The sequence below is a fragment of the Aplidium turbinatum genome, chromosome 12 (genome assembly GCF_918807975.1).
Source record: "Aplidium turbinatum chromosome 12, kaAplTurb1.1, whole genome shotgun sequence".
Classification (NCBI taxonomy): domain Eukaryota; kingdom Metazoa; phylum Chordata; class Ascidiacea; order Aplousobranchia; family Polyclinidae; genus Aplidium; species Aplidium turbinatum.
In genome coordinates, this window is record NC_137483.1 from 13,550,566 (window position 1) to 13,618,017 (window position 67,452).

General features: G+C 38.7%; 3 protein-coding genes across 3 annotated transcripts; all 3 read right to left on the reverse strand.

Moving 5' to 3' along the window:
* Positions 1–503: 503 nt before the first annotated feature.
* On the reverse strand, positions 504–1,105 carry LOC145781406 (uncharacterized). The gene has a single exon (XM_082593195.1). It carries the CDS (start codon positions 1,052–1,054, stop codon positions 560–562), a length of 495 nt encoding a protein of 164 aa, XP_082449321.1. The 5' UTR covers positions 1,055–1,105; the 3' UTR covers positions 504–559.
* Positions 1,106–3,922: 2,817 nt separating this feature from the next.
* On the reverse strand, positions 3,923–28,323 carry LOC145780969 (rho guanine nucleotide exchange factor 11-like). Its single transcript, XM_082592654.1, has 30 exons — positions 28,194–28,323; positions 27,522–27,611; positions 26,583–26,690; positions 25,969–26,070; positions 25,306–25,348; positions 24,922–25,004; positions 24,338–24,492; positions 23,712–23,750; positions 23,335–23,437; positions 22,904–23,033; positions 16,971–17,100; positions 16,572–16,697; positions 16,048–16,177; positions 15,736–15,891; positions 15,274–15,450; positions 14,941–15,066; positions 13,745–13,862; positions 13,072–13,175; positions 12,563–12,646; positions 12,385–12,469; positions 11,859–12,020; positions 11,524–11,648; positions 11,140–11,228; positions 10,810–10,879; positions 10,460–10,561; positions 9,943–10,090; positions 8,978–9,579; positions 8,434–8,517; positions 7,701–7,740; positions 3,923–6,684 (listed from the first exon to the last, which is right to left on the reverse strand). The coding sequence occupies exons 1-30, from the start codon at positions 28,260–28,262 to the stop codon at positions 6,494–6,496; spliced, it is 3,771 nt and encodes a 1,256-aa protein (XP_082448780.1). The 5' UTR covers positions 28,263–28,323; the 3' UTR covers positions 3,923–6,493.
* Positions 28,324–52,323: 24,000 nt separating this feature from the next.
* Positions 52,324–66,261, reverse strand: LOC145780602 (rho guanine nucleotide exchange factor 12-like). The gene is made up of 11 exons (XM_082592228.1): positions 66,154–66,261; positions 64,866–64,916; positions 64,178–64,263; positions 63,114–63,218; positions 61,432–61,481; positions 60,520–60,577; positions 59,801–59,934; positions 59,372–59,440; positions 55,957–56,058; positions 53,786–53,867; positions 52,324–52,427 (listed from the first exon to the last, which is right to left on the reverse strand). Exons 1-11 carry the CDS (start codon positions 66,171–66,173, stop codon positions 52,324–52,326), a joined length of 861 nt encoding a protein of 286 aa, XP_082448354.1. The 5' UTR covers positions 66,174–66,261.
* Between the last annotated feature and the right edge of the window lie 1,191 nt (positions 66,262–67,452).

Consider the following 67,452-nt stretch of genomic DNA (forward strand, 5'->3'; position numbering starts at 1 on the left):
GTTGTTTATGATAACATATTTTATAATTAATTTTCGAGATGACCCTCCCTTGGAGCCGAGAGCAAGGATTGCTCTCTTCACCATCAACTGATAGCTGGCATGTCTTCCGCTACCCCTTCTCCCAGATGGACCAGGAGCTTCGTCATCTCTATTTTTCTTCTTTTTACTTTTTTCTGGCATCCTAGGTTGCTCCTTGTTCTTTAAAAAAGTTAGACATCTTTTTAGCAAACTGGAAAGCGTAACTATATATCTCAGAAATTCAAACCTAAACGAAACGATATGTTTGTTTCTGCTGTGACGTCACAATTAGTACGTCCGGAAAAAAAAATAAGTGTTTTTAAAATATCAATCTCCTTTTTGAAATATTTGTTAACTTAAATGACAAAAATACGCTTGTTGTTTCATCCGTAATTCTTAAATTGCCAGCAATTGTTTTAATTTCGATACGCTACCGTCGCGTCGTTTTTTTTTGCGATCTAGCAAGTGAATTTGTATTAGCGAAGTTTCTCAGCTAAATTTTAATATTTTTTTTGTAGTGTGATGATTTAAAAACAATGCACTAGCTACTGCGTCGTCTTCTTTTTGCTCCTCTGCGTCTTCGACGGCGCCTTGTTGTTCTGCGCTTTCGGCCTGTTCTGCGCCGCCTGCGCCCCTTTCTTCGTTTGCCTCCCTTTCTCCTCCTTCTGACTTTTGGGCCCCTTCTACGTTTTCGTCTTCTTCGTCCGGCTTGTCGTCGTTTTTGTCTTATGCCCTTTCCTCGTGGGGTAAGTTTGTATCGTCCTCCGCAACATTTTGAAATAAACCCAGTACGTGACATCCGCTGGAGTGCCCGAGCAGTGGCACGGACGCAGTTGGTCTTTTTCACGGTGTAGTTGTTGCAGATGAATTTGACCATGGCTCTTCTCGATGATCCACCTTTCGATTTGAGATCCATGATGGCTTTCTTCACCATGGAGTTGTAGGAGGGATGCTTTTCATGCCTTCCCGATGGCTCGGGAACTGCCACGCTCTCCTCCGAAGTCGCCGGGGTCATTTCTTCTTCTGTGTCAGCCATACTGTTTTACAATACTCTTTTTAACCATCACCTAGATGTATTGGCTTGTCCACGTTATATCGTTTTAAAACATACGTAGGCGAAACGATATGTTTATTAGTCATCAATATCACAATGCTTTTGCTCATATGTCATAAAAGAAAAAATCGGACAAACTCCGAAATTTTGTGTCAATGAAACCATTTTCAGTATTTTCACATGTAGTAAGGCAATTTCGTATGTTGTGTTACCAATTTGTCAACAAACCGCCTTCGCATATCATATCTACATTGCCGAAATATTTTTCAATACGTCATTATAAATAAAAACTCCATTTTTATGTTGTTTTTATAATAGTGCCTTTATGACGTCACAATCCAATACTTGGAAAAATTTCGTTTGATAAAAAAAAGTTAGCTTTGCAATAATATAAATTTTTAAGTTTGATCTCCGCTGCATTATTTTTCTGCCTGCAGTTAATAATGCTTTTTAGGTATTTTGTTTCAAAATACAAAAAGGAGTTGTTAAGTCATGTAATTTTCATTTTGTGTGGAGGCACATGTGTTTGTAAGGTTGCTGACTTTTTTATTTTCACTTGGTCTCAACAGATAGCGATTTTTTTTTCCAATTTATGCCTGGTGGTTCGAGGCTCGGATTAAGTAGACAATAAGACAAGAAAGCCATCGCCTTAAGTAGATCTCTCCAGTCACCACCTCATAGTTCCGTCGAATCAAATCTTAGGAGGAAAAATAAATGGTTGAGCTTAAAGAGTCAGCGATTTAGGTTAGATTACATGACCCACAGACTAGTTTAACAAATTATGCCTGGTTTTGGTCACCTTTTAATTATTTTTGAGCCGCAAAAGCCTTTTAAATCACCCACAGTTTCTATATTATTTGAAAGACATCAAATTAGGGCAGTGGCGTAGCCAAGGGGGGGGGGGGGTTGTAACCCCCAAAAGTAGCCAAGGGGGGGGGGGGGTTTGGGGGTTACAACCCCTCCTTTTGGCACGCGTGTGACGTCACGATATTGAGAATGATGCTTTCAGTCTAAAAAAACTGCTTAATTTTAAACAAAATTGCATTAAAAGAGCAAGTTTTGCCAATTACTAAACATCTCAGCCAGGAATTAGCAACAAGAAAACATAGAGACTTAGCTTTATTTCTGAAAAATGCCGAAGAAAACATGCTCTTATCCTTTTGCTATGCCACCAGACACCACCACTTTACAGGAATATTCGTAACTACATTTTTGCTGAAAATGCTCTCAGAATGCACCAAATTCAAAGTAATTTTTCAAAATTTTCTGGGGGATGCCCCCCAGACCCCCCGCCGTTGGGTCGTCAAAACCCCCCCTCTTTCAAAATTCCTGGCTACGCTACTGAATTAGGGCGATTTTTGCAGTAGCTGAGTTTAGAAACAAAGCCGCACTGTTTCCTACCCTCAAATGTAAAGAAATTGTCGTCTCCATTGATGTTAAGTTGGAGGCTATCTAGAAATGTCTTTTCTACTACAAAATAATAAAAATGTGGAAATAATAATCAACAATTAGTTGACGCTTGAACCAATGTAAGCCTATCGCACTACACTTTTCCCGGCTCGATATCCACTTTTTTACGTTGCTGTCACGAAAGGCGAGTTTTAGCAATTCTTGCGCTGGTATTCTGTGATATGCTCATTTTCGGTTTTCTTCTCGTTTCTTGCAGATGTTTGATTCTTTATCTCATGAAGATTCGCGATACGCCTTGATCTCTCTGTGGCTAATCAGATGATGAGCTATTTTGGGTGTTACTTACACTCGATAAAACTTTTTTTAACCAACAGTAAATCCACTTAGTATTAACCACTGAACATTAAGGAAAGCTAGTGATTTTGCAAAACGAACAATCGTGTTTGTACACGCTTGACCATGGCCATATAGGCTAGCCGCTAGCCTATTTTCTACAAGAGGAAAATTAATATGCCGACAATGCCTACTGCATTGTCGAATCTAGAAAAAAAATGAGTATGCCTATGACTATTTCTGACTAACAAAACCAGTAAGTCTATGCTATTTAGTTTGAGTTTTCAAAAAAATAATATCATCCTCATTTTCTTGCAAAGTGTCTTTAACGGTTGGTAGAATGGAACTTGTCCAACATTAAACGCTTCTGAAACGAAGATATTGGTAGCCAGTAGTGTTCACAGAGATGGTTCAGGAATCAGGATAAAGTTTTGGACTCGAGATATTTTTATTGGCTCAGAATCGTTTTTTTTTGCGGGGTTGAGCTTGTCATGAACAAACTAAAAAGTCTGCATAAAAATCTCACTGAAGTTACCAAAACCAGATTAAATTTGTCTAATTTTTCTGGATGGTAAACCCCTCAAACCCCTTTCAAGCTTTTTTAATATTAACTTTTGTATTGTCTATTTATCTTACAAATTTTGCTTTGTTAAAACTCTGATCTTTAGGCCCACCAAATGATAATCGACAAAACAAAACTCCATTAATGTCAGCTATTGGATATGGACTATGGAGCCTTGGCTGCAGATTTCTTTTTAAATGGCTGAAAAACATCAGACTAAAATAATTCGGCTCCCACAGCCGTGCCCCCCGGCTGGGGGGTACGGGGGCAATTAATACGGCCCAGGCCCCTAAACCCCGTTACATCTTTAATCATGTAAACTAACTTTATGTAAAGGTTATGTTTCATTGCAGCACTAATCAGAACACCTTTCCATGCAGTAACAATCGACTTGATTCGAATTTCCTGTCAGCTCTCGTCGGTCACGGTTATCTGCTTGGCGGTTTCGTTTCCACAACGTCAAGTGACAACAAACTTGCGTTTAATTAATAATTTAAAATTGTATTCTACGGTTTGGTCGTTTCGTCACCATAGTAACTACAGAGGAACGAAAAAAGTATCAATTTCATTACAGAAGAAAATAAAACAACAAAAGTAAATGGGACAATAAAGGGAGATCATCGTAAGCTTGATCTCATGTAAAGCGATCATATTCATGCAGGAAAGCGCATACGATAAATTTCAAAGCAAGAAAAAGCAACACCCACTTGCACGAGTTCACGTGGCCTTTCCTCGCCAATTTAGCGTCATCCTACACTTTATACAAATGACGAAAACCTCCACAGAAACAAGGTTCAGATTGAAAATCGTGACAAACTTGTATAGGAAAGATGGTTTCTGTTCCGACACGTCACAAACGAAATCTACTTCTTGCATCACTCGATAGTTATGTAAAGTATACAGTAAAATAACGTTAGCTGTACAACCGAATTATACCATTGATAGAAAGTTGTCCTAGTTTGAAGGTGAAATCAAAAGAACTTTCAATGGACCACAGTGGCGTAGCTGGAGGAGGGGGGGGGTGGAGCTAGGAGGAGCAGTGTCAGGAATTGTTTAGAAAATTCAAAAACTCTGATAAAGGATCACGGTTTATGTCACACAAATTATCATCAGAAGCGCCACATTGTCTCCGGGCGCTAAAAGCCACAACTACGCCACTATTACTACGCACTTGCGCAGGCTTCGCAATACCTGGCATGGAAAAAGGTGTCGAAACTTGTACTAAAATTAGTTCAAAGAATTGTTGAGAAGTATCATTGCCCTTGGACAAGAGTCTTCATACGAAGCATAAGACCTCGAACGAAAACGAAGTGAAAACAGTCCAATTGAGTTTTTGTTTGCATTGCAACATTAAAGACGTCAGGCTTAGGCCCACGTAATGTAAGGCATACCACGGCGAGGCTGCAGCTTGCATGTTGCTTCACAATGCTAGAATACTTCACAATGGCATGCAGTTTGTACACGAAATGGCGACGAAAAGAAATGGTTAAAAAGGGTATTATTGTACTTAATAAAAGTAGGTTGATACTAATGATTTTTGGCATATACGACCACTAAACGTAAAATACCACCGTGTTGCCAGAGTAGGCCTATCAATTTTCTGGTCACTGAAAAAGATTAAAAAACTGTTAAAATGTAACAAAACTGTTTATATCTAGCTGATTAAGAAATGGTGGAAGACAACTACAATACAGTAGCTTCAGACGCCTTGTCTCAGTGAACAAGAGACATACGTAGGTGATTAGAGCAACACGTGATCGGATTAAGTCGAAACTCAGCACACGATGGATCACAGTAAGCTTTGAAACAAAATATGAAGACTTACAGCATCATCATTCTGCTGAGCTTTGTTGCAGCAAATCAAGCGGATGCATGGCTAGAGGGAACTGAATTATGGCCAACCTGCAACTCAGTCCTTTTCACATTGATTTACCGTCTGCAAGCGTTGAATCAATGTAAAAAAGACCGATTTTCTGGCTGGGATGGTTATGAAACCAAGTGATTCCACGTTTTTTTTCGGTTGTTACTTGTTATATCATTTAGCAACCAACAATGGATCAATGTAAAATAGATAAAATAGTTGATTTAATTGAAACAGAAAAGAATTATTACACTAGGTCAAGAAATACTTAAAGAAACTATCACACTCCGCAAAATCAAACCTCGCTGACACGCGCAATAAAACCATTGTAAAAGGTTTTCTGAAAAAAGGCTTTCCACAATATTCTAAAATTTACAAAAAAAAAAAAAAAGGAAAAAAAACGCAGCACAAAAGAAAAATTGTCAAAGAGCAATCTTACACATCGAAAAAAATCTAGGCGGGTCAAACAAATTCCTTTATTCAATCACATTGATCCCCGTCAGCAAATCAGTCATTTTTTTACATTGAATCATCATAAAACTGACTGATTTCCTGGATGGGATGGTACATTGAAAACGTCACGCTTCAAGAGTTTTCTATATTTACATTGATTCGATGTGATACGACCATCAACCAACATAAGATTAGCGTTTCAAGCTATGAAGCTGCAGGGAGAGTTGGGTGGCTGCAGGTGGCAAAGTTACCAAATCAAATGAGTCTATTTTTACATAGATTCAACGTCTGCCGAAACGTTTGAGAGCTTCCAAAAGTGTCATCTGCACTTCGCGTCAAGAAATATGTTTGACGCGTAAACGACGTATTTGGATCAGTATTGCAATGTAAAACTACCCAATGCATTAACGTACCACAGGTCGTTGTCGGTTTCATGGAGAAGCATTGACGAAATACAATAAGTAGCAAGCATGATCAGCAAGGACTTGCGTCCAAAAAAAAATGCACAAAAAGAAACCGCTGATTGTACACGAAGCGCCCCAGACAGCAAATCAGTTGTTTTTTTTACATTGATTCAAAATCAATGTAAATGACGACCGATTTGCTGTCTGGTGCGGTAGTGCCACCTTTGATGCAACGAAGCAAGATGTTGGATTGGCAAAGACTTATAAGAACACTTTTCACTTCTTTACTATTGTTACATTTTGAGATGTGAAGCCTCCCAGTCCTGCTGAGCTGGCTTCCCTTCCAATGGGTTTACATGAAATGGGGTTATGATGACGTCATCTAGCGATGATGTCATTTAAAAACCAGTAGAGCGGCGAGCCGTTTTTTTGTAGGTGGCCGGGTCGGGAGAAATGTCGTCACTGGCTCCTACGTCATCAGGGCAGCTGCGATGTGACGTACGAATGAAGGCAACATCTCGCGCTAGTGATGTCATGAAAAAAGTGCTCGCGTCCGATGACGTCATAGTTGTATGGGCATGGTCATCATCTGAAATAAGTCATCATCAATTTTCAAAATTGTATCAACAAAACTCGGGTCATGCTGATTGTGAAAGGAAACAAAAACCAAGAAATATTCTTGCACGCAGATTCAGGAAAAAAGTAGATCATAAACCCTCAATCAATATCACGCATACGTCAAGTCACTGTCAAAATACACGTTTCATGATTGAAAGGGCATATCCGCCAAAGTTACGGCCACACACGAACAAAAAGATCGTCGTGGCTTTGCAGGAATGCAAACCAAGAGTCGAGCAGGCAACATCGCATATATTCAAGCTAACTACTTTGTAAATGAAGAAATGACAAGAACAAGCTACGCTGGTTCAACCCCGGGCCAGTTCACGTGAGCAGCGCACTTAAAGGAAAGCTCTCTACTCAGCGACAGTAAGTAGACGAGTAGTTCGTGGGTAATAAACTTCAACTTCAGGAAATTTCTTCAAATCATCATCCTCTTTGTCTCCAGTGAGCAAGTCAGTGCTTTTTTACATTGATCCCACGTATCTAAACGTTACATCAATGTAAGAAAGTACAAAATTAGGTTGTTGATGAAAAGCTGTCAGATTCAAACAGGAATAGAGGTTGATCCAGTCCTATGCTCATTAAGCATTTCTTTAAATCAGTCAATATAATCGTTAAATTAAAACTTGGGTTAAACATGATTCAAACGTATCAATTAATCATGATTTTAACAAAACCGGGTCCATTGCAACCGGTGTTAGTAAAAATTAGAACAACAAGACCAAGTTTTAGAACCACTATCTGAATTCTGGACAACCCAAATTGCAAAATCGGTCATATGTACATTGATTCAACGTCTGCGGACATTAAATCAATGTAAACATGACGGGTTTTGCTGTCTGGAAACAAGCCAACACGAACAGGTCAAGCGCAGGCAAATTTCACTCGCGACCAAGTACGAATCAAAATCGAGGTTAGATATTGAAATTGAATAATTGAAATGAAGCTTGAATTACTTTGATACGCCATCAGCATTCTAGTCACCTTGAACATCAGCTTCATATGCAGGTGGAGGGTGATCATTCTATGAAGGAAAATAAAACGCAAATCAAAGAAAAAGAAAACGAGCAAAACAAAACAAACCTTGCCACGCAATGAAATAAAATAAGTTTTTTTTATTTCAAAAGGATGCGATTTTGCAGCAATATAAAATACAAAGAGTTTGCTCTGGCCTCAACTCAACACTGCGCAGTAGCACAGTGAGCATGTGCGGTTTGCAAAACACATCGGCGTAGCTTTTACCATAGACTTCCAACCATGCAATGCAAGAGTAGTCGACTGACCATGATAGTTGATAGGATTCAAAACCATCGCGGTATGGATGAGATCGACCGACCCGGACAGCAAAATCTGTCACTTTTACATTGATTCAACGTCTGCAGACGTTGAATCAATGCAAAAATGACAGATTTTGCTGTCTGGGGGAGACAAAACAGTTGTCTGCTGTTAGTTTCTTCCCATGGCCGAGTGTCGTATACCGAGATGCAGTTTTGTACACATAAAAAAACGTAATGATAACAATGAAATAAAATAAAAAATAACTTCTTTGAATAATGCCAAGCATTCATTCCATTCAATGTTTTGTAAACTCAAATATGACAGGCTAACAATCCAATGCCACACCACTACCCAGACAGCAAATCAGTCGTTGTTTACGTTGATTCAACGACTGAATTGCAGTCTGGGTCAGGCACGGTCGCCAAGAAAGCTGCCATACCTCCATTTTCAGCAACTCTTCGCGTAGTTGTAAATTTTCCGCACGGAGGCGCTGTCGATCGGACTCGGATTCTTCGGTGACGTGCTGAAAAGTGCAACGGCGTATTGGTCATCAAAATTTTGTACGTAGAACTTCCACTTTGCGAAAACTAGATAGATGATTACCTTTACAAGAACAATTGAGACATCTATTCACACAAAATACCAACAGGCAAATGTAGAAACGCGGGTTCTGCATCACCCCGGTCATTTGACTATGAAAAAAGGTAAATGTGGTTCCATGCTCAACTAGTGAACTTTGGAAAGTAAAAAGATATGGTTCTGATCACACTAGGTCAGTTTAAGCCAGGTGTCGAACCGGGTTTGCATTATTGAAAAGCGAACACCTTATCCGTTGCGCCATCCCACCAACTGACTATAGTACAATGTGTTTCAGATCAATAAGTAATAATACACTACTGTATAATGTGCAGTTGTACACGGTTGACAAAAGAAAAGAAAAAAATCATTTCAAAAACTTAAGTTTTCGGGTAGGTTTAGCTTACCATCAACTGAGTGAGTTGCGTTTGTAAGCTGATGACGATATCCATCATTCTGTTAATGGGGACGATGCCAGCGTTGGCGCACAGGTCTATCCCCGAGTGTGGTCGGGACTTTGAAGCTTCGCTCGCACTGTCATCCGGTACCACCAGAGTGCTTACTGATTCTTTGTTCTTGGGTTGATTGTCTGCTTGTTCGACGTCATCATCGACGGCAGATTCAACGGTGTCGAAAAATTGTTCGCCTTCGCTGGCTTCAGCAGTGCCGTCATCGGTTTGCTGCTTCGTCGGTGACATTTCGCCTTCGGAAAAGTTCGGATCCGATTCGCTGAGCGGCAGGTCGGAAACTGAATTTAAAGTGGTCGCTGTTTCTTCGAATGGTGACGTTGGTACGTCGCTGGACGTTGATTGGTGGTGGGGATGCGTGACAGGAACCGCCCATTTTTCAGATGGGTTGGTCATTCCATTGTCGCTCTGGTAACCGGTTTCGGTTAGTTCAACGGAAAGCCGGTTGGAACCGGATTGATCCGGTGATGATCCAGTGCGGCCTTTTAAAAAGGTGTTTTCAGGAGTGGCACAATCGTTCAACAACACAGTCAGCTTGTCAACTGAAAATGCATGAAATGCATTAAATAAACCATACAAATGCAAAATCCCAAGCTATGTTTAAAGAAGTTTAAAGAATTATCGTTTCAGAAAAGTCTAAATTTTATTGCAAAACTGTCACGCAGAGAAGATGCAATTATAATAGGCTGCTAGATGAAACAAAACTAGGAATTCCTGAAAAAAGAAAAAAACGTATGTTGGCAATAACACGCTGAATCACGCGGTTACAACGCTTCTCAGATGCAAATAAACGTAGCAAACAAATTAACTGAAATAGTAGCAGGACACATATAGGTTAGAGATTATAGACAAACGTCATGGCGAGACGTGCACCCTCGCTTCAAATATCCAAACCATCAACTTACCACAAACGATAGAGTGTTTTATGAGGATATTTGGTTCTGGCTCTGTGTCGGCAGCTGACATGTCGAGGATAGCTTCCATCTCTTGCTCGTCCAAACCGGACATCTCCGCCAGATATTTGCATTTTGCAGCAAGAGCTTCACTTATTTCCTGTGACAAGTTGACAGTGAAGCACAATTTTCGATCCAAGAAACTAACAACTGTGCCATTGAATCCAAGAAAGATTCTCAGCTGTCTTTGACCAAAGGCAAGAATCTAATTAGAAAAGTTCTGGAGTCTAGACAATCAGTAGAGAGTAAAAGATTGATTGAAAGTTTACTACGTAGCTTTGAACCACTGATGCAACGTTGATCACTGAGGTTGACAGTGACTGCTTTGAGTTGATGTAGCCCGTTCGCGTGTCCATGTCGGATATTCTGCAATCTGCAGGCTTTAAAACTGTCATGGAGGTTGATCGTCGTTTTCAATTTCTTAAAATCGCTTAACATTAACAACGGATAAAAAAGAATCTTTTCAAACCTTGTGAGTAGCTTGGATTTTGTCGAGGAGCAAACCGTTGGAATCAGAATACGGTAAAGTAGATGAGGGAGAGGGGGAAAACTCATCCACACTCGAGCTTGTCTGCAATTGAATTCAAAGACGTGACATACATGTTCGAACAGCTGAGGTCACCAAAGTAGACTGATTTTCTGCCTGGAAGACTACAGTAATTCCTGCTTATTAGGCCAAATTTAGTCCGGTCCGGAGTTACTGAATGTATAGAAGCAGACAATCGCCCCCGCTTAATAAGTCCAAAATCAATCGGTCCCGAGTTGGGCTTAATAAGCAGGGACGACTGTACTTTCAATCACGATCATCTAAAGCCTCACTTGTATGGCGTGCATGTGGATGTCGCTTCCTCGTCCAACAATTTCTCCTGCCGGGATTTGCTTCTCAAAGCTTCAAACAAAATACGTTTGTTAGATAATTTGCTTTTTTGCTAATAAGATGACTGGCGGTCGGTGATTCGGACAAAAGGAGAAAAAAAGAAGCTAATCTTCGCGTACAACCTTTAAGCTTGCTATGAAGACTTGTCGAAACAGTCACGCTTGCTGTGGATGGCCGTCGAACATAGATCACATGATCCCGCCAGCGGCAAATAACGACATCACAACATTTAGGTTCGTAAATTTAACGTTAAAAACGACAAATGTACTCACTCCTCGTCTGATTGTGCATCATTATCACTTCTAGGTGGATTTGGAATGACAATAGCTTTCCTGCGGGAGCTGAGTGGAGCTAGGGATTCCTAAACAAATCGAAGGGAAAGTGAGACGTCTGGCACGCTAGTTTAAGTATTGTACAACAGACACATAAGTTGCCACGCGTAGGAGTTTTTTGTAAGAGATACTTCAGTAAAATAACCCGCCTTAAGTTTTGTTGGTATTTTAACCAGAGTTGACAGATGCCTAGTTAGCAAACCAGTCCTTTTTACGCTGATTCAACGTCTGCAGACGCTGAATCTATGTAAAAAGATGTGGATCGCTGGTGTTGTACTTTCGTCGTTTTAACGTGGTCTGTGGACTTCAATTCACATAACTTGCCTTCTTTTTGGAGGTTTCAGTGATCAATTCCATCCATTGTTTCTTAGCTAAAATCGACGAGGCTGCAAACTCGTACATTTGTGGTCCAGTGTCTGAAGTCGACATAACGAAGAACGCTTTCTTGTCTAATGGAGCAAATGAAAAGTTTAAAACGTTGGGACAACATTTAACTGTTTATTTCCAGTAAATAAAGTGTCCAAGGCAAAAGTAGTAGGTGCAGTAAAAGACATACTGTACCAGCGCGACAATGAACATAGAAAGGCTGAAAAAATTGCCAGGTTTTTACTGAAGATTAGAAAACGCAGCAACGCACAATCTACGTTATATAAACTTACCCGTCGCTACATTCCTTATCAGGAGGTTGTTCATGCTCAGAAAGGGGGCGTGCGATCCCCCGCTTGACTTGTCCCCTTGGGTACCGTAACATTTCAAGACATATTTGTCATCTTGCTTCTGGAGTAACACCAGCACATCGTTGTATAGGATGCAGTGGAGACCTGGAGAAATGAGAGATAGAGACGATCTGTCAAGGTGTACGATAGACAAAGTTATTGTATTTAAGTTTTACTTCACTAAATTATTGATTTAACAGATCGTAGTGAGAATTTCATATGAGCATGAGTATATTCAGAATATGTTTCAAGTCTCGCATAAGTCAAGCGTTTATGATAGGTGTAAAGCAGACTTTTTGCACTTTCTGGTTTGTTGTAACGACCAGACATACCTGTACTGGTGAGTGTATTAGTCCTGGTAACCAAATGGTGGCAGTGGGATCAATGCAAAACAAATACAAGCAAACAAAACAACACTGAAACACAACTGTCGTCCAGCTGAACACAATCGTCAAATCCCATTTCTCACCTAGCTGCTTGCGCTTATCCATCTGTCCTATCCTGAACGTGAGTGGTCCTTGTAAGATACTTGGTCGCTCCGTTAAATCGATGTGCTGCAAAAATAAACGCATGACAGCGTTACCAAACGTTGATACACCGTTTGTACGGGTGCAGTACCAGCAGTGGATTGAACAATCCTTTCTTACCTTGAACTCCTTTGTGACCGAACTGGGATGCTTAAGCTTAAGAATGGGATCGCGATCCAGATTCTGTTGGATTTCAATGATTTTCTGAAATAAAACAACCGGTTTTTGCACAAGCTGTAAATTTTGAATTGACCAGCGGCATCTAGAACGATAGTCGTCATCGTACAATGAAGACTATGAGTGAGACACATGCTATTATCAACTGGTCTTACCCAGACATCAAAATCTGTCATTTTTAATGACCGAACTGACTGGCCCACTCGAGAAATGTGGGTCATGAACATTTATAATGTTACTTCTTTGGAGAAAGCTTTATAACTCGAGTGGAATCCAAATTAGAAGATGTCGATTAATTTCAATGGTTTTGTTGCCGCATTTCTATGGAAAGTTTGAAGAGTTATCGAAAAAAGGTAGGCCCATTATATTCATTACACATGCAGAAAGTTTTGAAAGATGGCTTCAATGACAAAACTGTTGTAACGGAAGTCAATAATGAAAGTAGCGCAAACCTGTCGGTCTTCTGCCTCTTTAACAGCTTGATTGACAAAGGCGAGAATGTCCCTGCACGATTTGCAAGCTTTCTTCACCTTTTCAATTTCGGCTTCTTGTTTTTCTGATAAAAGCAATAAGTGTCTTACAATGGGAAATTGAAAACTACATAGAATTTTCTCAAAATTTCATCGTTTTTTTTTTTCTTAAAAAAGCTTGGTGAACCTTGCAATCAAAACGGAAACTGATTTAAAAACAACCCATACCATCCCATACACCAAATCAGTCATGTTTTACATTGATTCAACGTATGTAAACGATTGTAAAAGATGAGTGATTTGCTGTCTGGGAAGCGACAACTTTACAAATACAAACTAAACGTCACAAGCAAACCGAACAGCACGGAGGTCACGTGACGTGCTTTAGCAGACGACATGCAATCCTGCTTAAAATCTAAACTACTTCCTAATTTTCAAAAACAAGACTTAGAAAAGGAAGCCGAGCGTTATCGACAAGACTATCTTTGAACTTTTATCAACCGTTAGTGGAAGCTCCAAAAAAAAAGATGGCGACGAAATGCCATTGGAGGACATTAGCTACTTATGATTGGTTTTCCATTACATCACAAGAGAAGTAACGAAAGGGAATATCTTTCAATGGTTTTGTCACATTACTTGACAGCACACGACTTACTTTTTGTGTTCTTAACAATGTTCTCCAACAGAAGCGGATATTTTGTGAGCCGCTGAAACTCCATCGGCACGAAGTCTTTGAGATGCAGCTTCCGACAAACCTGGTGCCGCTGCACAGCCTGTGACGTCATAATGATAAAATGTGTTTTTATGAACTATAGCGTCAACATGTGTTGCCATAAACGTTTTAGTAAGCAGACAGCGTAAGGCAAGCCAGAAGAAGCCGAGTAACCCTGCTGTACATTATTGCTTTGCTGAGTGGTCGACCACTTGACCAGTCAGGACTTGATTACAAAGCTGCAATGGAAAAACCTCTCCAGAGAAACTTGGCGCTTCATTGCCTCCAAACCTCGACGAGAGAAAGGAATTTTATGATGGTGAGTGGGGATGAGCAGTAATAGAATTTGGTATTATTTTTAAAGGATTTTAACAAGACCTGACAGGGAATCGAGTCCACGTTGACCGAATTGGAGGCACATTTTTTTGACAGTCAAACATTCCAAACTTTAGCCTATACCAAGCGTTAAATGCAAAGACAAGAATTTTTTAAGCGGCCGATTAAGCTGATAGTCTGATTAGTAGTACCAAGGATTACTTTGTAGCAAGTTTATCTGCGAATCGGCGATTTAAATCAGCAGAATATAGTTGAGAAGGAGCAATCTTCTTGGCGTCAGCGCTACCTGACTACTGACTATAGAACAGCGAGCATTGCGTTCTGTAGTTAGTAGTCCTAAGTAAGGATTTAACTAAGTGGCAAAACAGCGGTCGAGAACTATGTGGCATGAATTAGTGGTGCGACACTGATGAGCCAAATCCCATGGGCGAAACACGTGTCTATCGCTGTCAATTCTTGCTACACTCGACTGCCGAGAAATACAATATGGTTAATTAATCAGAAAAAAAGTTTGCTCGTTAGTCTGCGTAATCGCCCGATTTGCTTAATCGGTGGATTATCCGATATTAACAATTCCATGATTTTTCAAAGCCAAATAAATATCACCAGGGCTGTTGAAAAGATAATTTGGGCCCAGTACCAATGAGATCTTCGGGTCCCAAATTGAGACACTTCTAAGAAAATTGGGGCTATGGGGCCTAAATCATCCTGGGCCTGGGTCCAAAAGTACCCTCTGGACCCCTCTCAACGCTACTACCCATCACCAACTTCTTGCGTACGCAGTTACTTCGAAGCACACCAACCTGAAGAAATTGATTGAATTTTTGATCCTTCTTCGCTTTTTCTTTGATCAAACTGAGCACCGTAGATTGATTTCCGCAATAACTAGCACACTCCTCTTTGAATGTAATCCCGTCTTCACCGTCAAACTGCAGGGGGAAATAACGATCATTACTGGATTGGCAGAAAGAATTACGGCTGATTTTTTTTAAATTTTGGCGCATACGAACGCTATTCCAACAGAATAAAGTTTTTTTTTTTAAATGAAAACAATAGTTGTAAGTGAGCTAGTGACTTTAAAATGAATACAATTTGCGATCACCCTAGAGTGAGATTTTTCTGAGATCAATACTCACTCTTGAAAGTAAAATGTCTCCTATTTCTTTCACAACGTGGCCATCTTGTTCCTTTCGTTCTTGCAAGGCTCTATTCAAATCTCTGTGCAAATTCAATATCACCTTGAGATTAGGAAAGGCTTGTTGGAGCTCTTCGGAAGACAGCATGTTCTCGTTGGCTAATGGCTCGTAAAAAAGCTGAAAGATATAAAGTTTTTGAAGATGGTTGAAGCATTACTAATCTCCATCCGTGTGTATACTTAACCAGACAGCAAATCAGTCGCTTTTTATATTATTGATTCAAAGTGTGAAGACGTCGATTCTGATTCAACGCCGCTTTTTGCATGGTAATGTAAATGTAAAAACTTATCATTACAATGTAAAAAACGACTGATTTGCTGCTGGGAAAAGTGGCTTACTCGATAAAAACAATCTAAAAACGCCCTAACGAATCTCACGAAAGTTTCACGTAGTTTCAATTACCTTTTCAAGGATCTTTAGATCTCTGACATGGTGTTGTTCTGTGTATATCAACTCGTTGATGATTTGTTGGCGTTTGATTTCTCTCTTGTCTAAGTGGCTCGTCACGTTTTTGGGAACATTCTCCGACCAGTGCTGCTCGGACGCGTCAACGTTGATCTGAAATAGAGTTGAACGTCGAATCAACGTGATCTGGACGCAATTTTTGGAGAAAAAAAATTATTGTTTTGCTATTAAGTTTCGAGAATGTTAGGTCACGAAGCAAGTTTCTTATAAAATTTTGCCTTTGTATTTGACTTGACGATTTTATTATACCTCGTCGTCTTCAGCAAAGTTGGGTAACTGCTCAATGATTTTCCGTTCATCGACGTTCAGCGACAGAGTTGAGTCAGCCGTGGACAAGGTGTGGTGTCGCGTCACTTGCTCCAATTCGTTGTTGGAGGAGCTGAAATCGAGTTTGAAGAGTTTAACATAATTTTTAATGGAAAAACCAGCTCCGACTACTGCATCAGTTGATGTCGCCTTAATGAAACCGTTAGCAAGTGTATACCAATTCAAGCTGATAAAACACCTCTCTTATCAGTTGCAAAGAAACAACATTCGTAAACGTTAAGACAATGCAAAAGGGATGATTCTTTTTCACTGGTCAAAACAACGTCGCTCAAGTTGTTAAGATGAAGTTGGCTGAGATGCATAAAAACAAAAGTTAGTAAATTAGTTGGTCGTTAATTGATATTTACAGCTGCATGAATTTGCTGTAGAACAATTTTTTTCAGTTAAACGATGTAGAAGTAATTAGAACGTTGCATTGCGTAGAAAAAGCGTATATTTCAATGTACTTGTGCTGGAAAACAGCTTGCTCTATCGTCGTCTTATCTGGATCGCTGTGACTTTGATGCGAGTTTGAATGACGTTTTTCGTCGTCTCGACGACGTCGGAAACTCCCAGTACGTGAGGGCTTCGATCTGACGACGACAAACAAAGTGAAAATGAAGATCAACAAAAGAGCAAAATAAAAATGAGTTTTTCTTCATTGGTTCAACAACTGAAGACGTTAAATAAAAGTAAAAAGAAAAAAATTGCTGACCGAGGGTTCAATGAGTAGAAAAATATTATCATTTTAAAAACATGCCATTTAAGTTTTCCAGGCGTTAGATGACACGCCGTGGATGACACAAAACATGAGGATGAGATGAGCTGCGAGACCAAAAGTTCAACAACTGAAACCTTCCACTTACTTTTTCTCGACAGATAAAGTGTCGTTGTTGTCAGCTGTGCTTTCATTTTCCTGGTTCGTCGTTGAATTACCATAATTTTCAGAATCGGCAACAACCGATTCAAGTATTTGTGGTGGGGATTGAGCCGACACTAAAGACGAGAAAATAGTAGTTGTGGCTTTAGTTTGGCGGTAACTGATTGTAGTCATAATAGCCGAATTAAATCTACACAGACGATTGCACTCGGGTCTAAAGCGGCGTTCTACAATGGTGAGCTAGTTCTGAAAATTCAAAGTTCAACTGAACTTGTTAACTTAATGCAATGAATCACTGAACCTTCGATGTACAGATTGTCGCCATAAAAAAATCAACTTTCAACGTAAAATGAATAGAAAAAAATATGAGAAATTATGAACACAATTACGTGATAATTTTCTAACTGAAAAAAAGTGATCAAGCAGCCACAAGACAAGTATAAAACAGCCAGCCGGACCTCGTTAATCCGACCAACTACTCAAATAGCAAAATCCGTCATTTTTACAATGATTCAACGTCTCAGTGTAAAAATGACGGATTTTGTTGTCTAGGAGCATTGTGTCTAACAAGAACGAATGGACGAGGTTGTTCGATGAAAATAAAGAAGGGTGAAGAGTTTAAAAAAACAGTTGTAAAAGGTTTGTGTCAGATAGAAATCCCTTTTAAACCGGTTATGATCACCGAGGTCTGGCTGTATATTTCGGCAATGCAAATTTACACTTTCGGACATCCAGAAATAAAAGTATCTTTTGGAATGTCAGAGTCCAGATGCATTAACGGGAAAAACAAAAAAATTAAAGAAAAATTAACCATCCAAAAATAACCACAATCATATTTGCCGTGCATAAGTTACGTAAGATTAAAATTGCTTCGGTCAGTGGCTACCGAGCCACGTGCGGAAAAATTTTTGAATTTATTTTTACCGGTAAACCATCGTCAATCGGTGGCTGACTGTTTTTTCCTATCTTGTCAACCTTATCGAGTGGGTGGGCAGGTGGCCGAGTCGGTGAGAACGTTGGTACGACGTTCCAAAGGAATGTTCTTAAAGCGCAAGACACTTAAAAAAAGCTTAAAGATGAACACTACTGTATTGGCCTCTTTGCCTTTCCATCTATTTAGTCAGAAACTCTAAAACCGGGCATTAGGCTGGACCATGGCCACTTGGAAATGCGGCCTGATTTGTCACATTTTGCAGATTTTGATTACCGCTCCTGCTAGTGTTTGATTGACATTTTCTGAGATGTTTTTACTTTTTGCTGTCTCTTAATGATATAAAAAAATTTTGTTGCCTTGGGGAAGCAGTAGCAAATGAGAAAAAATAAGTTGAAAAACGCTGAATCAGACTGTTATTGAAAATTAACAGTCTGACTAAAATCCTCGACATCAAATCGTCTTTGTTTTTCAACATCTGATGATGTTAAAACCTATTGTGTCATCTGGGAAAAACAGTAAAGACAAAAAAACATAGTTAAAAAAAAATTATGTTAACAGTAGAGATGTACCGATATATCGGTATCGGCATCGGTATCGGTGATATCGGCCATTTTTTAAGTATCGGTATCGGCAAAATTTGGCCGATACTGTGGCCGATACTAAACACGTAAAAAAAGGCGTTTGCTGCGGATTTTTTGCAGAAGCAAATATATAGATTTTTTTAAAGTGGTAACTAACGTCACATTGAAGTAGAAAAATAACAACCTTTTCAATTTTTTGATACCTCACACTCCCATGACTTCATGCGCGCAGTGCCGCGCACCTTTTGGCATTGTTTGCTTACAGTGATTCTTTCACTCAAACAAAACGTTTTGTTTCAGCAGTTTTGCGTTGTTCGATTCTTAAGTTGTGAAGGAGGCTCAATTTCTCCAATATTTATCATTTGTGTTCCTTTTTTCTCTCAACAAAGGATAAAACCAGGCCAAGACTACCCAGGTGGCGGGAATTTGTAGTTTTGCATCGTTTTTGTGTTGCTGGACGTTTGAGGGACCCGTGTGGCTTGGTTGTTTTTGGTGGGCTGGTTCTGTCAGTTTATGATTTGGCTTCCGCCTTTCGTTGTGGTGGACTCACCAGGCTTGAACAAAGTCGTGGCGGAGTGGGTGGGCTCGGCGTGGGGGCGGTGGGACTGCGAATCTTCACTGAACTAATCAATAAGTGGTCTTGTTGCACCTGGGATGGGGCCTCATTGTAAGGGGGGAGTGTCCTTCCCTGCTGTCGGCATGGGCGCTCACTGGTGCGGCGGGCTGTTGCGATTCGCTGGCCATAACGGTGTAGCTTCCACGCTAGCCATTTAGACCATCCAATCAACTATATGTTTCTCGGCAGCCGTTTTGTAGCAAGAATTGACATCGACAAGAATTGAAATGGCTAGTGTGGAAGCTGCATCGTTGTGGTTGGTGGGTCACGGCAGCTCGCTGTGCTGGTGAGTGCTCAGCCTTGTGCTGGTGGCCGGGGGAGACGCTCCTTTCTTCGCAATGAGGTTGTCATCTTGGGCGCAACGGGACCATTTTGATTGGTTTGGTGAGGATTCGTGGTCCCATTGCTTCCTTTTTGGTCCTACTTATTTTGCCGTGACATTTTTTGGGCTTGGTGAGTTTGTTGCGGCTAAGGGTGGAAGTTAATTTGCCGACTGGTGGAGCCGGCTTGCTGGGGGCAGCCGAGTTGCATGGGTTTTGAGTGTTTGGCGGGGTGGGAGCGATGCAGAATTGTGCATTTTTGCTACCTGGGTAGTCTTGGCCTGGCAAAAGCTTTTCAACCAAACGAAAAGCGCCCTTAGGTTGCACATTACTTGTCGAATAGTTTTTGTACGACTACACAAATCACTTGGTCTACATTTTACATCTTATTATCAATTATGATAGCCTATTTGGAGAGTTTGCGCAAACACTTTTTTTCAGAAACCCCAATTATGATGTAGGCTACGGTAATGTTTCTTCCCTTATACCCCAATCCTCAATTACGGTGGCCTTTCATTACTAAAACCTACTATTATGACACAGCAATGCGGTTGAGATTGGATTCTTGAATCTTTAATAAATTACGCCAATTGAAAGCTTGTTTTAAGAGTTTTATGCAAATAAGGTAAAACTTAGCATTTGATATAATTCCTTGCAAATACCAAAATTGCTTCTTTTTGTAACACCAAAGTATCGGCCAAAATATCGGTATCAGTATCGGTATCGGCCTAAAAAAGTGATATCGGTATCGGGATCGGTATCGGCCAAAATATTGGTATCGGTACATCTCTAGTTAACAGTCGCCCAAAGTTGGAAAAGTCTGGAAATTTCTGCAACATGTGATAAATCAGGCCGTATCTTTAGGTAGCCATGGCTGGACATGACAAAATACTGGTGGATAAACCAAACATTCCATTATTACAAAAAAAGTGAACAGACTGTAGTTCCATGATGGAAAATTGCAGTGAGATTTGTTGGGAAACCACTGATCGAGGGATTCCAGACAACAAAATCCGTCATTTTATAATAACATAATGGATTCCATAATGTTATATAAACACAATGGATTTTGTTGTTCGGAAATCACGTCGACCAATGATCACATTGCAAAGCAAAGCAAATCAGCCTTTTTTGACAACGATTTTAAGTCCTGTGGCGTTGAATCAATGCAAAAAAAACTAATTTGCTGCTAGGTGAATGCAAAAATGAATTGCACATTGATGTAACTTGCTGTGAAGCAACATGGACAGCAAATGACAAGTAAACACTAGCATGCAATTACCGCCATGCAAACCTCAACCAGGAATCATGATTCAGTAAATACCGTTGTTTTTAAGTCAGTGCAACGTAAAAACAATGGACTTTTTTCGAATCTATAAAATACAACCTTTGCAACGACACACAGACATTGATTTGCAGAAGCAACTAATTGGCACAAGACGACAGAAACCAGCTTGCAAAATCTGTCCTTTTTTACAATGATTCGATGTCTGCGGACGTTGAATCAATGTAAAAAAGGTGATTTCACCACTTGGAAACAATCAAAGCATGACAGCAGCCGCTTTCGAATTGCTACTCGCAGCACACCTTGGTTGGCCGTCTCCGACGAGTGTCCGTCATCAACTGGCATGCTTTTCGGCCGCGGCGCTTCTTTAAAAGAAGAGCTCGGGTGGAAAGTTGACTCTGAAGAGCGCTCATTGCGCCTCAAGTGGGGGTGGTGCGGGCTATCGCCTACCGTCAGTGGCGTGGTGGAGCTGAGATGGTCCATTGATGCCGATGTTCCGACTTTTGTAGGTTTTAGCAAAGAACCTTGTATGGTGGGAGGGTTCTCCCACAAAGGATTTTTGCCTTTGTCTCGTTTCGAGCCGTTCGAGCCACGCTCGTGATGATGCTTTATTTTGTCAACTGTTGGATGAAAGCGCACACGAAAATCGTTAATCGATTCCACTTATGCAAAGGATGCTGCCAAAACAAGAGAATCTGTAAAACGGCCGATGCATTTCTTGGATTCTATTGTTTTGGGATTACCATGCAATATTGTGTTAAATTCAAAGGTAAACGCAATACAAAAGTGAACTGTGGTCATGTGCAATAAACGTGTGAAGTGAACCCAATGCCAAATAAGGGGGCGTTGCTTGCAATAATAGACTGAGCACTTTTACTGTAGAATTGCAGTACACAAATGTCAAACAACGTTGCAATGAAATTTAACTACCCAGACAATAAAATCCGTCACATTTACATTGATTCAACGTCTGTTGAAGATGGTGGATTTTACTGTCTGGACAGTGTCTTAAATTCTTGAACAAAGTTCAAGAAACGCGACAATGGTTCCCATATTGCAATAACCTGTAATATGAACCTTTCAACCATGGCGACTTCCTAAGAGTCACCATCAGTGGTGAACAAAAATGTAGCACAAGATTAGAGAAAGTGCTAAAACGTGAACTCTTGAAAGCAAGGCCATGTGATTCAAGCAAACGAAAGGCTCAAGTGCACATTAACTTCAAATCAATCGCAATGATGATATGAAGCGAAAATTCTTGTTATGGCAATGCAGGAGCTATCATGCAGATTGACAGAGAAATATAACAGTGCAGCAAGTACCAGTCAAATCACGTCTTGTTTTCATTTACATAGTGACGCGCTGTTGCTATGTAAAAACATACGTCGTGATTTGTTTCAATCGAAGGAAGTCACAGATTCCCAGGAGAAATTGCAACTCTAACTGAATTCTGCAGGTAGGGCCAAGGAATGTGGAGGAATTAGGAAATTTAAGGGTTTCTTTAAAATGAATTTCTAAGTCCAAAAGAATTTTACGTTTTTCGAGCTAGTACCCTAACTACCCTATACAATGTTTTGCCATGTGGAAGGTTTGACTTAAAAACATAGTTAAGCAATCCGACTTCAAACAATGTTTGCACACGTGTGAATTCATGACAACAAAAGAATATGGCAAAAAAATAGTGCTCATGCGGAGTAGGTATTCGGCATTCCAGGTCGCACTGAGGCTTTGCTTGCTCTTGCGACTGGAACAGCAAGTCCTTTCAAAGAAGCAACTTTCATGGCAGGATATAGCCGTTACAGCCCAGTGGTAAGAACTTTATATGAAAAAACGTGAAACTCAGGCAACTTTAATTTATCCGCCACTTCTAGAAAGGCCATTTGTTGACTGGTTTTCAAGATGTTGTAGTTGCCATCAGTTATACCGGACTTGTGAAAATTAGTTTTGAAAATATTTAAAGTTTCTGGTGAAAAGCAAACTTGTAGTGCAAAAATTCAACTGGATAAGAATTGACCCTTCTACTGTGGGCAGAAAAGCGGAGTTTCATGTCCCGTAATCTAAAGTTCCTGCCTAACAGGTAACAATCATCAGGTGGTAAACTGTAAACTGCGTAGAATAAGCACACAGCAGCTAAAAAATAAACATCCAAACAATATACAGCGGAAAGTAACTATGCAAATCACCTGCGTTTGAATCGGAACGTTTTTTCTTTCCAGTAAATATCCCGCTAATCCCGCCTGTTCTTTTGGTTTGTTCATCAAAAATAGAATCAACACTCCCTAACACTTTATTGGCTTTGGGTAATTGTTGAGGCTGCAACATAAGAACAAGTTCGATATCGATGCCGCTCATTCATTTATAAGTCAACTTGGAAAGCAGTTGTAAACATAAAACATCAACAATTCTTTTGATACTTTGAAAAACGTACTACAAGCCCCCAAGAATTGTTTCTCCAACACAAAAACCTGTTGTATGAGATTTTCACAGACACCTAGCAACTGTAACATCATCCGAAAGATCTCTGCAATGTAATTAGTTTTTCCACAATGGATTATGCCGACTGAAGTGAAAACGAAGAAAGGATTACAGGTCAGTTATTGCACACCATTCATACCTTCGATGGGCGAAGTATTGAATATATTCGAGAAGTCTTTGCTTTCGCCCGCTTGGTACCGTATTGGTAGAGAAAAGATTGTAAAGCGTCTTGCTTCACGTTTCTGCAAAGGGAAAGTGAATTCCTCATTATAAGCTTCGCTGATTGATAAAAGCAAACAAAATAATCAAGCGCAACGAACACAGTCTTCCAAGCCGCACTGAATTAATATTGCAAGTCGCAATTTGCTGTCAATACTAAATATAACGATCTGAAGAAAACACACGATTCTGAACGCCGATCCCAGAAATTAAAATGCAAGTCAAATTTGAATGAGAATGTAAGGTATATTGATTTGCAGACAAAGCTGACACAGAGTGGTGTATTATCAATCTTACATTCGAGTTTGCTCGAGATCGTCAGAACCAGTCGTTTGTCTGAAACAAAACAGCTCTATTAGTGAGTGTGGACTGTGGAGTGACGTCACCGTCAAACATCACGGTCCTTCAACACCTTTCCCAACGATAAAAGCAAGAACAATGGTAAATTGCTGTTTAAGCTCAAGAACAACGGAGGAATCTTTAGATGCAGGGATGTGCGACGTAACTCATTTTTCATTACGTCATAAGCGTATCCGGAACGCAAGAGAAATACAACATGCGATATACCTGCACGTCAATGAACGGGAAGGGGTGGTGAAAAAGCGGAGTCTGGTTTAAAACGTGCATAAACAAGCTATAATAATCCGTTTCGGTTTCACAGATGTTCGCACATAGTCAAACACTTTGTACACAAGACAGACAAATGTGCTTCAGTTTTACATATATACTTTTCCCAAACAGCAAATCAGCCCCTTTTGCATTTACCAAAAGCTGGCAGACATTGAATGCAATGAGGAAATTGAAAGTTGAAAACGATGTAAAAACGCAATGAAAAAGAAAAGTAATTTTTTGGTTGGATCAACATTCAACAATCAACATCTTAAAGCCGCTCGGAGGTGCAAGCTACAGCAGTGGATACGTACAACATATCACTAAGGGTTGGCATGATGATTTCGTCCACGATCCGTATGTCAGATTGTTGGTCCAAGTTAATAGCGTGCTGTAATTTCTCGTCGCCAAATAAACTGCCGAGACCTTGCTCGCGCTTCATTCGATACAGAGACAACTGATTTCGAATCTGCAAGAAAAGCGTGATTCAAAGATCTTAATCAAAAGTTTACTTTTCTTCTCATTTGTTGATTGATTGAAGTGTAAAAAAAGTGATTTGGACGCTTCATTCATTGCAGTGGAAGACAACGTTCATATCAAATCCGAAAGTCTCTTTTGATACAAGCAGATCATGAAATAGTCCTACTAGCTGTTGTTTCCATCCAACTTTCATATCTCAACCTGCAAACATAATGAGGGGTCCTAGATAGCAAAATCCCTCTTTTTTAAAAAATTATATTTTTGGAATTTACTTTTATACACTGTAGCAAAATCCGTCCTTTTGAAGAGAATTTTGGAAGCTGGGATATATTACTGTCAAAAGTCCATTTTTACGTCGATTTAACGGAAAACGACGATCTTTTTATTGTGAGACTGAGACGGACAACATCAAACTTACCTCTGTGGTTGCAACCTGGACAGCAGGATCGAACACCCCTCTGAGTGTGTCTTCTGATGGGTTCTTTGCCGACAAAGCCGATTCTGAAACCACACACAACGTGTCGCTTTGAGGCCATCATGTGGGCTCGTTAAGATGTGAAGTAAGAACCAGACAACTGGTCAGTTTAACGGAAATTTAACATTAAACGACATAGATATAGTGAAAAACTAACAGTGTTACTTCTACTTGGGAATTCAATTTCCCATGTTCAGATATGCATGTTGGAAAGTCACTAAATCAAAAACTACAGGTGCTTATGTGTCTGCAATAAGTCTATTAGCGTAATATAAATCTTGTGGACAAAGCAGTTCAACATAATTGACTGCAACATGAGCAACTTACGTATGCTTCGGCTGATACCTTCGTCAACGGTAACTCTGAAAGGCTACAGAAAAAAGAAAGCACAAGTCAATGCCTGCTGGTGTCATGACCGGAAGCAATATCTACTCAGCTAACAAAGCATGCCTTTTTACATTAATTTTAACGTTTACAGACGTTGAATCAAGGAAAAGGACAGACTGCCAGCTGAGCACTGGCCAGTCCACAACTGTTCTTCTGTTTAAGTTTATTTTGCAAAGTCATCTGGTAGTGCTGAACCAAAATCTAACTTTTTAGATCTTACGACGTAATGTGAATAGCACAACTGCACTACGCTACGATACTTTGGAAGAATAACGGATTCTTGAAAATATGTTAAATGAGTCTTATAAAATTCTGAAAATTAAGATATACCGGGCAATACACACGAAACAGGGTGCTGCGTATTGTGCATGGGAGTACATCGTATGCATTTGTACCGATTATGAGCAAAGCCATTACACACAGAACAGTCATAAAACAGTTAATTTATTAGCCTTGTGAATCAAATGCTCAATGTTCAATTCACGCCGAAAGTTGTCTCAAGAACGAACAAGAGATACGACGGCCTTACGTTGCTTTGTCAGAACTATCATTTGTAAAACACTTGCCCCATGTGCTTGCGAAAGGTAAAAGTGAGACACTTACAGCATTGGATGCAAGATACGCTCTGTAAATGACGTCACCGTGTTTCACCATGTCCTTCGAGCTTGATAGCAGCTTGTAGTTGTCCACGCTGACTGACAAAAGCTAAAAAACAAATTGTAAGCTGGTGATGATCTCAGGTAAGCCAACAAAAGTTATGTATTTTCCTTATTTTGACGTTACCAGACAATAAACATCTGCTACATTGCAAGCATAGAGTTAAATCTTCACTTATGCCGTTGCTACGGTACTTTTACGTAAAAAAAGAAAGTTATGTTCAGGTTTAGACTAAAAAACCTTCGTAAAAATTTTGCCACGCAATAAGTAAGTGCAAAAGCTGTGTGATGATACTAAGTTTAGTATGTTTATATTAAAAAGAAGAATTTCATGTCATGTGAAATAATTCGCGTGTCAACTCATTAATCAACTCAAAACCTTGATTGTGAACGTTTCTAAGTAAGACTTGGCTTCAATTGCAACAAAACCTCAAATTGTAACAACACTACGGCTTAACGTATCATGGAAATCATAGTTTCATTCAAAAACCACAAAAAATGTAGAAAATTTTGTTTGAAATATTGCAAAATCAACAAAGTGAAAAGTAGATGATGGCTTACAAAGTTGGAGGGATTGTGAGACGCTAAAACGTAGTTAAAAAACACGGCAAGGTGTGCAGGCCGTTGACGCAGTTTCTCCCAGTCATTGAAAGGTCCGTGGTCCTGAAACTAACCACAAGAAAAGTGCTTCACATTCACAGTCAGATAGACATTCAAGTGACCATGTTATTCTTCATCGAACTTATCACAAACAATGGTAAAAATGGTCGAAAACAATGGCTCAGGAAACGTTGAGACACTATAATATGTAAAATGCATTACTCCACAAAGCAGGGGTTTTTAACTTGGGGGCCATGGCCCCCTAGTGGGCCTGTGCGCGAAACGGTCTACGACTAATTTAGTTTCTCGCGCGGGCTTGCGGTGATCGAAGCCAAACGTCACAGGCCATGAGCCTTTTTCAAGGGGGCCATGAAAAAATTTGAAAAATAATAATTTTTTTAATTTATCATCTCTAAGTCCACTCCAACACTATATAACAAAAGATATAAATTAAAATTTAATAAAAGTACTAGTACATTTTGCCCAAATCTTCATGAAATAAACAAGTTTTTTTAATTAAAATAACGTTTCTTAATTTTTTCAGAAGATTGAAAAAATAGGGGGGCCATTGATTCTTCAAAATTTTCAAAGGGGGCCACGGTGTAAAAAAGGTTGGGAACCCCTGATCAGCATGGACACAAAGATTCTCTTCCTTTCCCTCTCGTCTACTCAATTCCAACACATCACTAAAAGACAACACCTAGGATCAATTTTAAAAGCAGGTCATTGAATTTACTTCATCTGCAAGACTGATGCTAGTCTAACGATTGTTTCAAAGACGCTAATGCTAAAAGCTAAGCCAACTCTTCCACAAATTTCTCTGGTTCTGCCAATTAAATGTTAGTGAACGTCAGAGTGATGAAATATAGAAAACACTGCTCAGTGACAGCTTCAACTCACGGCGTCGTTATCCGCGACTATATCGTCGTCTTCAAAATTCATGATTTGAACGTTTTGCTGTTGCGCTGGCGCCTTCCCGTCATCAGAGTTCTGAAATGGCACAATTCGAGTTGAGATCTCAATGGTGAGAACTCGTTTAAAGCTAAACGGAACTTTTATGTTGTGAACTGATTACTTTCAACTTATTAGTCTGTCAGAAATTAATAGCAATTACTTGATTGCTGGTACATTGGCGAGGCAGATAAAATAACGTACCGGCCACCGGGAGCTCCTGAACTACCAGGGAAATTGTCCTACCTAAATTATAACGACTCTGAAAGTTGAACTGAAGTGACAGAAAAATTTTTTTCTTATTTTTGCCACACAACAGGGCATTGAAAAATGTTTATATCACAACCTATGGTATGAAATCTATGATGCTGGCACTGGTATGGCGGTGAAAGATACCTAAGGTGAACCGACCTTCTCATACAATAATTGAGGTCATGAGTGAAGAAAGTACTCTACATCAGACCGCACGTATAAGATCTCAAAATAAAGACATAAACTTGTTGAACTTAAGTATTTAAAAAACGCTTCTATATCGTTTCAAATCTGTTTTATTACACACAAAATATCAATGCAGAAAATTTATTGCAACCCTAAATAGCCAGTATTTAAGACAGCCCTTACCTTAAATGGATTGTCAGGCTGAAACTCGTTGAGGAGATCCATGGTAGTTGTGTCTTCCTTCAAGCCCATGTTTACCAAAGGTGAATTCTCTGAAATTGCTTCAGAGGACCATTCGTTCACAGTTTGGCTTCGTCGACCTTTATATACTTCAGTGTTGGAGATTCTCTGCGAAGAAAGAAGCCGTTCAAAATTGTGGAGAAACTTTTCTTGTTTTTTTTTCTTTGAAGTTAGCAGACAAGCAAAAAATGTTGACTTTTTAACAGTGAAAATAAAATTAAATCATCAAGAATAACTGAAAGCAACAGAAGTTGTTTGTTGCTACTTGCTACAAGTAATTGCTCAAACGACGACCACCAGATCTCTGAGCAAATCCAAACCTAAATGTTTAGCGAAACGTTGAGTGTGTGAAGTGACCATACATTGCACATGCTGGTCTGATCCATTAGCATCAGTAGCGACAACAATATGTCACTGTACACTGTACAGTGTACACCAAAAAGTTTCGCATAGCTTTCATTTTGTAAAAGATTTTGAACAAGTGCAAAGTAAAGAGAGCTACGCTTACCATCCATACACTATGACCAGATGAAGGGTTACAACAACAGAAACTAACTGCTATTAACCAAGATCATGTTTGTACCTCAGAAACCGCCACCAATTGCAGTCACAAAAAGCAAAAACTACAATAAGCAACCCACAGTGTCTATATAGGAAGATCATATGAAAGATTTCAGGTCGACTGAAAGCTTAAAAAGTCGTCGAATCTTACGTAATCTTTCCGTTCTTTGTGATGAAGAGTTTCAAATGCAACACCGAGACAGTCAGAACGGGAACGCCTGTGACCACGGATGGGAGAATGGGAAAGATTTGGTTCCGAAACGTGGTTGAACATAACTGCTGTTGCTACCTCTGTCGTACAAACTTCTCTGTGTTTGTCTTGGTGGTCAAAAATATCAGGCGTTTCACAACGAATTAGGTGGATGGTTTAAAAGCGCCTACGTGTCATGAGATTGCTTGACCGTAGTATAAACACGTGTGTAAAGTTACTGGCAAATCAACTACCTTTTTAAAAACTTGCACAAGTTTCAATTGATCCAGACATTTGTCTGAAAACCGCTGCAAACTGAAATAAGTCACTAATTACTTTTTGATGAGAGTTCCTGCAAACTAAGTTTCCTATATGCAAAAATACTGTTCATTGGGGTAACGCTTGCTCTTAAATTATCTTGCAAGCTGTCTTATAACAAAGTAACACAGGACAGTCCATTGCAATCACGTCTAACGTATACCGGCAGTCGACGATTGCAAGAGGTGGGTATCGACAGATGCCTCTCGCCTCTGGGCTTCAATGGTAATACACCACGCATTGTCGACAACCACAATTAACAGCTGATTGCTCCGTTTCCATTCGTGAAAACAGAACAATTGACCGCTGTAGTCGAGGGAACATAGCAGAGAAGAGTTTTGCCTGGCAATCTAAACAACACTAAATTCTCGCTGGCAATTTGGGGGGCACTGAGTCTGTGCAGCTTCGTCAGAAGAAATCAAACCTTTTATAAATCTATTTTCCAATAACTTAACAATCGATCCAAACAACTAGTGCTATTTCGGGCAATATATTCTAATAAGGGCAAGTGAGGAGTCATATTTCTTTCATTAGAAGGAAAGTATATCAACAAGAGTAGTTTTTATAACATACAAGCAGTCATCGCTCAGTCAGTTACAGAGTGGGCAAATTGTATTCGTCCATAATAATCACGCACAAAAAAAAAATGGAAATGTTTTCAAAATGAGTCAAAACCCTAAAGCGAAGGAATAGCTGGCCCAGTCAACTAAAACGAAGAGCTGCCAAACTTCAGTCAAACGCACTGATTAGAAACAACTTTCTTTCTTTCAAAAGCTATAGATTTTATCACATAGTTTCGGAATCAACAAAAGCTGTATTCCAATTGTTTGATCAAACACACACAACACAAAAACAGCACACGAGCTCAACAGTCTTGCTTCGAGAGAAACATGCAAGGGCGCTGAAGACATAATGCATCCAAGAATCCTAGATCTCCAACTAACAAATACACCAGCTTTTGCATCATACAATGATAACAACAATAATAATAATACAATGTTCAATATTGTGTTATGCTTATAATAGATTGTACAACCTGAAAGACTCGTTGATAACGATTAGTTTAATTCACTCGTGACCCAATATCGTGCCAGAATATTGCTCTTCAACGTAAAAAGCTGACTTTAATTTTCAAAATTATACTCTTTGAAAAATTAACTCCAAAGTCAATACAGAACACTTAATAAACGACAACACTGTAACAACAAAAACTTAAAAACTTCTTTATATCAACAACAGAACTTTCACAAACTGGGAACACCACAATTTCTCGAAATCTTTTATAAAGTTAAAGGATATCTACCACGCTGGTTCAAGCATGGGATGTAGTTCTACTTCTCGCTTTCTCCACAAAACCAACTAAGTTCAGCCTAAGGCTGACTAAACCAGCCACCAACTGCTGTTAGAGAATGCTGATCATATACCACGTATATGGTAAACTGAAGTAGATGTCGCACTTTCTACTGATAGTAGTCCAATTTTAATGTGGTGATGTTACCGTTACCGAGGATAGCCGGATTCATCTCCAAGTACCGCAATCGGTTAAGAATTTTAAACTAAGCGAATGAAACAATTCTACAGTAGAAATGAAGCAGTAACTTTCTTGAAATGATCAACAACGACTGAAAAATTAGCACTGAAGCGCTAAAGGTAAACAAGTACTTACTGAGCTATCAAACTAACGTTAAAAAAGAGTTTGATACGAGTGCATTCGGATTTGAGCCTTTCCGTCAACTCCATACAAGTTATCGGAAGAATAGTTAAGTTCGCAATCTAACCGCACATTGTTGCTGTAACGTGTTACGTACAAAACTTTAACCCTCATCCCCCGAGATAAACCTGAACGAAAAAATGTATTTGGTTCACACAATTAGTAATCAGCCACAAAATTTTGAAGACTTCTATTAGTTGAGAGCACACAGCCATTGTATGAATGGATGTCTATCTATCTATGCGGTTTAACGCTTCTTGTTCTCTGTATTGCGAGGTATGGATTGTAAAAAATACAGCAATGACTACTAAATACAAATACTGTATTTAGTTTTTTACTTCCTGTTTGAACGGTAAATAAGCCTAACTTCCGATAGATTTGATTAATTGCTCTGTGCTGTGACGTCAGTCCAATAACAGCGTCGTGTACAACGTCATATTGGCATCGTTCATGCTGCAGATTCTCAGAACTGCGGCCTTTTTATCAATCAATGTGGAGCCCTGAGAAGACAGAAATTAAAAAAAGAAACACTGAACAAAGGTTAACTTCAAGCAAATTGAACAAGAGCCGCTTCTTTGACAGAGAAGTACGTGATTGCACTGAAATGTGGAATTTCAGTTCGAAAATTAATCGAACCACTAGCATCTCATATGACTTGATGCGAATTAGAAGGATTGGCGTGCTATAACCAGCACTTGCTGTGAAACTGACGTGTTGAAAGGTAACACATAAGGAGCAATGTTTGACGATTGTTATACGGAAGACTTTATACCAACTTGAAAAATTAGTTCTTTTCAAGTAGTTCAACGTTGGGTCAATGTAAAAACGACTAATTTTTCGAGCTGTTATTTGTTTTAACTCTTCATTGTAAGAACACGATAATCATTTTCAAAACACCTGAATGTCATAATGTTACCTCGCCATTTGTTGTTATGAAGCTGGTACAGAGTTGTTGCAGTTGCTATGTGAAATTTACGATGCAACAAACCTATGTAATGATTGAATATTGCGTTCACAAAATGTACTTTAGTCATGCATGATCGCATTAAATGACCAAGTTCCAAGTCCCATCACACTCGTCGGTAAGGAGAGAAGTTAAATATTACCCAAAGTGGATTCTGCTCAAATTAACCAGAGAACGTACACGTTTTCACCGCAGCTTGTTGGCAGGATAGTGATTTGCTTCGAAAAAGCAATTTTAATCAAGAACTCCACGCCTATAATAAATTGATCAATCAACGAAGACAAACATTTGTTCCTTAATTTCCTTTTTAATTAAGTATGGCGCATAACCCCCAACAGATATCGCCACAGCCATATAACAACTAAAATGAGTGACCCAAGGCACACAAGGCATCAAGAAATTTAGATCCTGCACACAGAAATGTTTTGAAAGTAAAAACTATTTGCACGCACTGGCATACTGCAGCTCTGGGACACAATGTTATATCCTTGAAACTTTGTTTTCACAGAACAAATCATTAATGGTATGATTTGTGTATTGTCGTTTTAAACTGCAAAGGGGATCTAGACGCTGCGCAGTTTTGTATCTTAATTATGATATGAACACAGCATTTCCTTGTTTCATTCTCAGTGCTTTATGGAAGAACATAATCGGTATCACTTTTTAAACTCTGGTATGATCCGACTTGGAATCGAAACTAAAGCTATTTGAAGCAGAGGTTACACTTTTACCAATTTGTCACTGAAGCAGTAAAATAGAAACGTACACATAGGGGTGTTCAATTTCGACTTTCGATTCGATTTCGATTAAGGTGATATTCGAAATTCGTTTTTCGTATCGGACATATTCGAAATTATAGCCGCCCTTTCGGCTGAACGCGGTTGAAAGTAACGCGAGTGGCGCGAAATCTGTCTTGTCGCATTTGGCAAGCGAAAAAAGACTTCGACGCATGCGCATCGTCGATCACGTGACTATCACACGCTCTCGCGGGTCCAACGGCCAGTCCTGCACCAGGGATGCCAGGTTGGCATTTTTAATGCCAAATTTTACAAATTTCTCAAGAATGAAGATAGCTAGGTTGTGCAATAGCAGAAAGTGTAGGGTGAGCTTTGTCGCAGTTTTATCCATTTTTTACCGAATCCATAGGCGCCTAAGCCGTGGAGACAGGGCCGTAGCCAGACCGCAGAGCAAGGGGGGCCAAATTTTTTTTAGGGGGGCCCGAAAAAATTTAAATGGGCAAAATCATTAGGCCTAATTGTAGCTGTTGCTCGAGAATGTTGAGATTTTGCCAAGGGGGGCGACATTTTTTCTAAGGGGGGGGGGGGGGCGAGCCCCCTGGCCCCCGGATGGCTGCGGGCCTGCGTGGGGGCCAGGCCCCCACGCATATTTCTGTGTGGGGGCAACTTTTTATGCTGCATTGATACATAAAACAATAGATAAACTAGCGATCGGCAGCAGGAAAACACTTTTTGAATGCAAACCGCAACAGCTTTGCGATAAATAATCACTAGAACGAGTTGCGATGCTACAATCCAACACCAGACAACAAAATCTGTCATTTTTACATTGATTTCATGTCTGCAGACTTTGAATCAATCTAAAAATGACTGATTTGCTGCCTGGGACATAGCAAAAATCTACCATTTTGTGTCGATTCAATGTCATCAGATGTTGAATGCACCCAAAAACAGCATAATTTGCTACGTGGACGGAGCGTGCGTTTAGCTTTATGCGCTTGCAAACATACTCGATTTCGCTTTCGGGTCGAAACCTCTGCACTCTGCAGTGAAATGTCGCGGCAGTGAATCGCTCACTGTGAAAATGAACTTGAAGTGTTTGGGATCCCAGTGACCTCGGCTCGAGCGGAGCGATCGTTTTCAAAAGCTGGCCTGACCGTCACGAAACTGAGATCCCGACTGACGGGTGACCATGTCGATCAGCTTGTGTTCATAAACACCAACATGGGCCTGGAGCTGTAGACGTTATTTTGTGTTCTTTTTTCGCAAATTTTCATGGCTTTTTTTCGCGTTTTCTAGCGAATTTTCATGTCGTTTCTTTCAATAAAATCACATTTTTCAGTTTGGTGAATAGTTGTGATATTCGAAATTGAAATTCGAAAATTGAAAATAAATTGAATTTCGATTTTCGAATATTCAAATAATTTAAATTGAACACCCCTACGTACACACACACAACCAGCTTTCAGTGTAGATTACAAAAAAAAAGAAAAAGTATTTATGCGATTGAAAGTAGAAATACACGCTTTACAATGCAATTGATGATTAATTATTGCGGTCGTCTAGCCAGTCCACATGTACTGCTTCAACATATAAAAGCCAAGATTTATTGTAACTGACGGTCAGTATGCAAATGCTGTGCTAAATGTTTTCACTCAAAGCAACTGCAACACAAAATTTAAAAAAAAATGGTACAAAATAGTGATATTCGTTATCGCTAGATATAAGGCATCTTACTGCAATTATATCAGACCTGAAACTAGTTTTTTTTTTAAATTGAACAGTTTTTCGAGAAGTAAGGCGCAATGCGCTTACAAAAAATAATGCTATAAACTTGACTTTTTTTTATCAAAAGTTTCAACCTCTTCAAACAGTCCAATATAACTGAGTTGGGGCACAGTATGGTCTGATCTATCAAAGAAACCAGAATAAAGAGCGCTAAATCGTACATGTTGGTCGGCGAATCGTTGAATTACTAAAATCAAAGCGTTGTTTACAAAAGAGGCTAATAAACGCCGTCAAGGTTTTACCGGTGATTTCACAATTGTTGCTTATAATGGTAACAACATCTGCAAGAAAACTAAACAGAGAAAAAAAGTTATATTTTTTAACTTGCCAGTCCTACTCTAGTGAAAAAAATGCAGTAGCTGAAGTTAAAACAAGACACATTGAAAACCCCTTAAAACTATGACGTCATTTCATGTTGACAACGGTTGATGACTATTTGACAGACGCAAACTAAGAAAATAAGTCATGAATTCAGGTTCCAGTGCCAAAGCTTCAAACACTGCAATAGCCTACATAACCGGTACTTAAAATACATATTTGCTCAAGGTAGGGACACTGATAATCTGCTTTGGAAATGACATGACGAGACAGGACATGATACTTTACTTAGCAAAGTTGACCTCCCCATTCAACAAATCAGTCCTTTTTTACATTGATTCAATGTCTGCAAACGTTGTAAAGCAATGTAAAAAGGGTTAGTTTGTTGGCTTGTGTAAGCTTTTGGCAATCAAGCCTATTCCGCAAATATCATGATGAAAAATCTTAAACAATCTGCAGAAGCTATCAAGCAACCCACTTAACGAATCATGTGGTTCAACTGAAACAAAATGTTACAATCTCCAATGCCAAATGCTTAAGGATGAAAAAGCTCAAGTGAGTGAATTTGTGCACTCAGTAAAGAAACAAGAGCTTCGACTGTGCACACTGTTTCAAACTGACACTGTACCTAAAATTGCTACAAATCCTGGAATTATAACTAATACGAACGTAGCCTTTCCATTTAACTAATCAAATCCCTTCCGTTGGGAATTTTTGTTTCGCACAGACTTTTTTGTTGCGAGTTGACTCACAGTGCACTAAAAACCTTACACGTATCAAACATATGGTGCTAAGTCTGAGTTTAGGTGAAAGTTTTATACCATTGCACCCAAACTCCTGTTGGTAACACAGCTTAATAAGAATGGCCCAAGCAGTCTATCACTAAGCTGTGTTGACACGAAGCAATGTTAATATCAACGCGTTATCAGCAGCTACCAACGCAGCGAGGATTAGTGTGCGATTTGAAACAGGTTGTTTTAATTATGTCGATTCATCGTCTTTTCACGATAAGCAGAAACGATTTTTTTTAAATTGTTGTCATGTATGAAATATTTTTATCCAACTGAACAGGATTGCTGCTAATTTTAAAGCAAAACAACATTCAAGACATACCATACTGGCTTGCTAAATAGCTGTTATCAAGCAGCAAAGGTAATTTGTCAAAGGGTGGTCGCTTTCACCATCAAATTCGGTTGGTGTATGTCACATTACGTCATTCTATTTGTCGTCATCAACGTGTTGAAACAAAAACTGAGGTAAAATGTAGCTGCAAAAGCAATACACGTATACAAAACCAGAGGTGGAGTCTTGGAGAGGGGATTTCAACAAACCACAATGATGTGTAGTGTAGATCTAAATTAATCCAACCTTGCAAATACACAATGAATAAAATTACTTTTCTATGTTTTGGGGGAAGGGGAGAAATTGCCCCAATTGCCACCCTTCTCCCTCCCCCTAAATCCACCATTGTACAGAACGTCAGCTTCGAACGTGTGTTATCACCATTTCGCATTCAACTGCTGAACAAGACGCAAATACACGAGGACACTAGCATTTGCAAGCTGACATATATTTAACTGCAGACTACCATACGGTCGTTTTGTAATCAATGAAGACATATTTTAAGTCGCTTGACCAGTTTTTTGTTGACATTATCATAGAATCAACTTGTGAAATTCACCTGGGTATGGGAGCGATGGGTTGTTTCAAGAAAGCAATACATCAATCACATTAACAGTCAAACCTTACAAAAAGATAGGAAACATCGCAGAATTAAATATTACAAGGGCTTTGCCATGGAGCTGTAAAGGTTTTAAAAAACCTACCAAGTGCCCATAATTGACATCAAACTTGTCAAAAATAAAGAATCTAACAGTTTTTCAATGCAATTCAAACATTGCAAGGTTATGCTAATATGAAAACGGCGTAATGATTGAAATATTTCTGAATAAATCTAAATTAAAGTATCAAGTCACATAAAATACAGTGAACTGGTATGTTGACTTATACAAATTACGTCACAATGATACCGACTTATTTTCTTGGACAAAAATAAATGTCTCGACAGAAGATAATTTTAGACCACACAGCGTAATGGTCTTCAGTACGTCCTACGACCTACAGCAAAGAAATGCGTACTTTGCATAAATCTACTAAAGTCAAACGTTTCAATAAATATATACCACCTATTCATTCAACCAATATACAGCCGCATACCAAGCAGCGAAATGCGAGGAAGAAACCAAACGAACCAACCGTAGAGACTAGAGACTTTCTAACGAAAAAACACATTTCAAAACTATTTAAGGTAAATTCCATGCAAGTTGCATCATTTTAATGGTCTGTGTAAGATTTTCAACAAAAAACCGGTTGCCCACTCTTCAACGCTAAGAAGCCCAGGTCATGAAAAAACAGTATGATTTTTTACCGTTATTAGCATGGGAATACTAAAGAAAAAATCTGTACAGTTGAAGTCTGATTTGAAGTTGCAATGAGTAGAATCTATGTAAAACAAAAACGATGCCAGTTCATATGAAACGCAATACGAACTCGTTGTTCATTCCGTTGCTCGTCTAACGTGCAGCCCAGAGGCCCAGTTCAAACTCTAAACGCAATGAAAATAAGTCATAAATCATATTCAGTCAGTGTGTCCCAGACGCTAGTCTCCATGGGATTTTATTTGCGTGACGTGGAATTTTTTTTGTACAGTCAAACGCATATTGAATGAAAATAAACCAATTCTGTCATGTCCTGTGTCAATCGTGTAGTCTGGAGTCGGCTTAGCCAATCTGCCTTAGCCAAAATGAACTATTTTAATGTTTGATGTGGCGATTAATTTGCAGGGTGCTGATTGCAAACGTCGCAGCAGTAACGTTGCTTGAGACCTGAAGCAAAATACGTCCTTTTGGTGACTAGAAGGAGCCGCCATAACTACCACAGAATATATCACGAGCAATACACTCAATGAACTGAGTTTACTTCACCGTTTCGTCAACCAGCCACCACACACTTACGTTGAAAGGATCGCACTCTGTGCTATGGCTTAGGCATAAAACCAAGGTCGATTGATGCGTCACAATTAGCTACTAGTGTGCAAGTTCGCAGCAATATGTGTTCATCGGTGAAAAGTTTCATTCAATTTTAAATAGCTCCATTTCCTTTAAAGTTGAGTTTAAAGACGAGCAACTATCAATCATTCGCAATTGTCCGCATGGTACGAATGAAACCTTCAATGTGGTGTAATGCGCACTGCACTGTGCTACGGTGGCATCTTTCTCGTTTAACCTTTTAGAGATATTTTATACTACGCTGTTGGGCAATGATTAATTAACAAGAATCACTGGCGGTGCTTTCTCAACGTTGTAAGACTATAAATCAGGACACAAAGTGAACGGGACAACAATTATAAGCAATATCTGTTGCGCTGTGAAGTCGCTTTATACTACAGAATGCACACACCCGCAATCCAGCATGCTTCAACCTTATCTGAGTCCTGGTGATATTATAAATAACGTTTGCAGTAAAGGCTTACTGCGTGCGATGCAACAGCGAAGGTAAATAATTACTAGCGTAATTGCAAGTTTAATAAGCACATGAGGCTGAAACTGTACCCCACACAAACCTACATTCTCACATTCAACTCCAAAAGCCAAGTTTAACAAGAACAAAAAAAAACACATTGAAAACAAAGTGAAACAATCTCCATGAAACGCGACGAGCAGTGGTGATGAAATGACAACGTTACTTTCATGTTGAAGGGAAACAAAATGACTGGTCGGTATAGCAACGGCTCTTACCTTGACCCTAACGGCAGCTGACCTCTGTCGCGTCAGTTTGTTGGTTGATGCTTTTGGTGGGAGAGGTGGTATGCTGGTTTGACGCGGCGAAGCCGGTGGCGATGAAGACGACACTGACGTCATCACTGTGGCGACACTGACGTCATCAGGGAAAAAAGTTGAAGTAGGAGTAGATGGTGGTGAGGAGGTTGCGGAATGCGACGTTTGAGGAGAGATGGAGGACGGAGGATGCTTGTCACCACTTGAGTCATCGGGAGGAAAACTTACCATGCGTCTGACGTTGGTGACTGTCAAGCCGACATTTTGAACACTTTGTGTCGTCGCAGCATGAGTGGTTGAATTCATCAGCATTTCTATTTTGTTTCTGCCGAGTTTTCGTGGGATTGGTGGAGCATTGTCCGCATTGTTTCGACTTTGAGTTTCGTGTTCATTCAACCAAGCGCTAGGCGGGGCAGATATGGATGATCTCTTGGCTTGGTCGCCGCTTTCGGATGCTTGAACGTAACTTGTAAATCCACCTGTGAAATTCACATCCGTTGAGTTGACTTCAAGAGCGGGCATACTCCTTCGATTCATTTTCTTTAAAATATACGTCATAGACATGTTCTTGGATGGACGGTTTCGTAATTTTGGTGACTGAGGGCTGGGTGGTTTAACTCCATTTTGTATGGCGGTGACTTCACCGAGGCTGGAAGCACGAGACTTGGCATAGCCGTTCGTCGTCGTTTTCTTTCGCATGGTGACAGGGTTACTGGAAATGCCTTGATGCTTCATTTTTAAGTGACCAATTGCTTTGTTGGCTTCATCAACAGGAGATAGTTTTGAAGCAATGGAAGGTATACTTTGACAAGGAGATTCCACGGCTTCGTATGTAGATGCATCGACTAAATTAAGAGCTTCACCCAAGGGTTTCATTTTGATGTTGGCTTATAAAACAGATACGCTTATCCAATGAACAACATAACGAATTAAGTACTGCTGTGAAAATGAAAGCATAGATCAAATTTCAAAATCGGAGTGAGTTAAAAAAAAGAAACCTCTGTTTTTAACTTGTCCATACTTGTCACTGAAACCAGCCAGTCCACTGCTAGGTCAGGCATAAGGATTCACAACACTGATAACAAGCTTGGATTTGAATGAAGACAAAAAGTGACTGCATGCAGTCGCTGATGCTTCACGAGGCATCTTTTAAACATTTATACTTTGGAAAAAACTGATGGGTAGTCAATGTTATTTTTAATAAAAATGTGGAAGTACATGTCTTGAGAAGTGTTGATGTTTATGTATATTTAACTTTTTGCCTCAAAAATGGAAGTCAGCTACGTTTATTACTAAGCCCTTTCCTCATACCGAATATCAACCCAACACATGAAGTAAAACCCTTATAAGCCTTTCTTTTTGTACAATACCATTAGGAATTATTCTGTCTATGCCTATCAGCTTCTCTATTCAAACTATGTGAAAAATGTTCTTTTTAGGCAAATGTATTTAAATACTGTACTGGTGCATCAGTTACGGTGTTTGACATAAGGGTAGGCTTATGACACAAGTAGCCTATATAACGCCCTTCTGAAATTACATACTAGCAATATTAAATAGCAAAGTGCAAAATTCAGTTTAAGCAAAAAACAACTTAGTTTTTCAACAAACTGCACTGCTGTACTGCACTTGTGTACTACCTTTCCAGTCTGGTAGTCTTAGTATGCTGCACTATAAACAAACATAATATTTTTAAGAATAGAAGTAAAGGTAAACTTCTCCCAGCAAAAATACACTTTAAACTCACAGCTGTTAGATAAGTATTGTAGTTTTCTAATTACAAGTTGCTGGCTTTTCGCGCCAGTTCAATAACACAGACCAAATCTTTGAACATGCATTTAACCCTTCCTCGCCCAACGACTGACAACGTCGCAAATGACAGGCTTAGGCAACCGTACAAAACTTTCATCGTGTGATTAAGCAATGCCATCAGAAACGCACGATTTCAAAAGGTTTCCGAGAAGTTAAATCATTTGAACGTTATGTGAAACACCCTGCTTTGTGAGCTACCAGATCGTGACATGCTTCAATCAGAATGCAGAGAATTGCATTACTTCAAATGGGTCACATCAAGTAGAACAACAAACCACGAGAGGAAGGAGATATTTAGAGCAAGAATAACAATGATAGATGATGTCATACTTAAAGCAAGCAATACAATTTCGATTATGATTGGTCAATTGCTTCTGTTGCGGTGTAAATTTGTATCGTGAAGCCACACGTTGTAAGTTTGTGCTTGTGGGGATGGTATGATAAAATAACAGTTCGTTTTCCTGTTAGGGGGATCGTTTTTCCTGTTCAGTTGCATGTAATCGATGGCTTTCAAAAAAAAAACCTTTGTGCAGCAAAAACGTTACAAATCAAGTTCATTTTCTACAATTTTTACCCAAATCAATGGAAAATTACGCTAAACATTTTTGCAACAGAATAGAAGAAATAAAAAGAATAGTTTGTTTCAATTGAGAATGTCGTGTTCCAGTTTTTACTTAAAACAGGAATAGAAAGATACAAACATATTCGGTTTTTAGTTGTCCAAAATCAGTTCTATTTAAAAGGTAAGCAAAGATGCTACCATGGGATTTCCACTGTTACAATTCAAATGAAAACTTGTAGTTCACTTTCATTATAGAACCCACTTCTTGCTGAAAAATAATAGGCTAATGCGGGTATCTCAAAAGCTGTGACACAAAGCGAAATCCCAGGAACAGCAAAGATTATCTCAAAATAGAACATTTAACATTACTCAACTATTTCCCGCTAAAGTCATGCAGAACTTTCATAAATCGATCATTTGCTTTGTTCCGCACGGGTGGTGACGTCATCAACATTACCGCCAACTTGAGCAGAAAGTGCGCAACTGTGCATGCGATGAGAAAACCAAGCATTTGCCAGTAGGCCTAATGGGTTGAAAAAGAGTTCAGCTGCTGAATAAAGGTGAACAAATTAAAAATGCCCTTGAAAAGAAAGCTAGATTTCAATCATGTTTTTAGAATTTATGCTGTTTTTTTATACACACATTAATGCTAACTTTGGCGCACCGGCACAAAAGTTACTGCGGACAGGCGGTTAAGAACCACTGGTCTAAATGATCTGGAGAATTGTACAAGCTGGTCAAACACGTACCATTTACATCACTTCAATCCCTACCTGCAAACACCACAGCGACGTAAAACAAGCTGATCATCGGTGTCGTGAATATGCTGCATCAACTGCGCTGCTCAATAGGGCCAACGAAACCCAAGCTAGATAACTTTAGTGTGAAGTGTGAAATTATTCAAATTTTTGGACTTAAATTAACAACATTTTGGACATGCAACGGGTAGTTAGAGTCAAACAAACAGAAATATTGAAATTATCTCTCAACACTACAGCTTCAGCTCAGCAGAGAGAGTTAACAGCTAACCTCGCCAGCGCCCTCCAGTGGTTTGCAAAATCGAGCTGGGTTACGAATTGAAAAAAAGTATACTCTTTCGACGGAAAATAACGGCCACGCTACTTGTTGTCAATAGTAAATTAAAATAATTTACACAGAAAAATCCACAATTGAATCTTCGTCTCGTACATCTCACCTGACAAAGTCGCTATTTTACATCGCTACGTCTTTCAGCGCAGAAATCACGACAAATTCTGCTGGCTAAGTGGATAGCAAACGAAAAAATATGTTCAGTCAAAAGAGAGACAAGCAAATATTTGCAAAAATTTAAAAAACTAACATAAGTCAGTTGGACAAATGAATTTTAACATAACCTCACCAGGTCAAAGTCGGAATTAACATTAAAACCAGACTACAAGGTACCGCAGAACTTCAAAATCAGCATGTTATGCTTAATACCTTCGTGTAAAATAAATTTATACCATACCAAACAAATCGAATACCTGTGTAATTTCATCAGCGATTACGATAAGAATATGATTAAAGCTAAAAAAGTCATTGCACAAGAAAGCGGGCGCTCTTTTGTTGATTTTACGTTTAGCGTCAATACCGCAGGAGTGGACTAACTGTTCACATAAACACTTGAAATTTATGACTTAATGGCACTCAAGCAGCAATTGAACTACGCTATGAACCAGCAAAAATGATTTTTCATTTCATTTTACGTTGAAATGGGATTTTAGGGCCTTCAACGAAAGGGCAATGATGGTTTTTGCATTTGCAATGAATATCACATTTCCACCTGAATCAACTCCTTGCAACTTTTCTTAGCACAATGCTGCACAATGATAGAAGCATTTGACACAGTTTTGTCACTTGTTTCCAGCCAGTAAATGATGCCTTTTACACCTTGATTCAACGTTTGCAGAACTTAAATCAATGCACAGAAAGACGGATTGCTGGCGGGGTTTCAAAAGAAATATTGCTGAATACTGTTGCGGTCGACATGGAGTTTGTACAACGACAAAAATCCGCACGGTTGTATAATGTATTAGTCGTCGGCTTCCTAAAGTGAATGATTGGCTGATTTTTAGCGGACAAGTTCGTGTTTTCACCTCACATGCAAAGGTAAAAATCCAATTAATTACGATCTTTACGATTATAGCAACTATTTTGCTTAACCACGATTTATTACAGCGATCTTTCTCATATTACAGGTTCATACGACAAAGATGACAGCGATCATTTGCTTAAAATTTCAACGAAGTTGTTTTGGAAGAACGAATTCGCACCATCCTGACAAAATAAAATCAATTGGCATGAAACTCTTCAGACCACGAAATTTTGCAGCAAAAAATTCCCTCGTCATTGCACATGACTGGGGAATTATGTTCCGAAAGCTAGGGACAAACAAACTATTTCCACAACGAACCCGAAACATCAGGCTCAAAACAAGTCGTTTGCATCTACAGTTGTGAAATAAACAACGATCATGCTGCTGAAAGCGAAACTCAGTCTATTACAGTAGCAAAAACTTCAGTAAATATTCGCCTGGTTGCGCACTTCCACTACATAACCAAGCCATGAGATTTGCTGTCAAGCTCCAGTGAGACCAACAAGCAATAGTTGTAGGTGATGGTGGTAAACGCCACGTGGTTAGAACTAGCGTATCATTGAAGGAATCAACTGTCGAAACTGCTTCCTCAACCCATTCTCGAACTCTCTTTTCATCGTCAATAGCTGATACATATTCTATTGGCAATAACAGAATTCTGTTGACACCACAATCCTGTTTTCTTGGCAGCAAACATAACTTCTAAGTGAATCTTTGTTATTCAACTTTGCAAACACAAAATGACATGTAACACGCAGATAGAAGTTTTGACGACAGTTTTGCGATAAACTAACACATTATTACAAAAATTCCCTGTACTTTATGTTAGTATATCGTTGACATTCTGCAAGTAGCACAAAAATACTGTAATTCGTCTTGAGCGTCTGCTGGCTGTTTTCTGGGTAATTTCACTCCTCACAATGTCGTTTTTGTCATCATCGGTCGTGTTTATATTTTCTCTTATAGCGTGAATTTGCCGTGCTATTCCTTTTTTACTTTTGAGCTGCTTTCCGGAACCAGTAAGCAAAGCTGGCTGTCTTGCAGCAAACTATAAGCAAATTATAGAGAAATGGCGTTTTTTGAATCATGCATGCTAAACCATCTGCTTTTTTTGCTAAACGTTTTTCTCGGCAATAATAAAGCAAAATGAACGTGTGTTTAGCTTGAAAATCTTTTCTAGCATGCGACAAACAAACTTTTAAAAGCAAGTAGTCTTTGAGTTTCAAAACAAAATTAATTCAAAGTGTGTCCAAGATGAGAAAGAATAACTGCTTTTGCATGTGTCGCAATTTTCTTCAGCTTTACACATACAGCACACCGATGTCTGCATCTCACAAAATACAGCATATAAACCCCCATTGTTCCGCAAATAAATGCGGCTAACATCATATTATCACACTGTACGTGAATCATACATTAGAGTACTTTTGAAATCATGAAAGGCACTGCTTTTTAATCAAAAGTGATCAATTTTTGAACTCAACTAAGCTATGAGACATTTCCCATGGTGACTAAGTATCATCACTGGAAAGCAGATACTGAAAGCTACCCGGAAAGTCGGGTTGACAAGACTCAATTACCGTATATTACAAAAACAATGTATAACACATGGCGTGATAGTCTTTGTATCCCCCGGCCCTGAGCCTAAGCATGCAAGTAACTTATCTGATGGATCAATGAGCATTGAGAAGCTGCTTTAAAAATATATGCAAACGGGGCATCATGACCTGACAATGCCAAAGCGTATTTTAAAATAATAGTTGTACTTAAAGGTAATCACAATATTTCAGGTACAAACTCAAAAATGTTTCTAGCTTGTTTATCCCCGTGCAACTTTTAAAGCTGCTAATCAACTTTGATGATGATGATCATTTAAATCATGCAAGGACACCACAGCAACAGAAAGGGGAAAAGACAGTCATCTTCACGTGGTCTCCCTGTAAATACCACGAGACTGCGAAATAAGGGACTGTCAAAAACAACCTCGACTCGACATGGCAGTACGGAAACCGAGAAAGCGACAGTTCTGCTGTCGACTAGTACTGTGGTCGAGCAGTTCGCTCAGCAACAACAACAACAACAACAAAAGTATGCTTGCAGCACTTTGAAATTTATCAGCCTGACATCATACTCCATCACAAATTCGCTCGCACTACTTATTCAAAAAATCTTCTATATTATATTCTACTTCCATTTACTGAGCAAAGAATAGTTTTCACAGCCACACTCAACTGTTCCTGTTTAGTGATTTTGGTCAGGTGGCGTCTGGCTTCGGTGACTCCGCGGTTTTTCGCTACTCTACTTCTTTTCTTCCGCTAAGTCTTCTAAATTTCATTGCGACTGCCCTGGTACAAACTGTACGTGTACAGTGTATGTGTGTGTAAACACCGCACAGTCTTTATTGCGAACATGCCACAAACGCAAAAGTGAATGAATTTAAAACAGTTAAAAAAATGGTTACATGTTGGATCACACCAGCCCCCTTTCAATGACCCCGAATAGTAGCAGACCCGTTTGTACAAGCTACTTTTAGACAACATTGGTCATTGAAAGGGGGCTGGTGTGATCCAACATGTAACCATTTTTTTAACTGTTTTAAATTCATTCACTTTTGCGTTTGTGGCATGTTCGCAATGAAGACTGTGCGGTGTTTACACACACATACACTGTACACGTACAGTTTGTACCAGGGCGGGTCTGCTACTATTCGGTGAGTCCGATTCGGTGAGTCCGATTCGGTGAGTTCCTAACCTCTAACCCCTAACCCTAACCCCAAACCCCTAACCCTAAAACGGCAATGATAATTAGGCTACGGAACCCGATAATTTAAAAAAAAAATTGAAAAAATCCCCCGTTAAGGGATCGGACTCACCGAATCAGACTCACCGAATCGGACTCACCCAAACGGGCCATTCCGTGTACAAACAATGCTTTCAAATTAGTCTTTGACAAAAATTGACGCTATAATTAAATATTCATAACAACCTGTGATGGCAAGCTAAATGTAAATTAAAGTTTGCGAGTTTAATGAAGACTTGCTGTGCAGCCACGCAGTCACTTTAATTTTAGGCGACAGTTTGCCAAATACGCTGCCACTTCTTGCCTGGGACGTAAAACATTACGAACAAAAGGGTCAGTGCCAATTCAGAAGTCGATCATTAATAAGACAATGCTTGCACTTCACGAAGTGCAAATAGTTCTTTCAGACATTGTACCATGGCATATAACAACGGTTTGTCGTTTCAACAACTTACCAACTGCTTGTGTTCTCAATGTTACACATTTTATGAGTACAGGGAATTAGCAACCTAGGTGTGCTGCGTGCATGTTCTATTGTCTTAAGCACACAGAAATAGAACCAGTCAAGCACCGTCCGCGAGAAATAACTTTTGTTTGCTAAAAAGCACTCGCGGCTCTAGCAAATTCCATCACAAGCTCACAGCTTCACGATAATAGTGCTAAGATTGCTATTCTTGCAATAACAATTTGGATAAAAAAGTTGGCTAGGATAAAAAGTTTTAATCTTGTTGCTGACAACTTCCCACTGGAATCGATCCGAATTTCATGTTTGAAGTTCAAAAAGCTATTCATACTTTGCATGGTCATTGGTCACCGTGAAACCAGGTCATCAAAAGGTCACCAAAAACGCGATAAACGCCGTGAAACGTCAGATGTAGCAAACTCTTTCTTGAACTGTTATTTTAGTCAATCAGCTCATTTGTATAACGTAATGGGGACGAGGGCAAGCATTTCCACGTGGCAGCCTCTTCTGTCGCTGTCAAGAAAATCATGCTGCCGACACGTTTATCTGTGGATGCTTTTTGACGACTATTCAAATAAAAAAACAGGTTACGTTGATTGTTGAAATCTGTTTTTTGTCGTAACGTAGTAACTCGTCAAATGTGAGTAAGATACATAAAAAGCTAATATGTTTGTTATTCTCCATGAATCATACAAAAACGAACTTTCAGCAAAGTGTTTTTGAAACAGCTTGAGTGCTGGTTTTGACAAGTGAAGACTTGCAGCAAAAGCATTTGGAAACTTTAAAAAAATAAACAGATATTAAATGTGTAAATGTCATCTACAAAAATCAACCAACGGATCAATGCGTTGTCACAATCAACTACTGCAGCACGGATGGTCCAATACGGTGATTGGTGAAAGTCACAAATCACGTTAAAGGCAATAACAACAGCTTCAGCACTTTTAACAAAAGTGAAAGTTAATAATCAATTTTGCAGTCGGTACATGACCTGCTTTATATAGAAGATGAGTCGGTACCAATTTAAACACGAAAACATGGCTATAAAATACCAGACACGAAACTAAACAAGCCTACAATGGGCACCATCAAACCTTCTTCATAGAAAACTTACCGAGCTTTCACGTTATACAACGTACTAACAAGTGCACGCAAGCATGTTTTGTACACAGCCTATACATTTTGTGTTTAATCGTATGAAAACTGAATGCAAAGAGGTTCAATACACTATAAATCTTTGAAAACAAATATCAGCACAAACGCTTATTCCTGCTGGATCAAAGCATCCAGGACGCATGTTGTTTAATATTCAAGACAAACCTAATTTATCATCTGAAGGAACAGCTCAGCAAACAAATTATTTACATTCTAAAGCACGCACGCTCAGCTTCCATTGTAATCGCAATGACAAAATGTCTTCTATTGGCCACGCTTCTATCAGTTTTCACGCTACACCGCAAACTTGCTCCAGAAGAATGACAACGAGTGACTTTAATAAACCTTGATGTTCGACGCTGCTCAAAGTCTTCCATACCAAACCATCAAGATTCTCAAACAAAAAACAGATCAGAAACAAGTACAACGAACGGCAAATTACAGCAAGTCTCTTATAAAGTTTCATATTCTAGTTCGTGGGTACTGTAGAGATGTAAGTCGTTCTTTTGTGTATTTTTTTTAACAAAAATAAAAAAAACAATTGTTTTTCTCGTATTAACAATATGTCTAACATTTGTTTAACATGTCTAGCATCTTTCCACGTCAATCATGATGAATAGAACTCCAGTGTCTTTGATAAGTTTTCTGATTTGAGGCCCAACCAATGCAACCTTTTTTTTTAACTTTTTGGGCACTCAAAGTATGAAATTTCTCTCTAATGTATTTAAAGCAAGCACTTTCTTTGTTGAGAGCTTTCACAAACTGTTTCATAAGACCCGGTTTGATAGGGTTGGTGGTGAAACAGTGGACTGGATTTGTCAACAAGAGGAGGTTGCAAAATATTTTTATGTATTGAATGTAAGAGACTTCTTTCCTCAACCGCCATTCACGCTTAATCCAATGATTGCTTCTGTTCCTGCTGTCCCATTCGCACATAAAACAAGGATATATACTTTGTAAATCCAGATTGTTGATCCGGTAACATAAGATGTTACAATTAAAAGAAATCTTCCATGCATGATGAGTCATGAGTGTTATAACTTCCAAAGCAATAGTCTCATATTTTCATACGACTCTTTCATGTAAGCCGAATAAGCTAAAGAGATGGAAGCAAAATTGTTCCATTGTGCAATAAAATAGCTTTCTACTCAGTTGCGCCTCTATACGGCTGCATTGACACTGTCTGCTTTGTAAAGCGCTGAGGAGCAACGCATTCTGCGATGGATACAGCGCTATATAAAAACTAACATTATTATTATTATTATTAATTTTGATGTATTAATGAAAAGGAGCCAGTCACTTGGATCCTGCACCGTTCCTAACTTCTCCATAAGACCCTTAACGCTCACACAATAGACTAAAGGGTGCTCCGAGGAGATAAAGCGAATAAATCCACTTTTAAGATGTTTATAGCCTACCAAGCAAAAGTGGTATCAATATTGAGCACACGTTTTTCCTTTAATCTGGATTCAAGGGAGCAGACTCCTTTGATAGATTCAAATTTCTGAAAAGGTTTTTAGCTCAGCTTGGCTGAGCCGTTGCGGATGCTGATCATCATCATGCTCATTGTCTGAACATTCTGTCGATTGGCCGTCAGGCGTCAGATGGTTAATCTCTGACAGAATGTTGAGACAATAGTGAAAAAGTGACTTCATATTCGTAATCCACTCAAGAAGTTTATCCCAAAAGTGATATTTTTATCCAAAAAAATAAAAATCATGTCGACCAGTGAATAATCAAGACATCAATAAGGTACCAAAATAAAACTTCGTCACTAAACTTTTCATTGAAATCTTCTTTTGACTTTATCAATGATCCAAAAGGATGCGTATTGCGTAGTAGTGTGTGATAATTTTTTTATTTAATTTACAAAAATGTTATTGTTTATCGTTTTGTATCAAGTCGGAGTCGGCCTTTTTTTAACGACTCCGACCAGACACGCCAAAATCCTTCCGATTCCGACTCCATTGCCCTGGCAAAACCGAATAGTACGTCCTTGGATAACATAGCACATTTGAAGCAGTTATGCATTACTTAATGAAAATTCCCCCTTTTTTATTGCTTCAATCAACATTGCAAGACGTCAAAACGGGTGTGAAAAAATTACATTTTGCTTCTTAGGATACTGTGGCCTGCATTCACTCAAACGTCAGATGCTAGTACCCTTTTCTATAAAAGGGGTTTATTAGTGAGAAAACACTTCCTCAAAATTGATAAAGCAGAAACCACGGAAAGTCCCGAATTCCCAACAAGACGATTTTCACAAAGCTTATCAGTTTTTGCATGTGCTCAACGTACATTGGCATCTACAGTACCAAGAAAGGATTGTTAGCAAACATGGGTGCGTCCGGAGTTAAAACATGCTGTGAAGAACAAATATACAGAGTGACAAACAATGCAATGTTGGAAGAACATCAGCAGAAACAACTCCATCCATCAAAACGTTGTCATGTCATATTCAACCTAGATGTTGGGATGATTAGATCATTGGCAAAAAACAAACATGACAGACAAGATTTGATCACAAATACTGAAGAAACCATTTTCAAATAAGCCAAGAAAGAAATGAGGTTAGAGAATTTTCTTGAAAACCTGTGTCAAGGGGCATGTTCAATGCCTTTTTTGCATGTTTTACGTTTTCATCAAACAAGTTCATCGGATTTACCTCAAATAAACAAAAAAACAAAGTTTTTCCTAGTGAAACATTGTGCTAGTAGCTGCAGCACCTCCAGAAAAAAGAAATTTATTGTGATTTCAAGAAATGCTAGTACAAATCCTTGTAGCAAATCTAGAAAGAAAAAGTAAACAACCCGAAAATTTTGCAGAGCCTAGAGGATCGAACCCATCGCTTCATCATTCACGCTTGCGCCTAGAAGAAAAAGCTAGACTTACAACACGTTCGAGTTTTTCCGCTGCCAATTGGGAGCCACTGGGCTCCATGCAACTCGATTCAATGTAAAAAACAGCTTTGCAACACTGGCACTACTTTCAGCTCATGCACTACTGCAAAAAGGCGCCTTGATGAATTTCTATTTAGGTCACTACCACGCCCATTTCCCTTTCTTAGCATCAACAAGGACTGGGCGATTCTTGTAAAACAGGTGTCATAGCAACGTGCTTCCTGAATAGTAGAGCTTTGCCTTTCAAAGAGACTTGGCTTTTCCTTAGCAAGGTAAGATGTACTTGCTATCCGAAACGACAAAGATTGACTTAACAAAGCAACGAAAGTGTTGTGAATTAGTGAAAGCACAAAGGGAATTCATCATCTGCTTGGTCGTCAAGTCACGAGCAAAGGTGCAGAACGAACATCACAGCTTCGCGTCGTCAACCATCCACGATTCATTTACAGCATTACTTCATCGAAAGCTGCACCCGAAACCTAACTTGCACTCTGCGATGACTGGTTACTACATAGTCAGCAAAATCCCCAGATTTTTGCATGTACTAAACGTCTCAAGTCGTAGAAATCAATGTAAACAATAGGGATTTCGATAGCTGGTTAGGGTAGATAGCATCTGTGTTCGGCTGCTGAGGTGACAAGTGGCCACGCATGAAAATGAAGAACTTATGCACGTGGCGTTTGAGCGCAACCTTGCGAGTTGTCCTAAGATCGTTGCTCCAATGTCAAACAAGCTACAAAACGTTCCATGTGCTTATTTACAGCATTGATGGTAAGCCCAAGGCAGCCTACCAGGGAAGTGGTGATATGACCACTTCGATGGTCACAAAAAAGATTTTACTTACTGAAATAAAAATTGCAAAATCCACTTATGGGAGTGGGGAGAATTAACACAATCTTAAAATTCAAATGCCTAGTGAGCTACCATTGAAGGTTAACTGCTTAAAAATCCATGACATAAAACGTCATATAAAATAATCCAAATCAATTAAAATTACTGTAATAGTAATAGTGTACTTTTAGGCAAAATCAAGCTTTCTCAACTTCTAAACTTGATCTCAACCCATCCACAACTTTAGATTTTTTTTTGCATTAATTCAACGTCCTCGGATGTTCACATCTCATATCATATTCTTATATCAACTTCTGTGATCATTACAAAACACACCAGATTGGAAAATTTTCTGATTTTTTGTCGTTCGATTTTCGACAGCCAGCAGTTTGTAGCCTACACAATGGACCACTCAACATGATTCAATAAATAGTTTTACAATTACATGCATTCAGCAATTAATCTTGTATGTTAATTATGCATTGCAAGGAAAAAGGCAATCAGTTACAAAACGTTACTACATACATAGTAAGTTTTTAACCTTTAGTTAACATTTATTGTTAATAGAATTTCATAGTTAGGATGTGAAACAAAAGATGAAAAACAAGTTAAAGAAAAGCAACGCTCTACAGTTCCTATAAGCTTTTCTGAAAGCACAGAGAAGTGGTGGCCAGGTCAAAGCAGACACAGTAACTTCTGACACCACTGAAGGCGACAGTAAATAAAAAAAAATGGTGTAGCGAATAGTATTCTGTGATATACAGCAACCTAGGTTTTGGGTTGAAAAAACTTTAGAATTATGTCCCAGGACAACAATGTTGTCGCAGGCTATGTCAGAACCGTGCAAAATCACCAATAAACGTTGATTCAATGTCTATATGAAATCACCGTGATAGCAAAATCCCAGATAGCAAATCGGTCGTTTTTTGCATAGATTCAACGTTTGAGACGAATCAATGTAAAAAACGACTGACTTGCTGCCTGGGATGCAGCCGCATTGAAACTTAACTTGAATTCACATGATTTTGAAAATGAAGTTTACCTCTGCAGTTTCTGAGGGATCGCAATAGTCCATGTCAATCAATGCCACTTGGTCTTCACTGTTCGGTTCAGTTGGCTCTACAATGGAATGGATACATCTTATAAGAAGTCATTTGCTACAACATTTCTACCCAACAATAATCTTTATTCTACTACGGCTGAAAACTAATGACTGAAGTATAACAACAAAGTACGTTAAAGGTGAGAAGATAGCACATATTAATAATGTAGCTTCGATAAGAAAACACTTTTGACTTTGATTTCATGCCCTCGCAAAACATGCGTTCATAGAAAATAAACTGGCTTGATTACTGCACCTGAATATATACAGAAGTAATAATAGCCTGCTCACAAGAGCAGCTGTAGCATTGTGAAATAGGCTAGGGAGGCCAGTGTGGGACGGATAAAGCGTTGATTACCTGCCTTTAATTCATTGTCTAACTCTAACAGCAATCACTTTTTATCACAATCATTCATTCACAGAATTACACAACTGAACAGCTAAACAAAAACTGCATGTTCAATAGTTTGTCGTCTAACTTTCACTGCTTGCTTAGTTGGCAAGAATCACTAAGCGCGCCTTTCAAGCAACAGGCTTACACGATGATCCGTTACGCAAGTACACCACTATGCTGGTATAAATTGAAAATCGTTTCCTGACACGATGCAGTTATTCAGCAGTTAAAGGCTGTTCGGGAGCTCTATACATCGGATAATAATAAAACTGCGTAAGAACGCGATTAGAAAGCCGTGGTAAAGTATACGCTGGTCGTTTAGTTTAAAAGTTGAGTATCAACACGGGGTTGGCCGAGAAACAGTACGTTTTCACTACGGAATGATTTACTCAGCTACGCAGCAGCAACAACCTAAAATTTCGTTCGCAATGAAAACTGCTGAGCTTGTGTTCAACGATTTCCTATCGCCAGTTCAACTGCTGCTGTGTGAATGGGGCCGGATACCTCTATTAATTGCGTCACAAGCAAAAGAAGTTGCTGTCGTAAAACAAGTCAGTTGGTCGGCTTCAAATTCGGAAATTTTCAACGCTTCGACGTACGATAACGTTTAAAAGACCTCCCGTTGTCGATGTCCCAAGCTGTGACAGCTTTGTAAAGTGATGATGTGAAGTGTTTCACCGGCAAACCATAAATAGCAGCAAGAAGTCAAAGAAACTATGATCACTACGTTTTTCCTGCCGTCAAGGTAGCTTGGTTGGTACAAGACCAAAAATACAATAAAATTACAGAACTGAACGCAAACAATGGATTAAACAGCTGAAAATAAGCATGTGACAAAAACTGCTAGCCGCAAGTCAGTGAACTGTCGCTACAGATACGTCACTGGTATAAGAATTGACATCCATTTGTGAGAAACTTAACAAAATAAAAATTCTTGGTCATATACAATTTTTAACGCAAGGTCATGGAACTTGAACTTACTAGAAGAATCTTCTGGCTCAGTATTCGAAGAAGCTGTTGCATCAGAAGGCGTCTCTTCACTTTTCTCACGCATGTTTTCAGCCTAATGAAATGTAAAAAGTAAATTCATCACAATGAAAATAAACAGAAAAAAAGCTCAGACAGTAAAATCCGCCACTTTTACATTGATTCAACGTCTGTAGACGTTGAATCAATGTGAAAACGACTGATTTTGTTGTCTGGAAGACTGTCGCATAAAAATTGCCAATAAAGGTATGTCTTCATTCTTCAATATGCCACAATACAGACTGGACCTACTGTAGTTATTATCAATGAAAGCAAAAAGGAAAAGTGTTCGTTTTAGTTGGAGATGATTGCTTCACCTAAAGTCGAGCGCCACCCCAGGCAGCAAATCAGCCGTGACGTTAAACCAATATAAAAGCGGCTGAATTGCTGTCTGAAACCTGCATGCCCGAGAAATCAGACTCCTTGACTGATGTTCGAAAGGACGCTGGTTCGACAACTGCCGCGAGCACGTTGGTGTGTTTGAGCAAGACACTTGATCACATACTTGACGTTAGACACGAGTTTGATATATTTCTTTGCCTTCTAATCAGTTGATGAAGTCTTAAGAAACCAAAAACAAAATCCTAGATACTAAGATAGCATACATACATTTCACACAAAAAATAGGCTGCATACAGCCTTTATAGTTTCCTTTTTTATATCGATGCAACTATGTAAAAACGGCAACTTTTGTTGGCTGGAATTGTCACATAACAAAACGAATTTGTTTTATTTCGCGTTGCCAATAAAACATGTACATACAAGGACAAACACATGAGTCAAAAAGAAAACAAACGGAGACAGGCGGTTCAGTAATCATTGATCGGAACATCATAAAAAATTAGTTCGACTCGCAGACAAAACAATGGCGCCGCGAGTGACCACATTTTTAAGATATTTAGCGTCGTTAGGTGGCAGTTACGGGAATAAAAAAGATGCAGGAAGTAATAGCAAAAACAAGAAACAAGGCAAAATGGAGGTAGTTCATATGGGAGGCCACAGCTGATCAAACATGATTAATCTGTTGAAGAAAAAGGTAGCAGTAACATCATAACGCAGGGGTTCTCAACCTTTTTACGATCTCGTACCACTTGGACGCTCTGTACTGCCAAGCGTACCACATCTTGCAGAACAACCAATTCGATCAAATCATATTTTATTCAGAATAATAATAGTGGCCTACTGAAATAGCACTAAAGCACAACAACTAAATTTAATGAAATTTTTATTTACTGTCCATTAATTGGTCGATGCGAATTTGCCAACAGCGCATCGAAAGTCATTTCCAGGCGCATCTAGTCGGTTTCGATTTTTTGACGTGATGTTGATGTTCATCATGACTGAAAACCCTTGCTCGCATTCCCACGTGGATGGGAAAATCAGTAGCGGTGGAGCAGCATATGAAGCTAGCGTTGAATATTAAGAGGCGATACTGAGCCAGAAGTTTATTGGAGAACATGAACATTCCTTGTAACTGTTATTGAACATTTTATTCCGATGTATTTTAGCTTATAACTTGCATTATTCAACGCTATTTGTAGCTTAAGCTATAAAACAGATGATATCTATCAAAAGCAATCATTTGACATAATTAACGCCCACTGTCCCACAGCGTTGTACGGCTTTTCGAAACAACTGTGCTCCTAGTTGACAATTGACATGACCTGTATTCTGAAGATCGTAATGATACGAAACAACAAGAATAGGTTTCGGGATTTTTTTTTTTGTAAACAAAACCAGATAAACAAAATATAAAGTTGTGAATCAACGTTTTTGTGAAAAAAACGGAAGCTACCCGCGTACGACCTGAAAAACCTTCGCGTACCACTAGTGGTACGCGTACCACTGGTTGGGAACCCCTGTCACAACGCAACAAAGCGAGTGCTTAGTTGAACTTTTAAAAATAATCACATGGGCTTTCAATAAATAATCACTAAACTGAACTAGATTGCAGTTACCAAAGCACACGATAACATCATCACATCCACAACTGCCAGCAACAAGCTATATAGAATAACATAGCATCCCAGATACTAAAATCCGACATTTTACATTGTCTCGGGCGTTGAATTTATACAAAAACGAAAGATTTCGCAACCTGAGATTGCAACGACAAGATAACCTACCTTCCACAGCTGCTTTCTAAGGTCTTGCATGAGTTTCTGTGCCGATTCAAGATGTTTGAGAATTTTTGAATCAGGATTATTCGCGTATTCGTCTTTAATTCTCTGTTAGTTAAAATTAGTTATATAGGCTACCAAAAATACTTGCAAAAATAAACAAGCAGTAGGCATGCACATTTTCTGCAGGTGCTCTTCAACCAATTACAGGGCACGGATTAGCCACTCCAAATCGCTGCAAATAATGCAAACAACAAAAGGTTATCACTGAATGTGGGGTGAAAGCACCTATCCCACAATCAGAAGGTTGATGGTTCAATTCCTATCAAAATGGTAACAGCGGATTTGATAAAAAGAAAAGAGTCCAGTAGCGTAGCCAGGAATTTTGAAAGGGGGGTTTTTGACCACCCAGCGACGGGGGGTCTGGGGGGCCTCCCCCAGAAAATTTTGAAAAATTACTTTGAATTTGGTGCATTCTGAGAGCATTTTCAACAAAATTGTGGGTACGAATATTCCTGTAATATGGTGCTGTCCGGTAGCATAGCAAAAGGATAAGATCAAGTTTTCTTCGGCATTTTTCGGAAATAAAGCTTAGTCTCTGTGTTTTCTTGTTGCTAATTCCTGGCTGAGATGTTTGGTATTGGCAAAACTCGCTCTTTTAATGCAATTTTGTTTAAAATTAGGCAAGTTTTTTTTAGACTGAAAGCATTATTCTCAATATCGTGACGTCATACGCGTGCCAAAGGGGGGGGTTGTAACCCCCAAAACCCTCCCCTTGGCTACGCCACTGAAAGAGTCTGAGCTGCCTTCTACGGCTCCTTCACGTGTTGCATCTGCTACTAAGGCAGATTACATTGCACTGTACACATGTAATTGCGCACAAAAAATCGCGACCGACTTTATGCTTTCATCGCTGAATTAATCCACAAAAACATAGCATTAAAACATAGCAAAAACATAGCAAGTTATTAGCTAATTAATAGCTTTTCCAACTTTTGATCATCAAACTTATTGAATTTTATCAAATACACACACTTCCTCGTTTGATCCTTTGGGGCCACAACTACTGATGTGAGAGTAGCAAAGAGCAGACAATCGCTGTTCTCATCACCCTAAACATGCAGACTTTCTGCTCCATTGAGTAGACGGAGGATGATATAATTGTTGATGATAGGAACTACAGCCTGTTCATCAGCCAGGGGCTCTATCCACTTTTAGAATTCGGGGGGGGGGTGATTTTTGGACAGTGGGATAAAATCGTCATAGTTATTTCGACTTCTGGGGGGCTACGCCCCCCAGACCCCCATGGTCGCGTCGGCTTCATTGATCATCAACAGGCATTGGGTTTCCAAATCGTTTCTCGAATTGCTGTTGTTTTTCTTTTATTGATGTTTGATCACAGTTCTAAATTGTCTTGGATTTGACGCTAGACAATGAAGGGACCTTCATTGAAGGTATTAAGGAAGAGTTGGACCAGGCCACTGGCCACGGCACTGCAGTAATGAAGAAACTGCAAAAACATATTTGAGACTTGTGCTGATTTTGAAGCCTTTGGCACTTATGGAGCAATTTAGTATCACGTAGCAAGGAGAAAAGCTTGACATTGACTCTTGTGAAGAGCTGTTTCAGACCCTGAAAATCACTCGAAAGAAATATCGTGATTTGGAGTTTGAGAACAATTACAAAATAGCAGTTTCACTTCCGGAAAAATTTGCTGCTAATTTTATCACGCCTTTGCAAGCACCGCGGCAAAGAAGAGTCCCTGAAAGATTGGGTGGAGACTCCATGGCAACTATATTGCAGACACTCAACTGTATTATAAAATAAGTTACTTTAGAATCAGTTCATGGACAGAGTTATCTCTGAACTGACCAAACGGTTTGAAAGTAGCCTGAATTTCGATTCGGCAAAGTAGGCTATAAAGAACTTGCACGAATTTTCAAGACCGCTTAGTTCCTGAAATGGTCAAAAATTATCCAGAGCTGAATAGACAATCGATGAGTTATTGCTTCATTCAGCAAGGCAATAGGAGCAAAATCTCTGTAGGCTACGATGCTAAAAGAGCTTACCAGGCATTGTCCAAGTTGGAAAAACCTCTCTATTCTCAAATACTCCAGCTGATTAAGAACCTCTTAATTTGCCCAGTAAGCTCTGCTGCTTGTGAGAGGTCGTTTTCCAATCTTCGTAGATTGGAAACCTGGCTGAGAAATACTTTGGGACAGGAAAGGTTGAATGCTGCATTGTTTGCAACATTTACCAAAATATTCTTAAAGACATCAGCATAAATGACAGTGCTAATGAGTTTGCAATGCCCACTATCGTAAGACGCAATATGTTCGGTTGTAACAAGTTCTTGTGATATGTTTGAAAGTTAGTATTTTTGTCATAAATTTGCTATTCTAGATTCTAGAGAAGGAGAGGGCAAGAAGAAAAGTATAACTTCTGTTGTTTTTTTTGGAAAAACTAAGTAACTTATTCATTGGAAGGTCATATAGGTTCGAATCCCGCTGGGGCTGGGGGTAGCCTACCAATTTTTCTTTGCTTGTTTCTTAATCATGCAGCAGTCATTCACAAGAGCACTGGTAGCATTTTTATCTCCATGATTTATTATCTGTATATTATGCTGTTAGCAGCTAATTTACCGAGGTCCGGTGATTGTTTAATAAACTTATTAGGCTACCAGTAGCCTACCACTAAAATTGTGTATAAAAGTATGCATCTCCCAATGTTCAAAATCGTACAAAATTTGATAAAATTTTGATTTATCCCTCCCAATCCTCAATTAACTTCGGCACCACTGTCGGAAGGGCATTTTTGGGTAAGCAAACCTCGTTAAAACTCCAGAGTGTAAACGCCTGGCTCGTAGTTTAGGGTTGTCAAATCAAAAATTCAAAAAAGTGACAACAGCCGAAATATTTTTTTCAAAATTTGATCAATAAAATATCACAAAACCTTTTCAAAGCCAAATGAGTGGGGGGAGGGGTGATTTTGCATTGCTCACCCCCCCACTCCAATGAGTGGGGGGTGATCACCCTCCTCACCCCCCTTGGATAGAGCCCATGTCATCAGCAACACACTGTGAACAAGATGGTTCTATTCATCGGTGTATAGTTGAGCGGAACATCCCACCTGCGTGAGAAATGGGTTAAGACGAACCTGTGGCTATCTGGATACCCATACAGATAATTAATGCGTTTTACATTGATTCCACGTCAGCAGACAGAGTACAGGGTGATGTGGGTGACTATTTACGTTTAAAATAAAGTGACGCAGCCCGCTTATATTTAGTCTCACTGTGATTCAGTTTCGTTTCACACTGATTTTGTAGTACAAAAGTGTGGCAAAACTGTACTTCAATAGCCTTTGTTAGAAAGCTCTTCTCGCAGCAGTTCAACAGTAAAAACTGCAACCACAGACTTACCTCAAACTCTGTAGTCTCTTGATCCAACATCTTTTTTATAGTTTCAACTTTTTGGTCGTAAAAAACGTGCTGAAAAAGTATATTACGGTAAATCATCGCTGCAAGGGGTAAGTTCAGACAAATTCAGTATAACTAATAAACTACGTTATTTCAAACAACTCAATAACTAAGTTTCTGTAATGCCTCTTTGGTGTACTGCAAGGTTAGAGCAAAGCACGCACACAAGCATAGATTCTTTTAATGAGGTATGTGCCTTGGAAGATCTATTTTTACTTTATGAGAGGTAGCAACAAGTAGAAAGTCCACGACAACAAATGCATGGCAAAGTGACTCACCACTAAATTGAGAAAATCAAACTTTTGAAACCGAAGACGACAAACTAACGTTGAACTTGCTTTTAATGTTAAAAATCCTCAAGAGCTACCACACCTTAGAAGTTGAAGACGCCGCCGCTTGGTCGCTTGGAGTTTGCGGATTGGAGGACTTTGACGTCTCGGCGGAAGATGTTGCTGCAGCGGAGTTCGACGGCAGTCCAAGAAGTGTAAGTGCGACATACGTATCACCTGAATAGAAGAATGACTAATTGTATTCGCTGAACGAATTTGCAATATTGATTCAACAAACAGAAACATGTTTTATCATCACCGATTGGAAAAGAAACTTTTTCGCACTCAACACCATATAAAAACACGCATTACTAAGTTACTAATGCCTAACACGTTACCAAACACAAGTTACTAAACACGCATTACGCATTACTAATGCCTATGGAGCTTGAAAAACAGTTATGGAGCTTCGGGTTTAACTAGAAGGCAAATGTGACTGAAAACAACCCACTAATCATGCATTCAACAAAAATGCCGTATTTCTATAGCAAAACCATAAGTAAAAGGAAAGGCGAATTTCTACATCTTGTTTGCCCTATCCCACTAGTTATCTCCTTTTTTAGAGGTTGCTGATATAAATAACCAGTAAAAATTAGGTTCACGTTTGATATAATATGCATCAATGATACAATAGCATAATTATTAGCTGTTATAATGATATCAAAGAAACCATGGATTGTGATTGCCATGTTTTAAGACAAAGAGCTGCTAAGAGCAAATAACTCAATCAATTATATAAAAACTAAATCAACGATGTGTTACCTTTTATAAGCCTGACAACTTCTAAATGGTTCAAATCTGTTACTGATGATCCGTTGACCTAAAATAAAACTTCCAGGTCAGTAATCGCTAGCCAAGGTAGGGTATCACAGCAACAGTATCCAAAATTAGAGAACGGTCGAGTAAGAGTTGTTTATGTGCCCAGGACACCGGTGAAAGGCAATGAGCGTACAATACGTCGCACACGTTCTTAACAACACACAGTTTGTGAAAGATTGTATGTCTAGCAAAAGCAAATAAATTTGACAACAACTTCTGAGCACTGGACAGCACGATGTGGCATAGATCTTTTTAATGCCTTTTGCTGCTTGATAAAACAAATATTTGAAAACAAAGTTTATCATAAAACCGTTCCCCATCAAGAAACTATACGGTACTTAATAATTTGGCATCGACGTCGATCTTGCAGTTCAACAGCAGCAATTGTTGAAGATAAATGACTCAGCTTGCAAACTTGACATTTTTACATCGTTTCAACGTCTCGCAACGACAAACAAGCGGTAACTTCATTTGAATGCGAGCAATGCAGGAAACATTGCGTAGATTTTTTGTTGGCAAAACATATACAAAATAAAACTTTCTGGAATGAGTTGTCACCCAGACAACAAATCAATCGTTTTTACATAGATTCAACGTCTGCAGACGTTAAATCCATGTAAAAAACGATTGCTTTGTTGTTTGGGAAAGCACAATAGCGGTACAATCGGCATACGCCAGACGGCAAGGGTTGTAAACTTGTAAAAATGCCAAGTCATAACAATGAGTGAGAAAAATAGATTGAAAGTTAATACGTAATAGGCTACCTTTTTCAAACCATTCAGAAACATTGCACATAAATTGCTACAAGAAGTCGCAGAGATTAAAAAGCATAAGAGGTGTGTTGCCGCAAATTACCTTTATTATTCTGTCTCCTTGTGAGACCCCAGCTCTAGCGGCAGCGCCATCTGTCACAAAAAGTTAAAAAATGAATTTATTTCATCCCTGTTATTGACATGTAATAAGCACACAACTAGGATATGTTTAAGATTATAAACTAGTGCAGAATATTATAGGTTGTTAAGCATCAGCACAGGGGAAAGGAGGCAATTAAAATATGCTTGACTGTTGCGAACAGTTTTTATAGTCAATAATTGCGGAAGCTATTCATTGTAGTTGATAATCGTAATGAGAAGGCAATTCTTCTGAAGCACATGTATATCAACAATCCATGAATCGTCTAATTCTAAACCAAAAGTTTCTCAAAAATATTTGCAATTTTTTTTTTGTCTCTGTTAGACTAGACCAAACTAGACATATTTAAATGACTCCGCCATCTCAGCTTTTGTGAAAAACAAGTCGAAATCCGCTTCCAGGTCTACATGCAGGACACCAACAATAAAATCTTCACTTGCTACGAGCAGTGTGCAAAGTCAGGGCGCTACATAATACATTAGAACTGAATTGGCATTTATACGTTAAAACAATGAAAAAAATCGATCCGCTCCCTCCAAGCCAATGCAAGGCTTGCCCATGGTTTTAGTTCAGGCAGTGTCCTTCAATCACCTACAAGGCGTAACATGACTCAACTATGCCCCTAGCAAAAGCTCTGAGATGCAAATCAAAGGTCGAGAGATGAAGTTGTTTGAAGCAACCATGATGAGATTTTTCGTTAAAACGGTTAGCAAAACTTTCCAAATTTAGCAAAGCATCATGTCGTGGCCACAGTTATGAACCGAAAATGGATCTGGACACGCCTATCGAACGCGCACAACGACCAGTACCAACATCACAAGCCGTAGAAAATTACCACTTACAGCACAAGTGTCATGTACACACTCGCATAATATCATATTCACTGATAGTGTAGAATAGCAAACAAGTTTTAAAAAGCAAGATATTTCGCTTTACTTATAACAAATAAACTACAAAGCAGCTCAATAAAATCACGGTGTACACTGTACAGTAATTGAAATGTAAAGTAGCCTATGTTCTGAACAGCAAAAGCCGTTCATCTGCTTCATTACGCCGGATCAACGCTTGAAATGGCGTCGGTTCAACACCTACCAAAAGCAGGGTCTGCTACTATTCGGTGAGTCCGATTCGGTGAGTTCCTAACCTCTAACCCTAACCCCAAACCCTAAAACGGCAATGATAATTAGGCTACGGTACCCGATAATTTAAAAAAAAAATTGAAAAAATCCCCCGTTAAGGGATCGGACTCACCGAATCGGACTCACCGAATCAGACTCACCGAATCAGACTCACCGAATCGGACTCACCGAAACGGGCCATTCCGATTCGGTGAGTCCGATTCGGTGAGTTCCTAACCTCTAACCCTAAAACGGCAATGATAATTAGGCTACGGTACCCGATAATTAAAAAAAAAAATTGAAAAAATCCCCCGTAAAGGGATCGGACTCACCGAAACGGGCCATTCCGCCAAAAGCATGCGCATGTGCACTACGCATGCGCACTATAGCAAGGCACTTGAATACACGCTTAAAAGTGGGCACAGATTGCGTTCCAGTTCACTTAATCTAAATCGACCAGACGAAAGCTTGGAGGCGACAAAAATTGGCTCTATACAGGAAACGTACCTTCTTTAACTGACTGTATGTAGACCGGCTTGTCACCACTCACGGTCAGGCCATAACCTTTCTCATCTCTCTGGACAACGACACACTTCATCACTAAGCTGGGACCTGGTACATGAGATAAAAACAGAAAAAAGTCGTTCACACAGGGTCTGGTATTATTTCTTAAAAACTCTGTATTTATGTCCGGGGTAAAAATAAGATTTAATGCAACAGGCAAATGACAATGCTACTCATCTTTGATAAATATCAAATTTATAAGATTTATTCTAGTGAGAATGCTTACGCAAAAATCACACAACTATAATGTGAACTTTTTGTTATAAACGTTAGGTCAATTTTCAACGGAAGGCTATTCGCTGAAAAAGTTGTGTGCAGTCAACAGGTTTTATAACTGGGCATAGGTTGTGCCCATGCAAATATAAAGTGCAATGTTCACTGAAATAAAGACTTAATTAAACCGCTTCAAGGGTGAGGACAGTTGTAATGCTAACAACACTAAACTCAAACAATTATGCATGTCTGGATCTGGTGGCAATTCAATACAATAGGTTTGGCTGTAAACAATTTTTAAATTCTTTTACACAGTTGGAGGAACAATGCCAACAATCATTGTTCTAGGTATGCTGTAAATTACTCAGGCTGTATTAGTGTATTATCTAACCTTTATCTGAAGTGTTAACAATAAAACAAGGCTCCATAATGTTTTTTAAACGCCAACGCACTTTTTTGGTCCTGTGACAGACTGTCATCTATACATATTCCCCAACCGGGTAGAATCACACAAAAATTCGGGTATTTATCAATTAGTCTCAGTAGTATTTTCTTCTTAATTTAGTTTACTCATTGCTACATGAATTTTACTTGGGGGGTGGGGACAAAATTGTCCCTGTTGAGAATCCTTGTGTTAAAGCATTAAACTAGCTAAAAATCGGATACCAATCTAAAAGCTAAAATCGATCATTTACAAATATTTTTCATGACATAACATCAAAGCAATCTTTTATAACTTTACATGTAAAACATCAGTAGTTCAATTTTTGTATTGTTACTTAATACTTATGCACCTTGGTTATCACTCATATCAGAAAGGTCAGAAAGTTTTCCATTTCCTTCGATCTTCATAGGCTGCCCAATGTATGCTTTACTTAACCTAAATAAACAACAAAGCACAGGGTAAAATATAGACAACCCTACTCTTAACATTTAACAATCATTATGATATGTGTGCAAACTTGACACATGTGATGCTTCAAATCATGCACTCTCTGTTACATGGTCAAGAAAAGATTTTACAGTCAGAAACAGCAAATTGAAACATGCAGTCACAGCAAAAACTTGACATTGAAGGCAAACTACACAGTATAAAATGTGAAGTTATCACGATATCACATATCAAGACAGTCACTATTTTTCTATACAGGTAGTAAGTGCAATAAACTGTGTGTTCTTACAAGATCAACAATAAACATTTCCTGCAAGAATATACAAAAAAATGATATGTTTTATTTAAAATATAAATTAGCATAAGAATTATATGGTACAGACAATCTGGTATTGCACATGATATTTCTGTGATGTAGAAGCCTCGAACATGTGATGGACAATCAGTGGATCCAGGATTAATCGCCCTCCCTAAAGTACAGTCTAAGGCTACTTGTGGAATCTACCCCTGCATACAATAATTCTACCATACAAATATGTCTGTGTTTTTATATATAATGAGGCTATTTGAATGCTACACAACATACAAACCTATGTTCTTTATGATGGTCTTTGCTCCCCCCAGCCCTTTTGTAGCTTAGCCTGAAAAAAAAACTAAAATGACAACAATAGTGCATAAGAAAATTGTTATTTTCTTCACACTTCTATCATTTGCTAAAACCAACTTAGGAGACCCTTAGTTACGAAACAGTTTTGTTAAAGTAAACACAAATTCATAAATTTCTGCAATAAACTTTCCTAAATACTCAACAATGATAAAGCTTTAGTAGAGAGTTTGCTTTGCTGAACCATAGAGAAATAAAACAAAGTAACTTCAGCGGGTTTGTGTATGTAATCATGTTAAACCCGCTGAAGTTACTTTGTTTTATTTCTCTATGGTTCAACTTAACAATGAATTCTACAATACACATGTTTGATCTAGAATTGATCTGTTTTAACAAATAAGCATTAGAGGACACAGTATAGAGAAATAGTTTTCATGCATAGATAAACCAGTAGGCCTACTTGGTAGGCTATGCTATTTACAAAACTTGTGTTTTAATAAAGTATGGGCATTCCATAGTCAAAATCATCTAATTATTAATATTTTTTCATGACAATAAAGCACTACAATTATGCAAGAAAAAATAATGTTCACATTTTAGACAAAGCCCAAGACAGTTAGAAATAACTATATAAATCACATGTTCAAAAAAAAAAATACAGCTTGCTACGATATTTTAAATGGTGCACAGTAATTGAACTTTAAAATTTTGTCAGAAATATTCAGCTCTAATATTGGTGGCTTTTTAAGTAAGAATTAATATCCAGAAACGCCTGAATATGTTGCATGACTCAATCCTAGGGCAAAATGGTTGAAATGCTTTGGTAATCCATGAAAAAAATGAGAACAATATGCAAAAACTAAGGTCATAAACTTTTTCGGCTTCACGTTTGTTTACTCAGATTGATTTGATCCTACTTTTACATAACATAACACTCTTCAGTAACCTAACTTTACATTTCAGAATAAATACTATAATACATAGGTAGGTACTAGGTATTGCATCTCAATGTCAAAAAAAATACAAAATTACATCAAGAGCTTTTGAGATATATTTTGTATGAATTTTTTTTGGCGTTTTACACCCTTTTAGCTGTTTAAGAACAGTGAACTGTTGCAAATGTATTGAAGCAAAATTCATTCTGTTTTTGCAATGATTGAAATTTTTATCAAATACTGTAATGAAATCACTATGGAAAGAAAAATTTTAAAACTGCAGCAGCTTTCCTTTTAATTTAAAAATAAAACAAATATATACAAGACAGTGTGAATTACCTTTCTGCTAAGCTCTCCATATTGTGCAATAAATGGATAATTATAATTTACAACAACCTCTTAAATGATTTACTTCTTAAGTTTTACAACTGACACACATAACTGTTTTCTGAAGACAACAAAATCTTATGAATTCAGATAAAATAAAAACAAGATTAAAATGAAGAAACTTTAGTCTTTAACCAAGCTGTTTTGGTAGGTACCGGTATTAAAAGTACCGTATACATATACATTTGAATCAAAAAAGGTTACATTACCAACACATTCTATTTGCAGCTTGATTGTGCTTTAAATTTAAAGTAATTATATTATTTATTTGACAACACTGGGAGAGCTAACTAAAAAACGTGACTGATGAAAGCAAATAACCCATGTTGGTGTGCAATCTACTGCAAGCGAAGATGGCGATTGAATATATAACATATGTAATAAATCACATATAGTTATTACTATCTGAAGCCTTTACAAATTGTTTCACCTAACGGATCATCAGAAGGTCTGAAAAAACATGCAACCAGTAAAGAATCGATAATTCTGAAAAGATATTAAATATTACAACTGTAATTTAATCTGCCAAAAAAAAACTCTAAACCTGTACTTCTTGAGAAGATATTAAATATTACAACTGTAATTTAATCTGCAAAAAAAACCTCTAAACCTGAATTCCTGAAAAGATATTAAATATTATAACCGTAATCCAATCTGCAGAAAAAAACTTCAGAATCACTAAGGACAACCTCCATCCGCCACGACAAAGTTTCAATCAATTTGTCCCAATGGAAACCAAGCAACATGATGGCAACATCTATGACATCACAAAGAAGCAAAATGCTTGTGTGATGATCGGCGCAACCTGTAGTAATCTGAACAAAATGAATAAAAATTGTTTTTAAACCTGTAAAAATTAAATGAAATTTATAACCTGTAAAAATCAAATGAAATTTAATTTTTTTTCAAAATTATAACCTGTGAAAATCCCAAGGAATTGTGATGATGTGACCTGTAGTGACCTGAACAAATGAAATGAAATCTGTTTATAAACCTGTAAAAATTAAATGAGATTTATAGCCTGTAAAAATCAAATGAAATTTTTTTAAAAACCTGTGAAAATCAAAAGGAATTTATTTTATTTTGAAGTAGGCCTACTTGAGTTTAAATTTGTTTCTATGACGACATTTGCCGACCAGTTCCGAACGCTTGTTCAAAAGGTGGCCACTATCAGCCTTCAGAATGGCCAGCTTTTCAGCCAAACATAGGCCACAATTGTTACGACCACCACCACTATAAGGTCGAGCACAG

Bases quoted from the DNA above. Each gene is read 5' to 3' on its own strand.
- LOC145781406 (XM_082593195.1), bottom strand. From the start codon at position 1,054: ATGGCTGACACAGAAGAAGAAATGACCCCGGCGACTTCGGAGGAGAGC.
- LOC145780969 (XM_082592654.1), bottom strand. From the start codon at position 28,262: ATGGGCTTGAAGGAAGACACAACTACCATGGATCTCCTCAACGAGTTT. The intron at 16,698-16,970 runs GTAAGTGGAAGG...TGTCGTCGTCAG, and splicing joins ACTTTATCTGTCGAGAAAAA to ATCGAAGCCCTCACGTACTG. The intron at 7,741-8,433 runs GTATGGCAGCTT...TTTCCTTCATAG, and splicing joins AAGAGTTGCTGAAAATGGAG to AATGATCACCCTCCACCTGC.
- LOC145780602 (XM_082592228.1), bottom strand. From the start codon at position 66,173: ATGGAGAGCTTAGCAGAAAG. The intron at 64,917-66,153 runs GTAATTCACACT...TTTTTTTTTCAG, and splicing joins ATGGAGAGCTTAGCAGAAAG to GCTAAGCTACAAAAGGGCTG. The intron at 61,482-63,113 runs GTACGTTTCCTG...TTTTTGTGACAG, and splicing joins CATACAGTCAGTTAAAGAAG to ATGGCGCTGCCGCTAGAGCT.